This window comes from Numenius arquata, chromosome Z (genome assembly GCF_964106895.1).
Source record: "Numenius arquata chromosome Z, bNumArq3.hap1.1, whole genome shotgun sequence".
Lineage (NCBI taxonomy): Eukaryota > Metazoa > Chordata > Aves > Charadriiformes > Scolopacidae > Numenius > Numenius arquata.
In genome coordinates this window covers 74,067,481-74,128,428 of record NC_133616.1, presented here as the reverse complement: position 1 = coordinate 74,128,428, position 60,948 = coordinate 74,067,481, and the positions used below count along the sequence as shown (strand labels likewise).

At 42.8% G+C, this 60,948-nt stretch overlaps 1 protein-coding gene across 2 annotated transcripts; it reads right to left on the bottom strand.

The window, feature by feature from the left end:
- Window positions 1–205: 205 nt before the first annotated feature.
- Window positions 206–50,828, bottom strand: LPAR1 (lysophosphatidic acid receptor 1). 2 transcript variants are annotated; one of them, XM_074166075.1, is made up of 3 exons: window positions 50,661–50,828; window positions 38,384–39,131; window positions 206–1,267 (listed from the first exon to the last, which is right to left on the bottom strand). In XM_074166075.1, the coding sequence occupies exons 1-3, from the start codon at window positions 50,718–50,720 to the stop codon at window positions 966–968; spliced, it is 1,110 nt and encodes a 369-aa protein (XP_074022176.1). In that variant the 5' UTR covers window positions 50,721–50,828; the 3' UTR covers window positions 206–965. The 2 variants fall into 2 exon arrangements, with proteins under 2 accessions (XP_074022176.1, XP_074022177.1); XM_074166076.1 differs by lacking the exon at window positions 50,661–50,828 and adding an exon at window positions 46,636–46,650 and having other exon boundaries at window positions 966–1,267.
- Window positions 50,829–60,948: the final 10,120 nt, after the last annotated feature.

Sequence of the window (60,948 nt, the reverse complement as noted above, 5' to 3'; positions counted from 1 at the left end):
ATCCCTTTGCTTTCTGCCATGAACAAAAAAAACATTCCAATGCCATAAATACATTTTCTTTTAAAATCTACCAACCTGACTGTAGCCCTCGAAGAGCCTTAGGGATGTGTCCTGCTTTAAGAACTTGTCCATGAAAAACTTGGGACCCCTCACGTGTTACACATTTCATACCGCACTTCAAAGAAGAACGTTAAATACCTTGTGACTAGAGTACTGTTTATTTCATAATCTAAACAAACACTGGAATACAGTCTATGCTTTTCTACTTTCCTGCAGACATTACAACGAGCTTTTTTTTTTTTTTTCCATAATTAAAACAATCTGCATACACACAGAACATGCATGCTCTCTAACACCAGTAATGAAGGTAAGAAGAGTCAGTTTCCATCATCTTCCTGTTGCCTGTATTAGAAAAAAATGCTTTTGTTTTTACTGTAGTTATGGCAGTGTGGCTAAGAATATGAAGAGTAGAGCACAGTTTTACTCCCTGCACAGAGAATGTTCATCACAAGCATGCTGATGGTGATAAATATTACATGTCTATTAAATGATAGGCATACTTTTATCCCCTTTACTCCCTTTTTAAAAAGACTAAGTGGCTACATGTAAATGCAGTGAAGCAGGTATAAGCTTAATTAATCAGAGTTGATTCAGACTGGCACCAAGATGCAGCGAAGTCCGACGAAGTCTCAGAGAGGCTTTCCATGGGCTACCAACGACCTCCCGCCACAAGGCATCTGCCTTCTACTTTTTGAAAGTAGAAATCAAAGGCCTTGCAGCGCAGCCAGTCCTGTGGACGGGTCGGACCATGCCGGTGTGTCGGGCTCCCTGCAAAAGAAGCACTTGTAGTCCATTAGTGTTTGAGAAAACCTTGTGAGTGGGTTACCTTCCCCGAGGCTGAGCGCCCACCCCACACCGCGGCGTTAGCCCGCCGCTCTTCGTCGGCCACGCGGCTGGCCGCGGTTTTACACCACCGAGTGGTCGTTGCTGTGGACGCCAGCCAAGATGGTGTGGTTGAGCGAGGACGCCGACCGGTCTGAGCCTTCGGTGGGGCCATTGGCGCTCTCGCTGCGCTGGCAGCAGAGGATCTGCTTGAAGGTGGCGCTCATCTCCTTGTCCCGGTAGGAGTAGATGATGGGGTTCATGGCAGAGTTGAACTCCGCCAGGAGCAGGAAGAATTTTTCATAGGCCAGGACGTTGCACTGGGGACAGCAAACATCGAGGAGCAGCAAGACTAATCCTGGGGTCCAGCAGATTATGAAAGCACCTAGGAAGAGAAAGAGCGGACAAAACACAACAAAACCCACAAATATACTAATGCACTGTTACTCATCAAGACACTATGAGAACCCTCCAACTGAAAGCGGCAATGGTTAATTTTCTCTTTCAAGAGTATCTTTCCCACACTATTTCTTCACTGACCTGATGAGAGGGCTGCCTTTCAAAAATGTGTAAATGGTTATGGGCAGCACATCAAAAGAGCAAGGCATTCCCCCCCACACTCACCATCTGAAAAGTTCTCTGCTTGGCAAATACATTTGCATTTAAAGTTGATAATGAGGAACATTTTTTCCCTTCAGCTAGAGACCTCTGACTAATCAATCTCTTGATCAGGAGAAACAATGCTGCAATTTACTTCTCAAACTAATAACAACAAAGAAAACCTTTCTGTGAGTGCTGTGACTGAAGCATCAGTAATAGAAAAAGAGTGGTGCAGGCAGCAATTCTCAAGAAAAAAGAAAGCCTGGGTCTTGTTAATCCATTTCAGCCCCATTATGTAATGGAAAGTCCTAAACACACATCCTTCATGCACTGAAATGTCATCCTTCAACAGATCTACTTCTTTTCTTAGGGCCCTATTCAACAGAAATTCAGAGGCTCCTCAGGCTTCAATAGTGTAAATGCCAAAGAGCCTTACCCTGATTAAAATGCTTCCCCCTCCTTTCTCTGCTTTGCAAAGCTCTGAAGGGGAATAAAGCCCAGAACAAAATTCGGAGCTCAATGCAGAAATGAAATCAAACGCCTTGCACTTTATTGGGAGTACTGAGTTAAACGAAGATGCTAACTTCTTGCAAGTTTAAAGATGTTTTAAATATATGCAGCACTGGGGAAGCCCTTACACACCAATCGTGTCAGAACAAAGACGGTGCTCCTGAGATTTTCCAGGCTGACAAACTTGGCTGAGGTGGAAACCAAAGTCTTATCATCAGCGGGCAGGCTGAGCGCAGGCAGGAGCAATAAGGGCTTCCCAGCACTACCCGGGTGAGTGCTATTTTCAAACAGGTTCTCCTGTCCCTGTGCTATTTATTTGTTAACACGCTGCCTCCATTTCTTTTTTTTTTTCCTGCAGTGATGCTCCCTGCAGGTCTAGCCGCTGACTACAGTCAGTCTCTGCAGCACCCAGCCTTTTCGCCGTGCCTGCCAAGAAGGTGCCAGCTATTTCTAGCCTGGGCAGCGGCAGCTGCAAGCTGTGCAGACACCTTTCTGTTCGGATACCAAACCCACCTAGATCAAACAGAAGAACATTTTCCAAAGGGCTCTGCAAACACACAGGGTGTGCCAGGCTACAGACATCGGTTGCCAACCAGGCAACCACACACAGGCTTCCTATATACCAAAAAGCATCCCTAAACTGAGCTTGCTTGCAAGTGATGGTGCCACAGTGCCACTCAACGCCTATCACTTTGTTGACCAACAAAGGTTGCAACGGGAAAGAAGCTGGGAGGCGAACTGCCAGCTGCCAGTACAAAGCGCCAATGTCTTTGGCCAAATGACTTTGTTAAGGGCTGGCAGCAATTTTCCAGAATAAGGATGAAACTCTCCCACGCCGAGGTGGCATCAAACACATGAATCTACTTCATAGCTTTTGTCCGCAGCTCTTTCAGTTTCCAGCAATCCTAGAAAAGAGCACTTTAAACCCATGCAAAGGACTACGGCCTTTTGTCCCTTCCTTGTACCTGTTCCCAGAACAGTAGAAGACTGCATCTCTTTATTTGCAGGATTGTGCGGGTGGATACAGAGGCTGCCCTCTGCATGGAGCAGCTCTGCTGAGCTGGTTCCTGCAGAAACCAAGACAATCTTTCAAATTCAACCACTCACTGCTGAAACTGTGCATGTTGTGTTCAACCTCCTAGCTTGTGAGGCAGCGGTGGACTTTGTTCCAGCTTGAGTATATATTTTCTTCATTACAGGCTGCCTCGGGAGAACAACATCAGAGATGGGAACACTGCAAGTCATGGGATCTACAGTCAAGGACAAAAGATGATGACAGCATCCTCACCAGGCCTGTAGCAGAAAAGTCCAATGTGGGAACAATGGAGCTGACAGGAAAGCTCTCCTAACGCTGTTCAAAGTTGCAATTGAAAGCTTCCAATTTTCCAACAATTTTTGTTGTTGTTGTTGTTGTTTTCTAAATCTGTTATTAAGAAACTAAATACATCAAGCAGAACATTCTGTTGCTATCATTTTTGGGTATGTTAAAAGCATCAACAAGAAGCAGCAGTCTGGGGAGGCAGGTAGGCATTTACTCCTGAGAAAGCCCCAGAGTGACAAAATTCCACACACAGCCAAAGACACTGAACACTGGTCTAAGGTGGAGTTTTTGAGCCTCTCTGGGCTCCTCAGTATCTCAGACTCGTTCAACAACCTACATGCTGAGGCTTGATATGGTTGTGCTAAAGAAAAAGTGGACTGTGGTTGAGCAAGCAACTCAATGCTCTGTGCAGCCATGCTACACTGGAAGAAGATAAAAACAAAGGGTCGCCTTCCCACCCAGCTCTGGAAGAGAATGGAAGCCATTATTCCACAAGTTGACACCCTGCTGTTCATACCAGGCCTGGAGCTGGGTCAATGACGCGCTGGCAGCCAAGCTGTCGAGAGGAGAAGGAACCCACAGTCCCCAGCTCCAGAACCGCTTGGGTAAGGTGGGCTTTCTGCTGCCCTGGCCCCCAGCCACAGACCAGGCTGACTTTTCCAGTGTCCTCCACACGCCAATGATGGTGGCAGAGGAGCACACAGCACCCAGGACCACACCTTTGTGCAAGCATGGATAGATTCAAGCTTCCGAACAGAGGGCTCATTTGTTACTGGGAAGTTAAAACCATTGAAACCAGCCCCATTCAGTCTAGTGGGTTTTGTTTTACTTTAGCCCCTGGGATTTTCCTAGCAAAACTTCCCACCATGCTAATGGCTCCTGCGGCTTATTAAGTTAAGTGCTTACAAATGGTGACACAAACAATGGCTCGGGTTTTCTCACTTGTTATTTAACTGTCAGTACCCTGGAAAATACTGGAAAGCATCACTCACCGTAAAGGCATGTTTGAGTTAGGTATAATGCAAAGAACATAAAAATGTCAGGTTCCTATTATTTCAGGTTTAGGAAATATCATCTGTTAAACATGGAATTCTTTCCCTGGAAGGAAAAAAAGCTTGAAATTTATTTTTTCTACTTCTTAGTTGGAATATTTGTCAAAGGAAAGTGATACTAAGCTAAAAGTGAGGTTAAATTCTTCCAGAAATTTGATTTCCAGAAACCTGCTGTGCATTGATTTCACCAAGAATGAAGATCTAAAAATATCACATCTAATAAAACAACGAGATCCAAAAGCTTCCCACTGCCATACACTGCCTTAAGCATACACCACAATCTTGATGTGTTTTTCTGCTCAGGAGCAGAGCAGCCCAAAGTACAGTGGAAGTAATTTCCAGGTGCACCTTAACATTTTCAAAACTTGGTCAAAGCCATGTTACAATGACAATGACAAAGCACATCTATTGCATTCAGTGAATCAAATCTGCTCATCTTCACGGGTATGTCCTTGTCATGCCATGGCACCAGAAGAGCCCAACATGCATGAATAAAGTCACTGATGGCATGTCCTTGGGTGGCTGTAGAGTACTGTTGCTTGGACAGATAGCACCTTGGGGTGACACCTCCAACCCTGGCAGCCTTAGAGGTGCTGGCAGTGCATGAAGCTGACCGAGCTGTTCAATTGCAGCAGGAGAAACATCCCTATGGTGCACAGCCTAGGTCTGCCTAGGTCTGGCAAGAGAGGGCTGGCTGGGGAAGAAATGCCCATGAGGCTGAGGGGCGAATGGCTTGCCACGAGACAGGAAAGCTTGAGGGGATCAGAGAAACGGCACTCTGTCTTTTAAAAATATTTAAGGAGACAAGAGGGGAAGACTCCCTATTGACTGAGAAGCACATTTTACAACAGGAAATCTAAGTTACAACAGAGCAGTCATGACACTCATCTCATTTTCTCTTGCTGGGTGATGCCTCACACCCAGGGCTGAAACTCCAGCTCCTCATGCATAGTCTGTCTTGCTAAGCTCCCACAGAAGTCCACTGCAGGCTTTCCAATGACCACGATATGACTACACCCCACGTCTTGAACCCTCGTCTGGTGCACCAGTGTGGACTGTATTGCCATGGTAGTTGCAGGCTTGGAAACTCTTGGGTAAGCATGGCATGGCCTCACAGCCAGATCTGATTGCAAGAGAGTAAAAACTGTTGTAGGCAGTAGGCGTATGAAACCAGCCATGATAAATCACACAAAAATGAGTGACTAGAGACACAAAAGAGAAAACAACTCCGAAAATCAGCATCAGAAAAGAAACAAGCTGTATGAGAATAAACACTGATGAACTAGTCACTCCTTACTCGGTCCTTTGTCCTCTCAGGAATGTTTGCAAAATCAACACAACAAAATGCAGAAAGATAAATTAGGAAAAAAACATACAATAGAAACAGTTTCTTAAACCACAGAAATATTAATTTAAGGCTGTACTTGAATGACAGATCACCTCTGTGCTACTGCAGTCAGGCATGCCCGCTGGTTTCGTTTATCACTAAGCACTGACTATTCAGGGTAACTTTTTGTCCTACCAGTGGAGACTGTCTTAAATGCTTGTATTTACAAAAAAATGGTAAGAAGCAACGCAAGTAAGAGCCCTCTTCTGAGAAGCAGACATACCCAAAGGATTTGACATAGTGGAAAAGAGGTTGAAGAGGGGGGAAAAACATTGTCAGTTTGTCTTGTGGAGCTTCCTTTTTTTTTTTTCAAAGGCAGACACTGCACAGATCCAAACCCAGGCTTGAAGAAGTGACTTGCAAGCAACTGTCCCTCTACAAGCACGGCAAGAGCATTTGGTCCAGCTTTACCCTAGGGCTGCAGATCAAGTTGGTTTATTGCTGCCGCAGATGGAAAGAGAGTCTTGTTTTCATGGCACACCGATCAACTCCAGTATATTTTTGCATTAGGCTTCGCTCTGGGGAGGATGTAAGAAGTTCACAAACAACATGCTGGAGGCACACTGTCACCCAGGCTCCGGGGACTGCTTGGGGCCAGCCTTGGCAGGGGGTGGCACAGAGAAGCACCCTGAGGCTTGCTTGCCATCCCCCTGCTGGTAGCTCTCCAGGACCTCAGTGTCCCTGTGCTGTCCTGGGGGTGGGCAGCAGGTGAAGGATGCAATTCCCCCTCAACACTCAGCCTGCATGCCCAGGACCTGCACATGGCCATCTCCCCGTGACTAGACTGGATGGCTACATGTGAAACTTCTCAGGTTAGCAGGCAAAGCACTTCCTAAGCTGCACTTTTTCTTTTTTTTTTTTTTTAAACTTTTGCCTTAGACAGTGTGAGTCTGTGTTTATTCCATGGTTTACTTTCCTCTAACTCACAACACCAAAATAAAAGAAGTGCTTCTGCTCCTGCCAAGTCACATACTGCCGACCCTCGGAGGCTCCAGTGGGATGCAGCTCTTGTCAATGCACACCTGTTCTGAGACATCCCTCTTCTTCTGCTTAACCATATTGTGTCCCCTTCGCCGCGTGCCCTCTTCCACCCATCTTGGGTGTTGATCCTGACTTTACTGTTTTCTGGCATGACCTCACACTCACCCTGCAAATTCCTCATACAGAGAAGTATGAGGAATACTCTTTTAGGGAGTAAGAGGAGAGAAAGGGGAAGAAAAAGTCTTGCTTGTGTTTGCAGCTTTGTTAAGATTACAGAAACAGGATAAGGCGCTGCCATATCAAAGACAGAAAAGACTCACTCCAGCTGAACTGCAGGGACGTTTATGTTTTGCTGCTGTTGCTGACCTCCCCTTGTCCATCTGCTGTCCTCTCCAAATCCCCTCCTGTTCTCAGAGTGGCACTTGTGATGGGCGGCCAGCACGTCCTCCGCTGGGACAACAGTGTCCCAGAGAGAGAGGAAAGGACACTGAGCACCACTGCCAGTTGCCAACAGGGCGAAGGGTCTTGCTGCACTTTCTGCAGGCTGAAAGCAACGCTGTAGGCAGATGATTTTGCTTTATTTAACAAAACCATAGCCAAAGAGGGCTACAGGAGTGCCTGGCATTTTCCACACCCTGATACAATCCCACCCTCAGCAGGGAAAACCGCTTGCTATGCTAGCTGAGGGGCAAGCTCATCAGCTGCAACACAACTGCACTTCTTCATGCCCTGGCCATCTGTAAGCTGTATCAATAACCCTCCTTATCACACTGCCTATTATCCTGTGCATAGCATGAACAGAGATAAGCATTGCATGAAATAGTGCTTATTGGTAGCTATGCATTGTTTTCCCCAGATACAAATATTAGAGAATGAAATCTAAATGAATGCTGAATTATTACATATGCAAAAGATCCATGAAAATAATTTATCACCCCATAAACATATGGAATGTAGGAGTAATTCTTCTAATTCTAGTCTGACATAATTTTCCCCAATTTTGCCACAACATTACTATAGCTTTTTTTACCACAACATAAAATAGCTTATAGTTCTTGATGGATGAAAACACAGTTGTTGCCGTTTTTTGTAGTTTCTGCTGGAAACAGTGAGCATTGGGGTAAGGTTTGCTTCCACCCACGGAATTTTTATGTGAAAAATAAAATGTGACTACCACATATGGACCAGATTAACAAATGTAAAATAATCCTATGCTAAGTTTGGCAAATTCTGCAGAACTTTAGATATGAAAGACTTGCCTCTCCACCCACAGACTCCAAAAGGCTTGGGGAGGATGACCGTGAAAGGTGGTCCTTGAAAAATACCCTAGGCCGGGGAGAGCAGCATGCAGAATGCCAGTAAGAATGGTCTTGTTTAAAATAGTGCTAACAAAGCCCCTTCGTTTATTTAATGTGTCTTTATTTAGGGAAGCTGTATGAATTTTGAATGAGTGAGAGATTTGTAGCACACTCTTTCTGCGGTTTTTGACTGAATGCAAAATGTTGCTTTTATAGAATCATAGAATGGTTTGGGTTGGAAGGGACCTCAAAGATCATCTAGTTCCCACCCCCCTGCCATTGGCAGGGACAATTTCCACCAGACCAGGTTGCTCAAAGCCCCATCCAACCTGGCCTTGAACTCTTCCAGGGATGGGGCATCCACAACTTCTCTGGGCAACCTGTTCCACTGCATCACCACCCTCACAGTAAAGAATTTCCTCCCGATATTTAATCTAAATCTCCCCTCTTCCAGTTTGAAGCCATTACCCCTTGTCCTATCACTACATGCCCTTGTAAAATGTCCCTCTCCAGCATTCTTGTAGGCCCCTTTCAGATACTGCAAGGCTGCTATGATGTTTCCCTGGAGCCTTCTCTTCTCCAGAATGAACCACCCCAACTTTCTCAGCCTGTCTTCATAGGAAAGGTGTTCTGGCCCTCTGATCATCTTCTTGGCCCTCCTCTGGATGTGCTCCAACAAGTCCATGTCCTTCTGATGCTGGAGGCCCCAGAGTTGGACACAGTACTCCAGGTGGGGTCTCACCAGAGCAGAGTAGAGGGGCAAAATCACCTCCTTTGACCTGCTGGCCGCAATTCTTTTGATGCAGCCTGGGGTATGGTAGGCTTTCTGGGTTGCCAGCGTGCATTGCCAGCTCATGTTAAGCTTCTCATCAACCAACACCCTCAAGTCCTTCTCCTCAGGGCTGGTCTCCAGCCATTCTCTGTCCAGCCTGTATTCGTGCTTGGGATTGCCCCAACACACATGCAGGACCTTGCACTTGGCCTCGTTAAACCTCATGAGGTCAGACCCACCTCTAAAGCCTATCTAGGTCCTTCTGGATGGCATCCCTCCCCTCCAGCGTATCAACTGTGCCACACAGCTTGGTGTCACCAGCAAACTTGCTGGGGGTGCACTCAATCCCACTGTCCATGTCTCCGCCAAAGATGTTAAACAGCACTGGTCCCAGTACTGGCCCCTGAGGAACACCACTTGTCACTGGTTGCCACTTGGACATCGAGCCGTTGGCTTAACTCTTTGAGTTCTACCATCCAGCCAGTTCCTTATCCACTGAGTGGTCCATCCATCAAATCCGTGTCTCTCCAATTTACAGACCAGGTTGTCATGCAAGACAGTATAAAATGCTTTGCGTAAGTCCAGGTAGATGATGTCAGCTGCTCTTCCCTTATCCACCAGCACTGTAACCCCGTTGTGGAAGGCCATCAAATTTGTCAGGCACAGCTTGCCCTTGGTGAAGCCATGTTGGCTGCTACCAATAACCGGCTCATTTTCCATGTACCTTATATCAGAGTTTCTAGGATGATATGCTCCACGATCTTGCCGGGCACAGAGGTGAAACGGACCGGCCTGTAGTTTCCTGCATCTTTCTTTTTTCCCTTTTTGTAAATGGGGGTTATGTTTCCCCTTTTCCAGTCAGTGGGAGCTTCCCCAGACCGCCATGACAAAATAATGGCTGGATCACGTAGGAACACTAAAATCATACCTTGCTCCAAAGCTATTTCCCCTTCACAGCAGGAATACAGTTATGTGTCTGCTTCAAACATCTGTCTTCACCTTTGAACTCCTGTTCACAGAATTTATTCAGTGTTTAAGTCACTGTCAACAATTCTCCCCCTCTCTGAGAACCTGGCTGCTTCCCTCTTGAAGCATTTATCTGGTTTAAAACTTGCTAATGACTTAACATAAAAGCTTCCTTGGGGCTCTGCCTGTGTTCTAGCTAGGCTGGGAGGAGCAGCAAGCCTTGCCCAGAAAGAGTGAAGTTCCAGTGTATGTTAGCATCACCTCATTCTGGTGATTGATATTTAGTATTTCACCTTGATACTCCTGCTGGCTTATAGACTTCTTTGCTACAGGCTGCCCTCTGCTCTCCCTGTTCTCTTCCAAAGCTCACATCACCACATTGCTCCTGACAATTTATCATTTAAATACTCACAAATTCCTTGGTGAAATCTTTAGGTCAAAGCCCTCCTTTTACACCAAACACAATTCTGTATCTACGCCTCCTGCATGTAGAGTCAACTGAAGATACAACTGACCCACTGTGGCATTTCACAGGGTGCTGACAATAACACTTAGCCAACAACCCTGTTGGCACCACTAGCCATACAACCACTGTCTCTGAGCATGAAGATGCTCAGATAGAAAACGCCTGTGGTTGGTAGGGCTGTGTCTACAGCCATCATGCCTTCCTGTTTTGCAGGGTGGCCGACACCTTTGGTCTTCTCTTCCCGCTTCAGTCTGCAAGCCCAGACCAGAGGTAATGAAGAGGTTTCCCTTGGTAGGACTTGTAAATGGCAGCCATAGGAGTTCTCATGAGCTTGCTCTCTGCAGCACTTCGTGCTCGCCACCCCTGAGTGCTTGCTGCCAAGTGTTGGAGGCAGGATACGCTGACACTCGGTTCCTGGCTTTCCTTCTGCAGGTCCTATCTGCTGGATGTCTTCCCACCTGGACCCTGGGTGGCCTTTCCACAGAGCTTGGCACCAGCTCTGGATGTTTCAGATACTGGCATGGGTCTCCGAGCCCTGCATTTCTCTGTAGTATCTGAAGCTTTTGAAGTTTGAAACAGCAACAGACAGAAAAGCCTGGGGAGGACCGATAACAAACCAAAACAAACTGAAGATAAAACGAGACATGGGCAGAAGCAAGCCATCAGAACTGACCCGTTTATTTCATGGGTGCTCATTAAACTCTAGCCCAGGTTAACACTCGCTTGGTGTCATCTTCTGCCTGCTGCTCGCAGTCCTGCAAAATGAGTTTGCTGGTCTCCGGCCAGCTGATCCAGCCACCCCCAAGAATTCCTTGACTGACATCTCTGAAGGAGAAATCAAGTGCTAATGCAATCGGAGAAGGCTAGGACTGTTTTTCAACTGACACCTGCAAACCAAAGGTGTCTGAATACCTCCTTGCTTCAAATGTACGCTTGTTGTGGTTTTAGAGAACACCTTGCAAAGGCGGCATATGCAAACTGCTTTCCAAAAAGAAAAGCAAAAGCTTGAGCCCATGGCAATTTATCTGCATCCATTTGAATCCCTCAAATCAAAAGATTGTTAAGGAAAAACGGAATTTGCCACTGATCTAGTGACTGCGGGAGAGAGATGGTTCCCCCCTCACCACCACCCCCAAAACAAGAAAGTAAGCCTTTTATCTATAAAAAGCATTTTAGACAAAAACAGGAAGTCATTAAACACCAATGGTCAGGATTCCAACTGATTTCTATGTTCATAAAGATATGTGAAGCTAATCTCTGCATAAAAGCCTGGCTGTTGCCAAAGCAATCTGAGTATTTATCTCTGTGTAAAGAAAAACAGTAGTCCCCATGGAGCTTCGCTGTTGCCAAAAACCTGACACACAGAGGAAATTTTGATGTCTTTTTTCAACTTCCAGGCATTCTAGACGAGCCTTTATGCTCTACTGTGGACACAAATGCTCCTACAGCCCCAAATCAGTGGCAGAAGCTTGGCTGGAAAAGGAGCACAAAAGCCCAGATGATAAGAGGCTCCTGAGGCTCATGGTACTGGTCTCCCTGGGTCATGGTGACACAGGACAAAGAAAAGCAAGCAACAGATGTCTGGGGAAAATTAGAAGCAAGAATCTGCCTTTCAGTCCATACATGGCAACCTACTTGCATCCTTTAGTCCAAACTCAGACAGGATCCTCTTTATGGGCATGGACTGTTCACGGTCATGACTTGGGACGCTGGGTGGGACAGACCTGTCCCTGAACAGCAAGAGGACCCTGTCCTAGGGGTCTGGGTGAGCTTTTTGGGTCCCACAGGTGGGGCAGTTGGATGTGACCAGGTCTGGTGGCCATGCAAACGTGCCTAAGCAAACGTGAAGGCTTCACCGCAAGAGGTCATACGAGGCAGGAGCGGGACAGCTGGCACCCTGCAGGCAGAGCTCACAAACCGAACTCTGTTCTGCCTGCCTCTGCAAGGTATATTTAGCATGCCTGGGACCTGGGTGTTTCTCCGCTTCTCTAGTACCTGCAGTTTTCAATCACAGAAAAATCATTCACGGCCATGTTGAAAGAACCCTGTTTTGCTGACTTTTCCTCTGGAAATCCATGTACCCCCTGTGGTACGCTGGTACTTTCCCAGGGACAGTCACAATGCTACACTCAAACAATACAGTTTGTTTAGCAGATTTCAAACAACTTTGGTACAAGAGATTGTTTAATTGTATTTTCTTTTGTTGTTAAGGACATTAAGCGTTACTGGTGTTATGTTTGGATAAGCTCCAGTTGCAACACAAGTTTCCAAATGAAGCATGGGTGGATGCAATTTAGTATGTAAAAGACTGCTTTGATTCTTACATAAGATGAAACTAATAATATTAGAAGAAAAATATTAGCCTTGATCTGCTTCCTTAATAGGAATAAAATTTGTTTCTCCCATTCTCACCAGACTGTGAATAAGAGAGAGTGTTACAAAAAGATAGAGATACTTAAAATGACTGTATTATATATCAGCTCTACCTCAACTGCAAGAAAACTGTGCCCTTTTATTTTTATATAGGCAATTTATCTGATTATAGCTAGCTGGTTAAGCTGTGGCAGATACCCCTTGAGGCAATTGCATTAAGTCCAGTTACACAAAACAGTTTTAAAAAGGAGAATCCACCATGGCAGCTGTGCTCCTCTGGGAAAACAAAGAGCCCAAGCTTCAGAGTGAAGTGGACAACAAGGGAAAAGCCCCTCCAGGTTACAGGGATGTCACTCCAGAATAAATCTTCTGGGGAATCAGTCTGTCTTTTAGATATGTTAGGATAGCTGTTCAGATGTTGTTCAGGATATCAGACTACCAGCGAGGTGCTTACAAATAGCAATGATAAAGCTGAGGGAGGATGAAGCCTCATGACAGCAGACAGACACAGCATTGCACTTCACGAGAGAAGCAGTGAGTGAAGAACCACCCAAATTTTGCTTGTGGTAAATATATACTGACATCTTCTCAGAAGGGTAGATTCCAGGTTTTAGCACTTAATTCTACATGTACTCGTTTAAACCTGTCTAGATGAGGCTGACAACCTGGGCAGAAAAAACAGCTTTTGGTCTATACTTACACACTGAAGATGAGATGTGGTTTAAAGGGATGCAGTTACCTGTGGGTTCTCAAAGATGCCTCTGATTTCCTTGGAACATCTAATTTTCCCTATCTGGACAAGGTGCCATTATACTGTAACTTATCATGGAATCAAGGAATTCTCAGACTTGGAAGGGACCTCTAGAGATCATCTAGTCCAACTCCCCTGCTAAAGCAGGATTCAACGTCTATGAAGCCCGTCTCTGGATTCATATTATTCTCATTCATATTATTATGTAGAAAGAAGCATTGCACAGGGTATTGTAGGGAATTTTTTCCCCTGTCAGAAGCGTGTTTACTGTCCTGCAGCATATGATTTTACTGCGGTAACGACAGTATTTCCCATACTTAAAATGGGAAACACAGTTAACAAATCTGGAAATGTTTCATTGCTGGTGGCAAATATCTGGATTACAGTGGCAGCTTCTCTGTGATTTCCTTTCTATTTACCATCACAGAATCTATATCGATTTAAAGCCTTCAAGCAAACAATGAAGACAGCATTGATAAAATTTAGCCTTTATTTCAACGCATAGCTTCAAGAATCACATTGCCAAACCATGCATTATACTGGGGGGAAAAAAGGGTGCATCTTCAGGTAGTTCTTTCTCTCACCAATACACAGCTGTGGAAAATCCTGGGAACGCAACTACTGGGGGAGTGATGCTTTGCACAGTTCTGTTTTATGTCACTAGGTCAGGACAAGCAGGCAAAAAACAAAGTAAGGGAAAAATTCAGAATACATTAGACACCTTCATCACTACAAACAAGGGAACCCCAGTCTCATCCACTTAAAGGGTTAGTCATTAAAACTGCTGCTGGGTTAGAGGAGTGATGCGTCCCCTCACTATGACTGAGTTTCCCCACATCTCATGCATTTATGGAAGATTTGAGTTTCATTCGGCATGCTGAACTGATCCTGGTGTTTCAGTTGGTTTTTGGGAACAGTGCTCTACCTTTGGCAGTCTGCTCTCCTGTTTCTAAATTTAACCCCTGCCAAGCTAAGTGTGGCACCTAAAAGTGTCCAAGAATAACGCTTGCCTTTCAGCTACTGCGTTAGCACCACATCCTGCGTCACTGTGACTTAAAGATTTCTATATAAATAGCCTCTGAAACCACAAAAAAGAGCACTATCATACTATTTTGAAGGTTGCTCAATCTGCATGCTTCTGAGGATATGACTCCTTTGACCTCCGGCACACAGTTCACTCCAGTGTCCCCATAAAAGACTGTAGATTTTGGCTATGATCGAAAGGAACAATAATAATGAAGGAAAAAAAAAAAAAGGCACTAACTCTTCTCTTTCAGTTCACTTACTCCCACCCACTCATGAAAGAGCAATTGTATTGTGGCAGAATACTGAAACACTTTCAACGCCAAAACAGGGCTGATTCCCAGCCACCTTCATCTCTTTCAGAGGTGTTCATGAGAAGTGCCAGACAAAGGTCATTTCAATCCAGCCCCTATCTACCAAGCAAGGAAGGAAGAGGCGTTAACATTGCTGCTTTCTCTATAGCATGCCTTGACCGCAGCTTGGCTTTGTCCTGGGTCTTCTGCTGCTGGGTATGAAGGAGCCGTCTCTGTCCCCACTGAACTCCTGGCCTCTCTAATGAGACTGCCAAAGATGACAGCAATTATTTCCTACTGTCACCTGTCATTGGACTAATGGCAAAGCCAACTCATCTCTCACAGCGACAGAGAAGGCGAGCTGCTGCCAGGGCAGAGCTTGTGGCTGAGCTCACACAAGTGCTCCCCATGGACCTGCCAGGGACCACGCTGCTTCTGTGGGGCAAGAACTTGAAAATTCTTCCCTTTTAGCACTCTCTGCTTGCCAGGGACTTCAGTACTCAAGGGACAAGGTATTTAAACGCCATTCAATGTAAAATTTTTGGCAGTTGAAAATGAAACCATCTAGAAGTTTTCAAAATACAAAAGACATTTCAAAAAATTCTCTGAGATGCAGATCCAGCTGAACCGGTAATAATTCACATCACCACTACGTATGGCAGGGCAGTACTTTACTTTTCTAAATAACCACTAATAGCAGTTCGATCAGATGTGGCAGATGAGATACGTACAGTGCAGGCCATACCAATGGCTGCCAGGGGCAGAAGATACCTGTGAAATCATTTCCTTCCCACTTGAAAAGCCTGAGGCTGCATGCAGAGAATGACAAAGCACTGACATCCAAAAAGCAAGCCTGATTTGTTCTGCATGCTCTGAATGGCCCTTAGATGTGTCTCATCCCCTCTCATTGATCCCACAGCCTATACCCACCGCACGCTGCTTTGCTGACTCGATGGGAACAGGTTCTAGATGCAGGGTTGAGCTGTCTGCTCAAAGGAAGGGGACAGCATATGAGCAGGGAGCCAGCCATCAAAGAAATTTTAACTCCACTGACTTCCAGGACCAGTTGTAAAAACAGTCGCAAATGGTACAGCTGCATTGAAAGCCAGCCTCTGTAAGAAAAACAAAAGGCTCCTCCATACTATTTCTGTGGAAAACCACAAGAAGTTCCTGTAAGGTTATTGGTCCTCAAAAGAAGGTCTTCGTATGTTGAGGCCATCTACTTCTGCTTTAAACAACACAGGGTTGTGATCATGGATACGGGCTACAAAATAGAAAACCTAACTGGTATAACACCAGCTGTTTTTCCTCGATGAAAGAGGAACTGAAGGACCAAGACTGCTACCAAAACATAAAGGCAATTTCCAGATGGACTACCTTCAGCACCTGCACAGGTCTGTAGCTCACCTACGGGGTTGAGGAGGCAGCAAATGGATGGAAAAGGGGTGAAAGAGGGCCACGATGATTAAAAAAGACTCTTCCTCAAATTCCTGCTGCCAGCTTCTGAATTACTCTATGTTAAAAAAACCCACAGCACCAAGCAGACAGGCTGTGCCCAGCGGCACTGCTCAACGGTACCAGCACATGACCAGGAGCTAGAACCTGGGGACACAGGAAATACATCTTATTGCAATACCAGCTAATTAAAGCACCTACACTGAGTACTCATCCACCCAAAATAGTGCCTGCAGGATCATTCAGATGTTTTAATTCAGCATTGCTCACACTAGTTTAAGTCAGATTATTTCCAGACAGACACACTGGTATATGAATTTGCAAGATTTCTGCAGTTGTTTTTTAGCATGAGATGACCTTTGAGGCAAAAGGCCCTCCACTGAGGATTTTTTGGGTTTAAAAAAAAAAAAAAAGGCAAACCAGCAATTAGTACATTGTAAGCAAATAGCTTGCAAAATCCTTCTGCTCAGCAAAGTAATTTCTTACAAGAAGTACTTCTGCTCCTCTAACTGAAATACACAGCTTTTTTCCTTCTTCAGAAAAGAATAAAACCCCCTAACTATTCAGCAACACACTGAAGGAAGCCAGTCAGAGCTGACCTCATTTTCTTTTAAAGTGTTTTAACAATGAAAGGAATATTGAGGCAACATTGAGGTAAACTCCAACCCAGCAACAGTGTGTAGGGGTGGTGCACAAAGGAGGACCCCTAATGAAAACTCTGATCAGCCTTTGCTGAACTTCATTTCAAGCTCCTGGTGATACTTGCTGGCTTCTCACCATTTTTCTGCAGAGCTCAGAGCAGTGGCCATAACAAAGCCAGGCTAGCAAAATTAGGGATGAATGCAGCAAGGCAGAGAGACCATTTCAGTGCTGCAGGAAAAGCCCTTGCCTCCAGCTGCTTGTCTTTAATAGGCAGGCCTTGCAGCCTGGGGACTGCTTACAGATGTGTCTCAAATAATAAAGAGCCAAACTAACCAGCACAGCAAGCTTCGAGTCTGCCAGGTTCTTACTGGCTGTTCTGCAAACTATGAGAGGAGGAGAAGGGCATAGATTTTCTGTTTCTGGTACCTTCTTGGAGAGGCAAGCAACAAGGGATGAGTCCACTTGTTCCTCCTCCAAAATTAATCAGCATTCGTCTTCCTTAGTCACCTGGTGGTGCCACAAGTGTTTTTACTGGTACCCATGCTCTCTCTGCTGTCCTGCTATCCGAATCCTGGTATTGTAACGGGGTTCATTAATGCTCTAAATCTATGTGCACGAGAATACAGAGCTGGGAACAGGGTAACGACTAGGCAGGTTTTCCAGACTGACCTACAGCAAGTTTGATGCATCTATGGTACTTCCAGCACATATTTTTCCAAAACCACTCACTGTTTATGTATATCACTGACTATACTCCTGCCTTAAACAGCATTTATCAGAGAAGGCACATGAAAGTTTCACCAGCTCTGATGCTTTTAAGGATGTAACATTGGAATATGCAATGAGTCTGAATGTGGCTATGGGTGCAGGGCAGGTAACATGGTCTGGGCAGGATGGAGTCTTCACTCCCTGCTAGTTTCATCAGCGTTTGGCTGATCTTACGTCTGAAGCCGGCTGAGCACCTTGCAAAGCCCCTGCAGTGTTGGGATCCCACCTGAGCTTCTTGGGTTGGCAAGTTCCATGCTCCAGTGCATGGGATGCATGGAAAGGAACGAGCGAGAATGGGGAGGTGCAGGAGCGCCACTGGACCCTGTTTCTCCTCTTACCTTCCCCAAACCAGCAGAGTTTTGCCCCAGCAAGCCGTAAACAGCATCACTCTTTCTCGGTGTCGGCTCTTGTTTTTATTCTGAGTTGGCCTGGGAAGCTCCCATGAGATTAAAGCCTGCTGGCATCAATGATTTGTATGTTACTGCAATTGGCTATACGTTGCATTCATAAAAGAAAAAAAAAAAGGTGCCTGTAACTGACCCACAGCCTGGACGTTCTTCATCTCCTCCTCCTAATTCTGCATCACAGAATAATGCCTGTATCCATCAGGGTGACTTTGGGCAGGAGTTCGGGGTTGATGGGAGAGGGTTGGATATGGAGATCTCCCAGGGTTCAGTCATGACTGTCAAACCCTGCTGTTAGCAGCAGCTCTGGGCTTGAATGCTGCTGCAATGCCAAGCATTTTGAGTGGAAAATGCAGTCATTCACAGTAGATGGTGCAGGGTGCAGGCAAGAGCAAACACATCAAAAAGCAAGGAAATGATTTGTTCTGCAAAATGCAGTACATGCTGTCAGGGGGCTTTGAGATAAGCAGCAAGATGACCACATACAGTACAATGAGCACAGGGAAAGGGAAAAGCAGAGGAACGTATACCAATGCCTGTAAAAGCATTGCACATCACCACAACAGACACATGTAAACATTTACAGACATAATTTAAAACTTCATCTTTTCCCCAGAAATGTTCTATCGAGACGTGTAAAACAGATGAAAAGAGACAACCCCAAAAGCTGTTTACAGCAGAAGAGGGCTATACATGATCTGCACCTCTCCAACCTTCTCCCTGCTGCGCTTTCTGAATTTTGTGACACTATGGAAAGTTGTCCCATGAAGTTGGCATCACAAGAGCATGAGCTGTCTCCTTCCCATGTGGAATAACCAGCAGCAAAAACTTGCTGACAAAACCCTTCCCTGCCACAATTCTTAGGTAATTTTTCTGGGAACATTCATACTTAAAGAAATCTGCAACACGCTAAGGATTAGTGACACGAGAAGGACAGGAGTGTGAATTAAGGAATGGTACTGATGTCTCTCTCTGGCTCATTTAGCATTGTGTGGCTTTTCAAAACCACGTTGTTATCACAGGGCTAGAAATTATTTAATGTTAATGTGCCATTTGTTTGTGTTGTCTGGCTTCCAGGACATCTACCTGTTTTAGGTTTTTATTTTGTTTTGAGGAGTGGCAAAAGCAAAAGCCCCGGTGCACCTCCATGCCAAGGGAAATGACAGGACTCTCTGGGAGTCCTTGCTGGAAGACGCCCTGGAATGACCAGGAGAAGGAGCCAGAGCAGCCTCCGCTTGTGGCTTTGTCTGAAAAAAGGGCCAAGCAGTTCACAGTGTTCCCCCAGGGAAAGTCATGGCCACCCTCTGTAAAGTTCCCCAGCGTCACGGCATTGCCAGTGAGCCAAAAACCTCGCTTATCAGAAGCAGACTCAAGCCCCAACTCAAACTCTCTGCCCCAGCCATCTGCCGGGGTTCAGATGCTGCTGCTATGACCAGAATTTGAGGGCTTATCTTTCCAGTGCAGAACAACCACCAAGGCCAATGGGTTTTTTTTTTTCTCAAGGATTTGTAGTAACTGGGGGATAGGACACAAGTGGAGGCAGTTCCTGCCAATGCATCACGTGCGGACCAAAGGCACGTCTATCAGCTCTTGACTGCTCATGAACTCTAAGCAAGTCCTGGAGCCAGAGCTGACGCTGCCACAAAGAGGGCAGCTGTGGTCACAGCAATGACGCATCCCCTGGAAAAAACTTCACACCAAGGGCACAAATTGCAATATGCATACACACCCCTCAGTCTCAAACAATGAAAATAATCTAATACAAGTCCTCTCTGTCTAAATTAAAGATGAAGTGAGCTACCAAACAATTAAATATTTCCAGATGTTTCTGTTACTGATATCTCTCATGCTGGTTCAGGAAGTTTCTGAATCTATCGCTAGCCTAGCAACTCTTCTCTCACAGCTCTTTAAAATGCTAGCATCCTGCCTGTCTTTTCCAAGCACTTTGCGTTTTATTTTCCTGGGGCATGAAAGATAGAGGTGTTTAAACAAAGAAAATATACTTCCAAGCATGTGGACTTTTTTTTTTTTTTTTCTTTTTGAAAGTGGCCAGTCCATGTCACGGAAGTGGAGGAGATGGTTTCAAGATGTGGCAACATACATCTCTTGTTATCACAGATTTCAGCACATGCAGAACTCCACCGTATCACTCTACTGCAAAATGCTGTCTGCAAAATCGCATACGTGCAGCTTTACAGCCAATTATGTCAGGATACTAGTGTCTTTTCTATGCACTGTACTAAGACTGCTTTCTTAACAACAAAAATACTTAACCCTTTAAAACAGTATCAGAAGCCTTCTGCTTGTGCTATTCCTGTTTGTTGTGGTTTCTTACATACATCTGAAGAGATGTTCAATGAAATTGCTGCATCCAACAGACATTTTTCCCTCCTGTTTGAAAGGCAGGGAACTTAAAACTTCAAATGAAAAGAAGGATGTCAAAGCTTCTCTAATAAAACCTCTGACAAGTATAATATTTTCTTTAGTAATTTTTGTTATTTTTTTGGTAGATCGGGACTCAATAGTGCAACAGGCAACGGAGACATCTTTGCGAGATTCCCTCTACTGAATGAGTCAAGGGTGACTCTTTATAGTCAGCCTGTCGATGCAGGAGACCCCTCTTAAAACTTTTGGAAGAAAAGCACATTGTTTCAAAGTGAAGTGCATAAGGTACAAAGCCTATGAATGGATCACGCTCAGAGTTTTAATACATTTCATCACCCTTTTTTAAGGTCAAGGCTGGGTTTTAAAATCTGGTTCATTTTCCTGCTAAGATTTCACCAATGTTCGCAGCGAAATCCTGGTGTTAACACATCCAACTGCAGAACTTGTGCTTTTGGCAGCTACGGATCCAGCTCCCTCCATTTGTTTTAAACGGAGAAGGAAATGTTAGAAATTTGAGGCACTGCCATATGCACCGTATCCTGGAAAATTGCTGTGTCTGTGGCTGAACATCCCTCACAAAGGGAGATACTCAAACAAGCACAATTTCTTTCTGGATCAAGCCTTGACTGGCCATGATCTCTGTGCAATCTACTTTTTCAATTATTGATGCTCAACCAGGCCCTGAGCTTAGGAAGCATGTGGCAACCAGGTTAAAATAAAGTAAAATAATTTTTCAAAAAGTATCTTTTTGGTGTCAAGTTTCCCAGAATACTGAGGAGAGTTTATAGTCTTCCTAGAAAAAGCAAAATTTTGGGGAGCCTGGGAAAAAAACGTATGCTCTGCACCTCTAACCAGTGCCATGCAGGAGGACCTGCCCCATCCCTGCTGGGTGTCTGTGGGCTCCACTGGACCGAGAAGGGGCTACTCAAGGCAAGAAACCAAAAAAAATCCCACCGCAAATCTCAGCAGCAACATGAAAGTGACCTCTGCCAGCCAGTGGCCAAGGGCAGTGGGCTCTGTCACAGCCCTGTGCCCCTCTCCCTTGGATCTGCCGAGCCTGGGAAGCTGGGAGGCAAATGCCTGCCACCCGGCTCTCCAGGCAAGGTACTGGATATTCCTCCCAATGAGGAGTAGTAGGTAGTTTTGTCCTTCTGTCAGAGATGGATGAGGGGTCAGTGGTGAATATTTAATTGCACTATACTCTAAACCTTCCAATGGAAAAATTTTAAAATTCTGTATCCAAAATTAATATGGGATATGTATTTATTTACTAATAATTCTTAGCAATTAAAAGTTCCTAGGGAGTTCAGAATTTCTTCTGAATGTAAGCTACTTTCAGATGGGCTACAGGGTACGAAACAGGCAATTTCAGCAAAAAAATCCAAACTAAAAAATGAAAACATTTTAAAAAATAGGAAAAAAAATTAAACAATTCAGCAAAAGCATAGTGAATTAAGAGCTCCCTGGTAATTAAATCGTATTTGCTTCTAAAATCAATGTCCGTATCCATCAAAGAAACATAAGAGGTTAAATCCTCAATGAATGTTACCATTAACAATTCGATTAGATCTACTCTTGCAGTTTAAATACAGCTGTTTCTAATGCACACTGGAAAAAACATGGTATTGCCACTGGCAGGGTAAAAATGCAACAAATGCTTCTTCCATTTCACAGGCTGGTTCCAAAAGCTCAGGGAAAAAAAAATAATTTGCTCTTTTTCCAGGAGTAAATCTCCATACAGTGGATATTTATGTCTATGAGAATGGTTTGCAGGAAGGTAGCTACACTTTGCTTTCTGGAAATAGGCCTGGAATCGCTTTTCTCTGCCATGCCACAAGCCAGGAGAGCCCAGCAGCCTGGTCCTGCTCAGAGGCAGCCGAGATGGGGCCACCGGTGCTGTGGGACATGGTGCTTCGGGCTGCCATGGCCCCGCAACAGCGTCCTCCCAGAGCTGATGCTCCCACGTACCGTCCCAGCGGCTGGGCTGGCTCTCAGAGGTGCTGCTCCTGCCTGCCAGCTGAACGGGGGCAAGGCCACAGAGATAAAGTTATAAATAAAGAAAGGGAGTGGAGAGATGGGAACAGAGGGAGGAGAGAGGGAGGGTGGGTGAAGAATCAAAAAAATTTAAAATAAAAGGAAAAATCTCACGGGAAACAGCATCAATCACTACTGTGTTCTCTGGAATGTGTTTAAAAGGTCACATTTCTTGAGTGCATACAGCTTTATACACACCTCTCACGCTTACTTGGCGGGGCAAGCGAGGTCAGTGCTGCGAATCTGAAAGCCTTCTGCTCTCTAACACCACCACACAGCAGCATAGGGTGAATGCAGCACTTGGGTATTTGATGGATTAATAGACTGAAAGCTGTAGTGTTCAGCTAAAGAATGCTACGTTAATTATTTCCAGTTAATTAGTTTGCTTTGTTTGTTTATTTAAATTGACCCTTCCTCACTCTAGACTGAACCAAGCCAAGCTTTTCTGCTGGAAAGACAGAAACCAGCACAACTCATTTCATGCAGAACCCTCGCTAAACAGCCAAGGGTTAGGTGCTGATTATTCTCAGTGAAGGACCACTTTTAATCACCATGGTCTACAGAAGCCAGATAGCCTGCTAATCAAAATGCATTCCCTTTACCTTTGGTGGTTTTTGAGTGTGACAACCATCGGAAGGACGTTAAGCTATAACACACTCTGGTATTACTTTCTCCTTGTTGAAGAAGAATGAATCCAAACTGGAATTGGAGGGCAAAGCCCGTCCACAAGGCTGAGCATCGGGCAGCAAGCAGCAAGCGATGATCCCTTGGTGCCCAGCACCCCTACATCTGCATCCCACAACATTTCAGCCTGGGGAAGAGAAGGCTCCTGGGAGACTCTATAGCAGCCTTCCAATACCTAAAGGGGCCCTACATGAGAGATGGGGAGGGACTCTTTATCAGGGAGTGTAGTGACAGGACAAGGGGTAATGGTTTTAAACTGAAAGAGGGGAGTTTTAGATTAGGTATCAGGAAGAAATTCTTTCCTGTGAGGGTGATGAGACACTGGAACAGGTTGCCCTGAGAAGCTGTGGCTGCCCCTTCCCTGGAGGTGTTCAAGGCCAGGCTGGATGGGGCTTCGAGCAACCTGTTCTAGTGGGAGGTGTCCCTCCCCATGGCAGGGAGGTTGGAATGAGATGATCTTTAAGGTCCCTTCCAACCCGAACCATTCTATGATTCTACGATTGCTTCCACCCGGGACAAGGGCTCTCTGGGCAACAGACTGCAACAATGCAAAAATGGGCAACAGGGACATGCAGAGTGATGTCAAGGGTCCAAGCAGGAGAGGGAAATTTTGTAGGTGCAGAGGCGAGTGCCCTTCCTGGGGATGGGAACAGGGCGGGCAGGAGACCCTGCTGAAACCTGGGGAGCAGGGACAAGAGCCAGCTGCTGGATTAACAGCTCTCTCCGAGAGTCTGCATCTTCTCTCCCCACCTGGGGCTGACAGGCTTTTTCAACAGCCCATTAGCGTGCCTGAGAAAGAAAAAGGAAGAACCCCCCATATCCTCATGTCTTCAGAGCTGAATTCTGCAGATCACCCTATATTCTGGCACTAGAACAAAAGCAGAGCAAGCGCGAAACCAGTTTGTTTCATTTCCCATTTCCCTATGTTATGGAACAAACACATATATTGAAGTAGTAATAAAAAAAATCATGATCTCTTGAAGGAACAATGAATACATTCTGCTGCTGTATACAACAAAAGATACTTCCAAAAGCTGCTCTGTTGAAATAAACTAATAAATCTTCATAGAGTACTCACACAAATTCCAGAAACTATGCCAAGCATTATCAGAAATGCCAATTTCTTCTGTATTTCACAATGTACACAGTGTATCAGCTTCAGTGACCAAGGTACTGCATCTCTTCCACTCTCACCTAACAGTGAGTGTTATCTCCTTTTCTCTAATATGAATTATTGACTTGTCGGCTTCAAAACAAGAATTCTAGTCAGCACATTTTCTTGGGAAATGATTCTTCAGTTTCTTAAATGCCACTTGAAATGAATCGGCATACAGGGGAAAAAAATAAGCACTTTGCAACTGCATGCTTCAAATTCACCTTATAGGTAGTCAACCTCTGAAACAAAATAATTAACAATTAACAATTAACAAATTAAAACCCAACCAATTCACCTATACATCTTGCCTGAATATAAGCCCTTCCTTCCTGTCAACCTTATAGCTTTGGGTTTTTTTTTAGCCTTTAAAGCTTGTGCACCACCATGTCCATCCTGCACGTTAAGATGAGAAATCCTTTCAGTAACCCACCAGCATCTGTGTGGCTTCTAGCAGCACAACCTACATTTGAGGTGATTTCTGGCAAGTCAGTTTGAAGACCTTCTTCAGAAGTATCTTCCATGGCCCTGAAAGGTACATCCATCTCAATGCAAACGTCCTTCTGTTTTCAAAACTCACACCTGCAACTGAGGTAACCTAAAAGTTTCACTAGTGGCTAGTGCAGTTACCAAATGGGGATTGTTGATTATTTGATTAGTTGACTACGGCACATCCTCAAGAGCCTACAGCAGAAGAGTAGCTGACCAAGCAAGCTTTTTGCTATTCTGAAATTATCTAAAAATACTCCATATCTAGCTGACAAACCCTACACTTGAAGTGAAGCAATAGGTACAAAAATACCTTAACCCCAAGCTATCTAAAATAGGGATCATGACTTCTCCATCTCCTTCACAGGCTGAAAAGATGATAGAAATTTCTCAGTCTCACATGGAGGATGAAACTGAAACACCTGAGGATGTCAGCAGGACATGTCTTCTCAGATGCGCTCTGCCACTCCTCCAGCGAGCAGGAAGGGCAAAGTTTTAAAGTTGCAAAGTGTTAATATGTGTTTGGAAAGTTCAAAAGGTAGTTCAGATGAGAACCCAAATAAATACATAGCAATAAATACAACCCAATAAATACATGTACCTGTGTACAGCAGCACATAAACGAGAGAGCTGCTGGGGAGGGGAGACTGGCTAACATCAAGTAGGAAACCCAGACGGAACAAAGGATTTTTATTCAGAAACTAAAGAGCCAAATATCTCTCTGCATTAATATTACATCAGAAATCACCCACTAGAAATTAAAAATATGCTTCTTTTTATGGGGTGGGAGGGCAGTTGCAGCCTTCATATTCCTTGGCTTCCATACAATCCGTACCTTTTTTTTTTTTTTTTTCTTTTTTGCTTGGGCACACATACAGCAAAGGCAAGGGATGTCTTGGAAAAAGAACTGGTCAGCCCTGAACTTCGTTTCACTATTTGCCACCAGGGGAGGAACCAAAACATGATGCTGATCCCTGCTCACATGACTTTGAACATCAAACACTGGCAGAGATGCTTTGCAGCTCTGCCAGCTCAAGACAAACAATTGTTCTATCACAAATTTCTGTTTTGACCCGTGCAAGCAGGGGTTTGAAACACCCACACATCATTCCCACCCTGCTTTCCGCAGCATGGTACGAGCAGATGGGAGTTGTTTGCAAAGACGACACGACTTCACTCCTTCAGCCTATGCCTTTCCCCATCCACAAGGCTCTTCACAGCTTGGAGTTAAGTGTCTCTTTTGTAGCCCCTTTGCTAATTAACTGAGAGCAAGGGGCTGTTTTACATGTCACTTAAAGTTGACAGTTTCTTACAATGTATTGAAAGAAATATATTTCCCCATTAGAAGGTAGACACCTCATTGCTTAATGTATGTACACAAAATCAAGGCTATGCAAGTAAAATCTTAATTTTAACCCATCTATATCAAAAGTAGACCTTGTAGCACCAGCTGATGATTAATAGGCACATGATTGACTTTAATACTGTTATTCACCAGACTCTTCGCTCCTTATTCTTCTTGCCACCTGAAGAAATAAATAAAAATAGAGCCTGTTTCTCATATGCTCAAACTTTGAAATGATACTTTTTTTTTTTTTTTTTTTGCAATTATGTAGAAGTTTTTCTTTCCAATCTGTGCGACCTAACTGAAACGCATGTGCCAATAACATTGGCACAGAAGCTGGTGGGCTGTGAGGTGCTCTGTGTCACACAGGAGACCAGCAGGTGACACCTGTTTTGGGGTATTAGTACAACCTCTCCAAGTTGGGAACAGCGAGCGTAGTTTCCACTGGACCCTTTTTGTTACGTAAGCAGGATGAAATGGTAGAAAACGAGGTAGGAATGCTAGAAAATATGTCATGAAATACGTGTATTTTGACAATTAATGAAGGTAACCAACTTTAAAAAAATCCAAGACATCATCAAGGAAATCCAGTTACATATCTAAACCCACTGAAGATATTTTTTAAAATTTCTTTCAGTCTGTCTTTCATGAACTACAGTTTTCAATTTTAGTTTATTTAACAGAAAAAAAGTGGCAACCATTGTACAAATATACAATAGATTTACACAGCTTTTTTTTCTTCCTCTTTATACACACAACTTCTGCTTGGAAAATTCACCTCTACATTATTCCTCATACTTCTAGAAAAGTAAAAAGTGGGCACTTAAAAGCAACTTCAAACAAGGGGAGACAAGAATTATCAATGCCATATGTCAGAACAAGTTCCTTCTGAGGTTACATCAATATCAGAAGATGGGAAACAGCTCCCAAAACTGCTTTTAGGAGAACAAGGAAAGTACTGAGTCCAGGGTCAGAGGAAACCATTTCCATGAAAAGAAGATACAAGAAGGAAAAGCTGCCAAGCTCCTGCATTTAACAGCTAAATTCCCTCACTCTTCTTCAAGAGATGACTAACTCGTTCATGAAGGAAGATATTTCAAAAAATCTTAGCTGTCCTTGCATATCTATGCTTATATTAGCAAATTTGTACTCAGATACCAAGAACTTTTTTAAAGCAGAAAGACCCAAGCAGATATGAGAAAGCTCTTACTCCAACACAAAGAAATGCAACAGAAGTGCTCTCTCTCACTCGCCTCAAATTCATCCAAACCTTTCCCCCCCCCCCCAAATAACCTCATAGGCTTTAGTGCTAACATCAAGGAATTACTATTTCAACCTACTACAACACGCAGAGGCTGCTCTCCTAACATCAGCCCGCAGCAGCAGCCAGCCAGCCCTGTGGTAGGTATGTCTGGGACAGTTTTACAGACTAACTTCTCACTTCCCCAGATGCAGAGCTTGAGGTCACCCGGCCCACAAACTTCAAAGCACTCATCCCTGGATATGTGAACACCTCCTGTTTGCCAGTGGGCCTGGAAACCAAGTATTTTCACTTACAGTAGTTGTCCTTGCTGCAGTACTTCATTAAGCAGCACAGACCGATGGACAACACTTGAGCATGGAAAAGAAATGCTTCAGACTTAACAAATGATGTCAGAGCTTCTGAAGTCTCATGACTTCCATACAAGCTCAGAGTCCTTTTATCTGCTGTCCAGGCATTGGTGGGGAAGGATATGTGTCCGCCAGTGGACCTGCCACATACACAAGAAGCACACTTGAATGTAGTATCAGTGTTTTTCCATGTGGATACAAGGAAAATGAACTTCAGAGACTTGTTTTTTTAGGCTGAGTGAAGTGGAAGGGTGGCACGAACGTTTGCTGAATGCCAACCAGAAAGCAAGGGGATTTTCTGTTGCTATTGTTGCTCTCAGCTTTAAAGAAGGGCATCAAATGTGTGTGACAGAAACTTACTCATGGAAGGGCTGAAAAAAAAAAAGTTAAAAAAGAGAAAGAAAAAAAAAAGAAAAGATCTTTGTCTGAAAGAAAAAAGAAAAAAAAAAAACAGCCCACCTGTGAGCTCAGTGACAGCATCCCCAGCTGTATGAAACAGGAAAATTGGAAGCTGGTTTGCTAATCAACCCAGAACCAGAAGAGCTCAGAATCACATTTTTCTTTCACATTCAGGTTCAAAGTACATTTATTTAAAAAAATGAACAAACTAAGCCTTTTTTCTGAACCTGCAAAAAGCTGAGATTAGAAGGAGAGAGGCACAAAGGCTGTTGTCTGAAGGGTATCACTTACTGCTGACCACTTCCCACCCCACTGACCGCCTGCTGTACCTCAGATGTCTCAGCAAGCTTTTCCACTGGCAATAACTTTGTGCTTTGATGTCAAGAGTCATAGTTTCATTTAAACTATAAAGCCAAAAATAATTCAGGGCTTAGAATTGTATTCTGCTGTTTTCATGGATTACCCCAGAAAAACAGAGAACCGAGAATACTTACTCACGCTGCTCACGTGCAATGAAGCAACGCACAAGAAGGAGCACCACTCCTCCTCTCCCACAAAACAGTCTCTTGTTCTCAGTGTTTTCCACTGGTGGAAACAAATGATTGTTCAGTGCCTCATTGAATGCGGTTTTGCAATGCGACAAGTTAACAGCTGGCGTTTTTGTTCACGTAGTTTCTCAAGCTGAGGTCTAGCTGTAAGTTCGGCTTAGCATTTGAGCGGTTTCTGCTAAAAGACTAGTATCTCAATATCCAGCTGGACATGGACATTACCCCAGATCTCCCAATCTCCAAATGGTTTGCTTTAACAGTTATCAAGGGTATATCAGTTTCAGCTGAGGACACAAGAAATTTAACCCAAGTCAGTGAAGAAATTAAGCGAAACATGTAGAACCAAACTCCCCATGCAACTATGTGCTTTCTAGAGAACAAAAATGTTATCTTGCAAGCAGCCATTTTGTAAAAGCATTCTTGTTGCCTCTTTTAAAGGATGGATTCATCTTCAGTTTCAAAAAAATCAGCTCAAAAAGCTCAAGATCAGTACGTCTTGGCCACGTGCTGGCATATTGCATCTAAGTCTTCCTGCACATGCTGATTTTTAAATTTTTTCCTTGGTAACAATGTCTACCCTGGGCCTTCAGCTTTTCTCAAAGTTTACCAAGACGTCTGGGTTACAGCAAATGTCCCACAACATGTCCCCATCTACACTATTTCGGAGAAGCCCAGGCTGATGAGTACTCAACGGATGTAGCACTGCTAAGTGGAGTCAGATGGCAGAGTGAGATATGGTACTAATTCATTTTGGTTTAGTGTGGATTTTCACTAAGTCAATTTCACTCCTTAGCTAGCAGTTTGTTATTTCACCTGGATCCAACAGAAAAGGTTGGACTCTATTGCTTGGGGGTAAGGGTGTGATTTTCAAATCCTATTATTCATAAAGAAAAACAAATATCAATTCCCTTGACCTTGTTCAGAAGAATACCTACTTTTGCCATTGCAATTCAATTTTAGAAGCCTTTTGGAAACAAGAGACAACCTATGCAAGCAATTATAAATTTTTGGTTTTTTACTCAAAAGCTGAACGTGAGTACAAACCAAGACCTACTCAAGGTTTATCCCTCTCTGGCCATTCTTGGAAGAATGCAGAGAGCTTTCCTTTGCCCTTTAAATTTATTTCTTCCCTGGAAAGGTAATAAATTATACTGAAGCCAGGGGAAAGACTTTTATTAAACAAGGCCTCATTTCCATTGTATGTAAAGGAATGGATTTACTAGAGGGATTTTCCCCCCTTCTAAAATAAAATAAAACCAAACCACATTCCTGCCTTGGGAAATAATGGAAGTTCCTCAAAGCAGAGTTTCAAAGGATCCCAAATGAAAATAAATAATACTTATTCTTAACTGAAGGGGGAAGGAAGGGGGAAACTTCCAAATGGTTTCCCCAGGGTGAAGCAATGAATTACACAGGGATACCTGGAATACTTCAGAGAAAAAGACAGTTACCAGGGACATATCAGCTTTAGCTGGGGATGCAATAAATTTAATTGGGAGAGTCAGTGAAGAAATTAAGCAAAACATTTAGGATGAGGGTCCCACCACACCGGACCAGGCTCTGGGTTCAGGGAAGGAGATGTCTGGATCCAGTGCACCAATAATTCTGCTCCAGCAAGGAGAGCTTGCATGGGCTTGTTTTGAAAAAGAAAGCTGCTTATGAAGTTTATCACACAAACAAACCGACTGCAGTGTAATTTCTAGATGCTGTGCTCCTTACTCTTTTTTCCTTTCAATATCCTCGCCAGCCAAGCAGTACTGGGAAGAGATTTGTTTGAGGCTACTAGATAAAATTCAAAAAGATCAACTGGAATTTATTTGCAGGACTATAAATGACAATAAAAATGATCTGTGGGTGAGATTTAGACAGATTATGTGTCAGAGAGCACACATAGTATTGCTTTAACTAGCAGCATGATAAAACTAAGAAAGCAAGAAACATCCTATGTAAGTCCAAAGGGTCTTAAATTTAAGACAGACTCCAATCACTACACAATTATGTACAGACTACAGCTTAGATCTTTAGCAAGTTTTCATGCCTCCATTATTTTAACTGAAAGCAGAAATCTATTTTGCTGATGAAAGGTAAGTGATTTTTAATAGTTGTTTGAGAAAACTTGTCTTCCTTTTATTTTTATAAATTTCTAAATCTGTTTAATATAGTAATCAAGCCATATTTACCAAGAAAATAACAACATGGGCATTTACATGTACAAACATAAAAATATTAGTCCACTTGTTATGGATAAGAGACATTATAAAAATTCCATTTTTTTGATATTAAAGCTGAATGATTTCACAATGGCATCTTCTAACACATATAAGCAAATAATATGAAGACTTCCATTCCACATCATCTATTGAAAGCTGAATGTACACCGTTTTGGTTTTTTTTTAAGTCAATACTAAAAATTGTCATTAAAGTGCACGGAAACAAAACAGAAAAAAAAAAAAAGAAACACCCAGAAAAAAAACCCCAACATTAAAAGTAGTAACAACAAGCCCTGGAAGCCACCCCCACCCCAAACTGTATGTGTTGTTTTCCTCCAAGGAAGCTTCCAAGGAGCAATCACAACTACTCTTCAGGACTTCCACTAAGGAAAGAGAAAGAAATCCAAGCCATCAAAAATCCTGTAGGGTAAGGTGTGCTATGAAAAAAATAAGTCTTATAGAATAATTTCACTGAATTTCACTGAATTTTTAGAGTTGGAAGGGACCATAAAGATCATCTAGTCCAACTCCCCTGCCGAAGCAGGATTGCCCAAAGCACGTCAGAGCTTGTTACTCAGGACTGCATCCAGGCGGGTCTTGAAAATCTCCAAAGAAGGGGACTCCACAACCTCCCTGGGCAGCCTGTTCCAGGGCTCTGTCACCCTCACCGTAAAGAAGTTTTTTCTCATATTTGAGTGGAACCTCCTATGTTCCAACTTGTGCCCGTTGCCCCTCGTCCTCTCACTGGCAACCACTGAAAAGAGTCTGGTTCCCTCCTCCTTCAACCCACCCTTCAGATACTTATAAGCATTGATAAGGTCTCCCCTCAGCCTTCTCTTCTCCAGGTTAAAGAGTCCCAGCTCTCTCAGCCTTTCTTCATAAGGGAGATGCTCCAATCCTTGAATCATCCTCATTGCCCTATATTAATGAAGTTTTCATTATGCAAATGCAAATATTCTTCATGCAAATATTTGATGATACAGCTTGAAAGTATTGCTGTCACACTGCAGCTCTGAAAGCACTTATTATAAACCTCCCCTCTCCATACAATGGTAATTAGAATTAATCTTATAAACTCTACAAGGAGTGCTCCATTTAGCCTACAGTCATCAGCCACAATGTCCAAGTTTACTTGACTGTGGGTTAAATTCACAGTTTATGCACTTTTAAAATATACTTATCTAAAAACACTGGGACTGCACATAACTGCACCCTGTGTGCTAGAACAGAAAGTCATTGATGCTCAGACTCGTATTGCCAGTGCCAGTTCCAGAGTTTATTGCCCTGTTTTTCCGTCAGGACTAAATCAATACACAAGCGACATTACTGTGACGTGGGGGTCAGGCAGGGTTGGTGACTCTAAACAAGCCCCACCATGCTGGCCACAGGGTTACCTGGTATTTAAGGCTTCACGCTCCTCCACTTCCAGAGAAGCAGCTGTGAAATGTGCTGGTTTCACCTGAACTCCTGCCTGATCTCACTGCCCAACCCAGCCCTTCACAGAAAATGTAGTAATGTCAAGGAAAAAAAAACAAGTGGATGCTTCTCCTCTCCAAATGGGGCCACCGTTACCTGGTTGGGAGGACATCTCCAAGCTAAGTCAGCATCCTCATTTTCAGTCATCTCAGAGAAAACACTGCTGGAGAACTTGTCTCTCTTCACACTAGCAGGACTCCTCAGGGAGGAGGTGAATAGGTGGAGTTGTCTTCTTCCAGCCACAGGGCTCAGAGTTAAACCCTGGCCTCTTCAAAAGATTCTCTTATCACTTACATTATGCTACCAGGGCTGATGCTTGCTCTGGCCCACCAGAATAACTTTCCATGGGCAGGGAAGGTCTGCTGAAGTTCAAGTGATTCTGTAACCAAGCTCTGTTTAGACCAAATCCTCATCACCTTGGCCCAGGAGCACTTACTTGGTAACTGGTGAAATACAGTTAATAAGGCTTAGGCAGGTCAAAGCCTTATGATTTAGGGGCTGATGAAGATAGGCCATGCCAGTTAACCACACGACACTCCCTGAGGTCTATGGAAATCAAGACATGCCTCTGGCAAAATGCTGTCATTCCGTTGTAGCACTATCTCACAGGCTTTTTATTTTCTGCTGAAAATCAAGCGCTCTTACTGCAAGAGGGGAGGAAGCCAGAAAAGATGCAGACTGCATGCCAGAAGAGACAGTGAAGATATTGAAAACATCTTTTAAAAAGTGTGCCTCCACAGAACTTCATGGTTTTGGTCTTGGAATGAAGTGCTATGTATCAATCAATCAATCAATCGCCCAGAAAAGTTAAAGTTATCAATAATGCACTTCATTTGCTTTACCTGTCTCGGTACAGCATATGCTGACACTCGTGCATTACCATAGTTATTTGCTGGTTTCCATCCCCATTTGGTACCTAGCTGTGAAAGAAAAGCTACAATAGTACAAAAATAAGTCTCTCATGCAATTCATAACTGTGGCAGAAAGAGAGGGCAGGAAAAAAGCTGTTGCTGAGCAGTTCCATCCTTCCAGATGTTTATACTGAACTTCCAGATGTTTTCTTTGCATATATTGCTTCTTTATAGTAAGTAAGGGACTGTCTTCAAACACAGTGAGACTCCTCTAAATCAAAACAGTTTATACAAAAAGAACCTTTGCTTTTTTATCTGTGCCCACATTAGTTTCCAAATTTTATAGAATAAAGCACATTCCTCCAAACAAAGTGGATGGCCTTACAGGCAGAAAAGGCCTAAGTGCCTTTTTAGTTCCCAGGAATATAAAGGGTAAGCAATCATGAATTCATTGTTTGCGCTCCCTGCGTCCTGGGGGCTGGCTGTGGTGCTTGGCTCAACAGGCATGCCTGATTTTGGCCAAACACCATTGAGAACTCACCCAACTCAGAAGGCTAATTGGCAGGACTGGTAAAATGCATGTAAGAATGGTTGTTGCTACTATTGCTATTTAAAATTCAGTTATAAAGTTTTAGTATCATAATCTCACAGTCTAATGACTAAATAGAGAAGAATCCCCGAAGACATGTATGGAGGTATAGGGAAGAGTTATCCACATTGTAAAAACACAGACCTACAAATTAAGAACGGGTGTTTAATCTGCATTTAGGCAGGAGAATATACCGGCTAACTTTCCAACAGTAACGATCTAAGCCAGTAGTTATCTACAACCGTGGGCATATAAGAACCTTAAAAGACACTAGCCTTTCATGACTTATTCCAGGCCACGGAAATCCAGAGCAGAGCTAGTTTTTCCAGCCCTGAGCTCTGAAATCCTTTTTCAATGCTTTCACCACTTCTTAAAACAGTAGTTAGACATTCACAACCCTTTTTGGGCCAAACCTGCATTTGTCCCAGCCAAATGCATTCATAGTCTAACTATGACCTCCACCAGAAAAACAGTTCAGCTTTGTCCTTAAACGTAAGATAAGAAAATGTGGAGGATGGAAGAGAGGATGCCAACTTTCAGCTGTCGTATCCGCTAGCTTTCTGCCTGTTCCTTTGATTGCTCATTCAAACGTAACACATGGTGGTGGTGAAAGGCAAAGTGTCACTGAGCTGCAAGCCAAACCAGACCCGATTTTATGGCTACGCGCAGTACACAGATCAGTCCTGCCTTAGCCCCAGTGCAAAGGAAAGGCATGCTCTAGAGAAAGAGTTTTATGTTCCTTGTTACTTTAGAAAGATTTCAAAAGCACCCTTGTTAAAAGAAAAAAAAGGGCTCAACTATGAAATCACTTCCTTCTGTTTAAAATATTTTACTCAAGGAAAAAAAAACAAAAGGGTATGAAAAGGAAAAAAAAAAAAAAAAAAAAAAAAAATAAATCTGTTCTCTGCTTTTGACTTGTTCCTAGGATTCAGCATCCCGCCCGCTCGGTGGGATGACGCAGTGTGCCAGATCCCGACCGCTCCAGCCAGCGCGTCAAGGGACCGCAGCCCTCCCCACACAATCGCCCCCTTGTCAGAGGCGGCTGGCGTCCGCCCCGCACATGCTGACAGCATCGCCGCCGGGAGGGCTGCACCCCTTCGGAGCGGCCCTTCTCCTCCTGCAGCAAGGCAGCGAGGAGGGCAGGCGGTGTTAGGCAGCGAGCGAACAAGAAGCTCTTGTGTTAATTCCCTCCCTCTCCTGACCCCCCTGAAACACGGCATGGATGGGGACGGGGCGGGGGGGCGGGAAAAGATGATCTTCTGCTTGCAGCAGTGGGGCTTTGCCTGGGAGTAGAGCCAGCAGGACGACTTCAGGGAGACCCGTTTATGGAAGTTTAAAAGTCAAACGAACAGTTCATTTGCTGCCCAAATCACAAGGGGGTTACTGACGGCTCAGCAGCACTTTAACAAAGACGCTAAGACGAGGACTGGTTTGCCTCCCTCTGCCAATGCTCATAGGTTTACTCAGACTCCCAGCTCTGTTTTTCCTTGGTTCCCAAGGCTTCCTCTGTCTCCTCCAAAATGAACTGTCTCCTCCTGGGTAAGTGGGCTGACGCACACCAGCTCCCTTCCCCACTCAGCTGTGAGGCAGGACAGGAGGGAGAGGTACCTTAAGAATAAATGGAAACACTTCCTTTCCCCTCTCCACCTCCAGCAAAAAGTTGGTTTCTGCCTCAAACAGCAATGTATTACCCCGATCCGCACCATTAAGAAAGGCAGGGGGTCTTTTCCTCTGTGTTATTGAGGGTCACTGATGCAGAAAAAGCCAGACTGCATGAGATAACCATTCAGCAAGCTGCTCCGGGCAGCCTAAGACACCCGCCTTTCTCTGCCTTTCCCAAAGCTGAAGCAGCTAAACTTGCAGAACGATGCTCTGACTGCCTTTGCAAGAAGGCACTCAGGAAGAGTGAAATTAAATCTTCTGCTTGTGAAAATTTTAAGCCAGACTTGCCAGCAGACTGCAAGCAGTGCCAGAGCACCAGGACACCCACCTCATCAACAGGCAACGTCTACTGCAAACTGAGATAGCGCCTAATCAGCGCTTTCGAAGCAATGCTTAGCTTTTTTTTCCTTTAGAACCACAAAACAAGCCTCCATTGGAAGCACAAATTCAGGAATATTCAGTGACAGGCACTTGGCAGCTGATGGCAACTAATGAACTTTTCTCATGGCTCAGCTGGCAGGCTGCTTAACACCCTGATGTACGAACATTCAACCTCCCAAAAGTCTCTGTGGTTGCCCCTCATTCATGGCTTCAGGCTATTTTTTTTTCATTATTATTAAAAAAAAAATCCACAACAACAAACCCCACAGCTGTTTCCCAGCCATTTTTATCTCACAACTGTGTCTCACAGGTGACATAGAAGTGAAAGCACTGCTGCTTCTTTACACTATAGCCCTATGACTGACCTCCTCCAACCAGAGAAACCACACTACTTTGATAAAAAAAATAATCACAGGCTGGAAGTGCCTTTGTTTTCTTCAAACAGATTTAATAAAATAATACATTACTTCTCTGTAAATGGTGCTTTATGCAGATTAGAAGAGGTGTTGAAGCAGAGTGTGTGCACAACACTGAATGGATTTAACTGCACCAGTGACAATAAATCAGGTCCTGTTTGAATTGGAAAAAAGCTTCAGCATGTTCTACCTGCAGTTGTGAAAAATCTTACTCCAAATAGCCCCAGTGAGGAATCATAGACATTACTGAACTACATCTGCAGCTAAACTTGAGTCACTTTCAATTTGGCTAATGCTCCCTAACCTCTGGAGTTGTTCTGCTCTTTCCAGAACAACACCTGGAAAAAATAAGGTACTTATCACAGATGGAAAAAAAAAAAAAAAAGGCTACTTTATGTTCCTTGTAAACCTCAAACCAGGTCATTGTGGCCACACTGGGTGGCCAGTACATCTTCCCTGTGACTTCTGCTTATAGGAGAAAGGAGGAGGGTGCAATCCCTACCTGACCTTCCAGCTGCATACATACCTCTAGTCCCTTAAATGTTTGGGATTAGCTGCCATGTGCTATTTATTCAGTGACTATTTATTTATTCCTACAACTTTGTGCTTCACTGGTACAATATGTCCCACCCATCTTTTTTTTTTTTTTTTTTAAGGTTTGAGCCAGTCTTTAACCTCACATGAAGTACCACCACTGTATGAACAGCAATTCCTTCATAAGGGAAAAGAAGGAACTATTTCCTAGAAAGATGACTGCAAAACCTGCATTTTTCTGTGTTCTTAACCTCCTCTTGCTTTCTGCAAGGAGGATGACAGAGATGGGGAGGGAGAGATTTCCTAACTACCAGGCAGTCAGGAGAGGTTTTACCCACCACTTCAGTCTCCCTCGCTAAACTCATACAGATTCTTTCCCTGAAAAGCAGGACACGTAGAATATGAGTTATCAATGGCTCAACAGGTTAGTCAACTACAAAGTTTATATTCTGGTTATAAAGCTAATCACTAGGTCAAAGAGCAGCACACACATTCTTAAACTAACACATGAGTTGACACAGTGACTCACATCAAATCTCTGGAACTATTCAGCCGTGTTTGTGCAGACAGTAACTGCTAGGAAGCAGAAGTCATGGCGTAAAGCCATGGAAATCAGCATGTCAAAGCAAGAACTGGGCCAAGTTTTGGGCTTTACAGGCTGTGTACAGTTGCATTTATGGACTACTAGCGCAACTTCACAATGCAACAGGGATCCCAAGAGACCTGTGTACCATCCTGGAGGACCTCATGGGTGGGAACACAGGTTGGCACCTGCACATCTCTGCCTGCCTGCAGCTCACTATCATCTGCAGCAAAAAGGAGCAGAACAAACTGCAAGAACATCAAGAACTGCAAGAATGATACCCAGTATGTGGGCTGTGCTTTTGCATAAGGAAACTGAGAGTTCCAGACAAAACCCAAATACAGCCATTCACGAAAAGACAGGTACCTTCTGACTCCAAAGTGCATCATGGTATTTTATCACGTTTCCCTGTTTTCCAAGCCCTAGAGCTTAGGCATCTCCCGAGCAGTGTGTTGAAGCGCACTGGTGCCTCACATGCTACGTTTCTGTATTAGGAAATTTGCAGATACTCAGATGTGCCAAGCATTATAGACCTGAATGAACTGTACATGCGGTCCTGCTTAACACACAAAATCCTTCCATCAACAGCCTTGTAGTCCTCGCTGTTCTCCAGACATGGGAGTACTGCCTGAATACACACAACACCTTTCAGGTGGCAAAAAGGAGACAAGAGGTGCATCAGTGGAAGACAAGAGGTGCATCAGTGGAAGACTGAGCCTTCCCTGTACTGTTTTAAGGTTGCAGCCATTTGGCATCTTCAAAGGCAAAGGGGAAAATACTGGACAGGAGAGGCTGCTATAACAGGTTTTAAACCTGCATTGCTGCAAAAAACCATGACCTTACATCTCGAGGTCCTGGATTTTCATCAGTTTCATGTTACAGGGCTGAGAGACCAAGTGTCTTATACCCAGTTCCACAAATAAGCTTGATACTCCCAACACAGTAATGAATGCTGAGGGTTCTTATTGCCCCCACCTCTTCTAGTGTCTTCCAAATGCTGCCACCCTCCCAGAAGCTGGACATGCATTACTGAAATCACCTGATAAGAAACAGAAGGGGGAGAACAGGAGAGGCAAAGTAAGCACTTACCAAGCACAATGACCACAGTCTTCAGGAGGCTCATCATGGTGTCCCGATTCCTGCGGGGTCCAGAACTGTGTCTGGACATTCTCATAGTCCTTTGGCGGACGTACCCAAAGATATGAGCATATAGGACCACCATGACCACAAAAGTGACCAGGTTGAAAATAGCCCAGAAGACCAGGTAGGAGTCACTATAGAGCGGTGCCATGTTGGAGCAGTGAGTGATATCACAAATACAGTTCCATCCGACACTTGGTATGGCGCCCATGACGATGGCCATAGTCCAGATAACAACAATTACCACTACCACTCGCCGGTTGCTCATTCGGGTATGTAGCTGCATTCGGAAAACTGTAATGTGCCGCTCAATAGCAATGGCCAACAAATTGGCTACAGAAGCTGTCAGGCTAGTGTCAATGAGACCCTGACGGAGAAGCCAGGTGCTTACAGTCAGTCTTCTAGTGTTGGGTCCTGTGTTGAACATTAAGTAGAAGTAGGCCAGCCCTGCAAAAAAGTCCGCAGCGGCTAAGTTGGCCATTAAGTAATAAATAGGAAAGTGGAATCGGCGGTTGACATAAATAGCCACCATGACCAAAAGGTTGGCCAGCATTATGAAGATGCAGACGGTAATCCCCAGTCCCATTACAAGCTTGCTGACAGTGTTCCATTCCGTGGCTAGATATTTTCCACTTCGGTTATAAAAGAAGGCAATGGTTTCATTGTAGTAGCACTGTGGTTCGCTCATGGCTGTGGACTGAAAGAAGAGGGGAAAAGAGAAAAAAAACCCAATGACATCAGAACTGAAAACATATGACTGCCTCCATGGAAAAGACATGCATAGAGAATGGGGAGGGGGACAGGAAGGGAACACGCTTCAGAACAAATCTATTTTTTCAGCCCAAATGGCATTCCACAACTTGCAAACAATTGCTCTGAGGAGTCTAGTAACAGCAACCAGATTAGAAACAACCAGAAATACTTCCATCTGCTCTGGAAGCTAGCATGATTTTTGATGTAGCTGTAAACTGCGTAGCAAATGAGCTTCTGGCCAAGGAGACCAGCTGAAAAATTAACTTAAAATTATGAATTGCATGCCCTTCTCTTAAGAAAAATTGTCTGTTACAGGACACCTTATTTACGTTATCAGTGCATAAATCTGTTGTTTGGCTGTAGCAGCATTAAAAGCAGAGCTCCTCAAAGAGGAGGAAAAGTGGATTACATTTCCCAGCAGGTTTTGACACATTCAGACCTCCACTGGAGGCATTCCATCTTGTCCTATCTTAAAAACTGTGAAGAATACCCTAAATTAAGATCATCAATATGCTCTAAGACTGTGAATTGCCAGGAACTGCATCTGTCCATAAAGCTTGAAGTACATTTATAAACAGTAAAAGAAGCATGCCACTCTATTTCTACAACCATTTTTCTTTTTCCATCAGCCACCTTTCTAAACAGGGTTGGAAATGCACCATGCTTTTATGTATAACTCATCTGAACTGGCTTATTCCAATTTGAAACAGGAGGAGTGAGGCAAGAAATCAGAAAAGCAATATCTGACTTAACTAGTGTTAAAAACATCAAGCTTTATTTCTTGTATTAAGTGTTGTTATGGCTATGTCAGGGAATGCACGATTAATTTTCCTTGCAGAGTAGTCAGCTGAACACAGCTACGGGGCCAACAAACAAGCCCCATGCTCCACCAGAATAGAGAAGTTTTGCATAAAACTGTTGGCTAGCAAGAAAATGTTTAATGAGTTTCCTTCCTCAGTTCTAATCAATTACTCAAGGTGCAATTCCCAAAAGGCAAACCCTGGAAAAAGAAAACCCTCTGAATAACATCCTGGTTCCTTGTCTAGCCTGGCTTAACAACAAAGATATAAAAATAATAATAAAAAAAGCAAAACAAGAAACTCATGTCAAAAAAGTCTCTTTCTAAGGAGACCCAGGAGACCTGGCTCTGACACCCTGCTTTTATGGCTGTGAAATTCTATTGACTCTACAGTTTTAGCAAGAACCCGGGTAATTAGCCCAATCAAAGAACAGACCAACAACACTAGAAGATAAGAATTTCTGCCCATTAAAACATGCAAACAAAACCTTATGTTTTGGACAGCTCCAGCCATTCTGTAGGAACTGCTACAGCTAATCTAACTTTCATGTTAAAACCAAAAACGTACAGAACTGGGAAGCAGAATTGGACTTGAGTGAAAATAGTATCCGATAAAGATTTCCCTAGAATTACCCAAAGCTATTTCCGTTTCCTTTCATTTCCCTCTGTTTGTCAACACAATTAAGCTAATTCCAATAAAGCAACATAAAAAAAAAAAACTTCCAACCTATGTCCCAAATGCATTAAATGATGTTTAGATTTATGTTAAAGAAAAAGGTCTTTTTAGAATGATTTTACCTCCACCCTAAACATTGATCAGAACATTTGCAGACCCAGGATAATAAAAAGCTAGAGTAAATAGTATTTCTCAGCATAGCGACTATAAAACTTTTATTGTTCCTCTAGGATACATCAACTCTTAAGTTAGAAACCTTTCAGCCTTAATTATTTAAGAATTTTAAAAGTTCTCATGTAGGATCTCTCTGTTGCATAGAAAAAACAATTTATAAGGGATACTTAACAAAGGGAGACCTAGCTACAGGACATCTGGCTTTAATTCTTTGGTTAAAGACCATGTGGTAATAACAGGTCAAGTATAAGAAACCTTGAGGGAGAGAGGAAGTCATACGAATGAATTAGTGGCCCTTATAAAAGCTTGCCAACATCTGCATTAATTATGTGAATGCTCTGTTTTTTTCCCCTCTGTAGGAATATCTGCATGCGGTCCTACAGTCTGAAATACAGTGGAGGTCAGGACTCCAGGATCTAGCGCACTTTTGTGGTTCTGAATAAATTCTCTTTGTCTATATATTTGCCAATCTAAAATTTTCTTTCAGATAGCTGCTGCCCATGTGCAACGATTCCTGCTCTACTGTTGCTCCTGTGGAGAAAGGCCAGCTACACCTGGCAGAACACATATTTTTGATTCAGAAATTTGAAATGCTTTTTAAATTTTTTAAAAATTGTTTGTGGCTTTGTTTTGCACATGGGCTTAGAATGTGAATTATCCCTCGATTTTGTAATATACTCCCCAACCTTTTCATATGAAATCTGAAACAAGATATGATAAACAAATTTGTCTCATTCACAAAATGCCAAGCCAGAGCAATGCACACGAGAGTATTTAAAATGCTACGGAGTCAGACTTGTTAAATTTAAAAGCACAAGAGCATTTGAGCTGTCTCAAAGGAATAGCATGAGGCTCATTGGCTTCTTTTCTCCTTTTGAAGATAGAGGAACAAAACTCTCAGTTCGCATATGGGATTTCGGAGAAGTTCTGTTTTTAGGGCGTGCTAATCTAAAACCTGGGATCTCCTTTAAAAGCAATCTTTTCAGTCCCAAGAGAAACAAAACCAGAAGAGGAGAGAGTTTGCTGACAAGAGTTCAAACAGGGGACTTCCAGACGATCAGGTTTCTCGGATGCCAGCGTATATCTTACAGGAAGGTTTTGACCTCCCAGGTCACAAACATACAAATCCCCAGGCATCACATCCACCTGTGATGCTGCTATCTGCCTGCAAAGGCTCAAGCAGGAGGGAAATGTAACGTATCTCTGAGTACCGAAAGTGTTAACATACCATAATGGCATATGCAAGCAGGCAGACCCATCCCCTCTCCTGCCCCTGCAGGAAAAGGGGCAGGGAAGTTTATATTTTAATTTCCTGAAGTTTCACTCAGTGTTTCATTGCCTGGGTAACCCAGATGTGCAGTGCCCTGAGATTTACCTCATCCATTTAGTATATCTCAACAGAAGTTTAAAACAAACAAGCTGCAAATTGCCCATGTTAACTAAACCTCTAAGACACCTCTGTGTAGAAAAAGAAAATGTCTGAATTATAAACCAACGAACAAGACAGATGAAGCAAAATGAAGTAATAGCAAGGCTAAAAGGAAAGCCTCCTCTAACCATTGAGGTTGCTTTAAAACTCAAGACACAGTTGTCTCAAACCAAAGAACAAGAAAATCCTGAGTACATGGAGTTGAACCTCTTAAAATCATGACACAGTACACACAGACCAGGAAATTTGTCACCGGGACTTGATAAATAAAACTCACTCTGCTTCTACAGTCAACACCTAGTCATCCCGTGGCCAGAAAGTCACCTTGGCACTGGCCTTTCCAGCCACTATCTGCTATACCTGTCCTCTTGGCTCCTCTCCTCTGGCAGTACAGGACCGCTGCTGGGGGGCAGTGGGGAGACTGGGAATAAGAACCCACGTGAGCAACTTTACAGTGTTTTGTGCTTGATCCATCTCACTGCTGCCCCACCTCTCCATCACAGCTTGAGGAGTGGGGCGAGGATTTGGATCCAAGGCATGGAGCAGCTTGCCCGTGGGAAGTTCTTGGCTGAGCAGCCCATTACCCTCTTCCTCTCCCGGGGTAGAGGCCGGTGTGGAGAAGGCATTGGCTGCCTGGACTGTGAAGGTGAGCCGGGATCTCTGGATCTTGCCAGCTTGGTGGTGAGTGACAGCCCACCTGGAGAGGTCTGTGCATGGAGAGATGCTCGGGGTGGAAAACAAACACCAACAAGTTTTCAAACACCGCTGATTGATACTGTCTAAACGAATCATTAGTTAGCACAAGGTGCCTGAGGGGCAAATGATCAGAAAACCCGCTGCAACCCGGGAGTTTGCAGAGTTCTTCAGTTAACCTAACCAAAAAAAAATGAAAAAGAAAAAAAAAAGAACTACCCCCCGCAGCATGCATGGGTGCATTTATTTCTCACTGAGAGAAACAGAACTGAACATTCTTAGAATACTAAGGTCTGGCTTTTACAGAGCTTTTAAAACTTGGAAGCCACAAAAATGATTCCATATCCAAGAAAACTCTTAAAAATATTTTAACCCGTAGCTCTCCAAACAGAGTCTACTCCTCTCTTTTTTCCCCTTTACTGAGTTAACCTCGACATGCTGCGGTTTTCTTACCCAGAACTCTGGAGCAGATGAAAAGCAATTTAATTGGCAAGGAAATCTGAGGAAGATGACAATTCTGCATACAATGAAATGCCAAGTACCAGCCAGAGACCTCATTTTTTCAGAAGTCATGCAACTTGCAAGCAGTGTTCTTGAAGTTTGAGAGGCTCAGAGGAGACTCCCTCTATACAGGATGAACTTTCAATTCTGTAGTTACTACCCTTGGATCCCCAAACCAATATTTATCATTCTCAGTGCTGCCCAGAAATCCAGAAAATATTTCAGAGGAAATGCAGAATTAGGAATGGTAGACTAGGACTCCAAAAGCAGCAATAGGTGTCTTACAGCTCTACATTTAGTGCAGCAGTGAATGGAAAAGCAGTAGCACTGCTTTCAGTTTAGCTAGATACTCTGAAGTTTACCAACATGAAGGCTAGAGCAGAAACAAACCTGGGGGAACCACCAACTTCAAAATCCCCAAATAAGGGTGTCAATTAAGAATATCTTTAAAATAAGCATAAGCAAGCAAGTATAGGAATAATTGAATCAACATGCAAATACTTTCTCAACCCACAACTGCAAAACCATGGGTTTTATGAAAGTAAAGTTGTAACAGATGAGAAAAAATTCCCATTTGCAACAAAAACTTCTCCATTAACTAATGAAAAGCACAAATTGTTCAAACTGGAGAACACAAAGGAAACAAGAGGTTTAAAAATAAAGGGGAAAAGATGGCCTTTTCTTTAAAGATAAAAGTAGAAGTTGAGGAGGCATTTACCCAAAATTTAAGTGAAAAAAATAATAATTAGAAAGTCTCAAGGCAACAGTCCTGATTCATTATAGCCTTATGCCTACTGTGCCTTATGTACAGACATAATTTCATCTGCACAATGAAAGTATGAAACCGTACCACCAAGATACAACAGCTCCTTACATCCCCTTTTCAGAATTGCATCTCCCAGGGTAATCATTCAACTGGTTTAAAGAAAAACTTGTATGTTAAGATGTGGTGGTTCAGTAACAGCAGGACACTTCATTTCACCAGACTCATTTTACCCTTCACATAGCTGAAAAGGAGCAAGGAAAGGAATCTCATTGCAAGGGGATCCCTTTAACTCTGCTTTAACATCATAAAGCATAAAGTTACTTATGGGTCCTATGGCAATAGCTAGCATATCCATTAATTTTTAGGATGCTTTTGTAGTAGACTGTATTACTATGGAGTCTCAGAGCTAACAAATGTCCCAACTACTAGAAACTGAATCGAGTAGTTCTCTGTGTTTTAGAATTTATACCTGAAAAGGATAACCCAACATATCTAGTCATTCAGTGTACCTAAGAGACCCAGTCACCAATACTGGAAAAAGAAGCAATTTTACTGCTGGAAGGTATAATCACAAGTGACACAGATCCTGTTGGAAACTATGATTATGACTTCCTCAGATTGACTATAAAACCAGGGAGGGTGTTGACCTTCCTTAGTGCTTATTCACTGCCGACTGTTAGAAAAGCAAGTTCAAAAATAGCTTCTTATGGGCTAAAAAACGAATGGGTGAGAGCAGGAAGTCCAGCTAACTCTAAAAATGCCTTTCTTCTGGAAGATGCCAGATTCGCTAACTATCAGGTCTGAAATACCTCAACTCAGCCCTACAGCTTTTCAGGATAGATAAATCAAGAGCCATGCAATTCACCAGTGGAGAGCAGCAATGGTCAGGAGCATACTGAGCTGGCCCAACAAGGCTCCAGATTGCCATCTCTGTGGTTTCAACTTCTTGCACTTTCTACTGTTGCAGAAAGGAAGTGTGCATGCACATGCACATGGACATGAAGTCTCTTTCACTGCAGAATTCTGCAAGCAAAAGGACATTTAGGAAGTTAAAATGCTAGGAGAATTGGAAAAAAAAATACCGAAGGAAAGACAGAGAGTGAAACCATTCCTCCAGCAACCTACCCAGTAATTCAGCCCCTGCTGTATCGTTGCTCCTTTTACACAGATTCAGCATTTTCAGATGAGCTTCATCCCTTGCAAGCACTACCTACATGTTCTGACAAATGTTTTCCCGTTGAGGGGGAAATGAAGACTGTTTGAATCAGGGCATAGTTCTGCATCAACACTTCCCTCCCCCTTACACTGCTAGGATGGCTTAAACACTTTTATTGCTAAAGTTTTGTTCCCAGACCACACAGCACTTCTCTGCCACCCTGTTTCTGCCTGCCAAGCTCCTCACAAAGGGAGGCCACCTCTGCAATGTGGAGGTGTTGCAAAAATAAGCTAACTGGCTTTGCCACTAGGAGAGACATGATTGGGCATGTTGAGCCCAAATTGGGTAGTTGAGCCTGAATGTCCCGTACAGAATACAGAAGGGGTTTCTGCAAAGCTCTTCAAGCTTCATTTTCTTCTGGGGGAGCTTTTGTGACAAGCTGAGATTCACAAACATTAGCCAAACATGAGTACAGGCTCAACATCTCCTGACTTTTGCAGTGAAGGACAGACCTTCTGCAAAGAACCCAGCCCCAGGAAGAGCTTTCTGGAGAGAGATGCACTGCACAGTCCCCAATCTGTGTCGCTTTAGAAGCGATGGGGGTGGAAGAAACAAGAAGAAAAAAAAAATCAGCACCTCTAACATCCCAAGGGAGTTTCCATGTATAATGAATTGCAACATACATCCTTTGGGCCCAGCTTAGTGCTCAGTGAGCCAAGCTGGAAATTAATTCTTGGCTCCAGCAGCTGAAAGACTGGCCTTTTATGCAGAAAAAATGCTGTAGGCTATTGGGGCTACTTCCATCTCCAGGGCACACTTTCCATCACTCCTCACCAAACAGACCAGCAAAGTGAGCACTTGAGAGAGCTTAGCCTACAAGCAAAATGCTTATTCAAAATTATGTTAGTGAGCATAGCAAATTTCATTTTGGGCGGGAAATTGAGATTTCCAAACAGAAATAAAAGACTATCCTGTGTACCATGGCAAATACATTTTTTTTCTTTAAATATGCACCAGACAGCTCAGTAACTTCTTCGTAGTGAGCAACTGCCTATAAGGCAGTATTGGTCTACTTTGAGCAGAATGGAGATGTATTTTGAACCCCTGATAATGCCATCTAGTATAAGAATAAATAAATTAAAAAAGCATACTGGTATTTAAGTTGCCCCAATGATGCCTGTAACTGGGTGGATATACCTCTAATCACAAACTGTTTCTTCCAGTCTCACCATTTGCTTTTGTTGTCTCAGTTACCTTATTTACCACCCCCAGAGGTCTGTTTTGGTAAAGAGGTTGATTTGTTTACTCACTTAAAAAGGGAGAAAAAAATCCGCACGCTTGTTGGCAGCAGAAATTTGGGCACCAAATCCAAAATGCAAATTGTGTTGGGCTTTGTTGGGGAAAGCGGTGACAACAGCTGTGCCACCCCACAAGAGTCTGTTCTCAAGCATCACTAGAGAGAGGAAAAACCTACTGAGGATGACCATTCTGTGGCAAGAATAGTTTAAATCTCTTCCACTCTAATTCAAAGAAAGAAGAAGGATAAATAGAGAAGTATTCAATGGCACAGAGTGGGAGAAGTGTTTTTTGGCTCTGGTAACCACACAGCCATGAAAAGCCACTATAATGGAAACTGCTCTGGATTTCTCTTTGGAACAGCTGCAAGGCAGTTATTTAAACGTACTCATTTACTTCTAGTGTTTGGCGGGTAGGATCCACTGCTGGCAAAAGCAAAGAGAGAATGATGAATTTTTGTTGTTTTCTTGTTTTAAGCATTTCTGAAGCACTGTTGGAAGTCCCTGGTTCATTAAGCAACTAGAGCTCAAATCATTTCTTCTTCAAAGCTTTTATTGCAGAATCCATCTCATGCCATTCACAAAGAGAGAAGATGCTAATCACTCCACAGAGTACATTAATCAGTTTAGATCACCACTTGTTATGTTTCCTTTTTGCAAACAGCAAAGCCCTCTGGGATGCTAAATGCTTCTTACAGAATTATTTAACTTTCCGCTTGCTGCATTATCCCATTAATAAGGTTTCTATGACAGAATTTTCCTTATACATAGCTGAGGTATGAAGTCATCACACATACCACAAAAACAACTCCAACTTAAAAAAATCAAAAAAGTTCTGTTATGTTTTGTTTCTCTCTCTTTAGGAGCAGGATGGCTTATCTCATCTGAAATCACTAGATTCACTATATTGCCTTACAATAAAACCCTGTTGCCAAAACCTCAAAGCATATTCTGGAAATTTTTTCGTTTCATTGACTTCTTTGACATACTGTGAATGGTGTCCCAGAACTATTTTCTGTTCCATATTTCAGCTATGGATACCTAAACAACCCTGAAACTTTACTTATCCTTCACATTCAAACATGACCAAGGTGCCTTAAATCTGTGCTTTTAAGTGATGCCTTAAATCTCACTCTATACATCTGGTAACAGGATGCTGGGGGAGAAAGTTAATGGGAGCAGAGAGCTTCGGACAGGTCAGTGCATAGGGAGGGCATGAAAAGACATGGCTGTGGAAGATGTCTTGCTTCAGTAGAGGGTTGTAGAGAGCACCAAAAGCAGTTCCTCTGTTGACACACTAGCAATAAGAATATTTTAGAACAGTAACAATAGTTTCACACTTGGCATCAAGAAGTGACTTTCAAAAACTTTTCCAAAATGTCAGTCTTTTGTTAGCTGACTCAGAAGACAAATCTTGAGAAAGACTCCATTTGCAAGTAAATTAGTAAGAACTTCCCTCATTGTGGTGCCACCACAAGCATCTGTAGGAATCAAGTCAAAGCAAAAACCCATCAGGGTCGGCTTTGGATTGCAAAAGGTCCTGCTGAGGTCTCTGGAATTCTCCCCCGTGGTAAATAAGAGTCTATTCTTGTTTGCCCTCTGCAGTTCAAGGACTGATGATAGGCAGAGCAATATTTATTACTGAGATAAATACACATAGGTACATGTACATACACATGTATACAAAATAGATAATATTTATTTCTAAGATTGACCAAGTGGGAAGAAAACCAACTATCCTTGCAATGCTACAGGAAAGTTAAAAGAAAAAAGATAAAAAGATTAGAGAAAGTTTAAAGTAAAGTAGCAAAACACTTATTTTTGTAACTGAGATGCCATCTAGCTCATGCAGAAGGCATGCAAGGATACTTCCAAGTTTAAAAAAAACCCCTTCCTTAAAACATTAGTCTCTAAATGTCTTCTGCAGCACACTATGGCATTGGGTCAGTTTTAAAAGGCAAAATAATGTCCTTCAGAAAAAAATGTATATTAATGAATAGTTTTCTAAACTATATATAAAATCAATTTGTATGTCAATACAAATGTGAGAGGCAAGCCCATGCAATCCCATTCTGAAAAGTGCTTTACTTCAATACTTCCATATAATGATTCTTCTCTTTAACTATGTGTCTCATGGCACCCTTGCCTGTTAAAAAAACCTCTTCCTTACCCTCAGAAACTTATACATGACTCCCAGATGATTGTTTGGAGCTGTTACTCCTTTACATAGGATTGAAGCCTTATATCAACAATCAGATCCACAATGGTTTACTGAAATCTATGGGAATTCATGCATGCATGTAAGTCTGCCCATACGGATATCAAATTTGAGGCCATTTTTGCAACCCAAGGTTGAGAGAATGATGTTTTTCTGCCATAATCTCCCACACTGAGATATGAGTCTTTGCTTCCTGTTGCCATTTCTTTTTGGTTTCCAAGTCAAATTTCATTGAAACACAGTCTCTAAAACCTGAGGAGGGAGAGCTGTCTGGATTACCAGCCAGTGACAAGAATCATCCATTTCTCTCTCCTCTTTGGTACGGTGATGCAAGCCCAGGGCAGGATTTATTCAGCAGAAACTCCCTGCAGACACAGGACACGTACATTTATTCACCCATAATTACAACAGAATGGTGACTATGCTGATCTAAGGCCTTTATAAGTGATAGCTTTTCTACCACTCATTCTTGCACCACAGTTGACCTTATTTTCCCTTTGAGAAGGCATTTATCCTGAACAGCAATCCTCAGATGCACAGACTTCTCATATGTAAAGAAGGGTCTGGAGGGAGAATCCCTGGAGACAGAGGTGTAAGTGTCTTTCAGAGCTTGCGAGGAGATGGCCTGGGGGAGCCTTTCTCCAGAAAGGGAGAACAGTCCAGCAGCAGCCAGGCAGGTTGGGACAGAAACATAAGGCATCCACATTCTACCAGGTATTCTGTTCAGCTGTAAAGACACAAAATCCTTCTCTGACCCTAACAGGGACAGAGACTTGAAAAGCAACAAAAATGCTTTTAAAATACGCTAGTTCTCCATTTGAAACACAGGAGGGAGAGGAGCACAAAGAAGTTTCTCCAAAGCAGATTTCGGATTTAGCTTGTTTCACATCACTACCCTTTAGTGGACCTATTTTTTTGTAACTTCATGGGGTCCAGGGATCTCTGAACTACTGCACTTCTCGGTGCACGCTGCTAAGAGATACAGTCCCCAGAGTCAAAGAATCTTCAGCAAACAACAGCAAAAAAGCAAAATAAACATTACATCTCCGATTTTCTGACATCTCCCTTAATCAGTTATGGTGCCCTCTTCAGTAAAATCTGTGTCTTAAAAGTTTTAGGTAGTAACAGACACTTGGGTGTCTAGGAAGTCAAAGGGACTTTGAAAATGCTTTTCTGAGATGAAATCTTGACTGTTATTAACATCTCCTTCTCTGTTTGTAATATTTACTTCATCAGAAAACATAACTACTTTGTGTTCAGTACATATGGCTGAAGAAATCACTTTGGTATTTATAAATATTAAGTCTGAAACACACTTTGATTCATGAAAGCAAGATTAGTGTGTTAGTAATTTTAAGCGTGTTATTAATTTTATTGCTGCTTTTGACTTAAAACGTTAGCTTTTCTGATAAGAACACTGAACCTGAAGTTTCCTGTTGTATTATTCCAACCGAACCACTTTATGACCTCCTTCTACTTCGTATTCATTAGGCACAATAAAAATGAAACCATAGCGCAGCGACCACCTACATGGAGTCAATAAAGATCATATTTGGCTGTATATTTTCTTCTACAAATAGTAGTATGACACAGAAATGTCATGTCTCAAAGTCTAACAACATGATGAGTGTCTTTAATACAATATTTCAGGAAAAATACCCTCAATGACTCAGAATTGAGACAGGAAAAAAAGCCAGGATTCAATGAGGAAAGAAGAAAGAGGTTCAGTCAGGTCAGCTGCCAGAGTTTCACTGTGGTCTACTCACCTCAATCACCTCAGGCTGGGACATCATGGAGGATGGCACCAAATCGGTGGGGATATCCATGGTAGCTCAAAGTGTCCCTGCTGTTTTGCACCCTTCCTTGGCACCCGCAAACCCTTGGTCAGAACACAGAAGCACTTCCTCAGACCCTAGTCATGCTGGCATTTGCTCCTAGGAGGAAGGAAAAAAAAAATCGTTGAGAATAATAAGAGAACTGGGTATGCAGTCAACACCTAAGCCCCTCGGCTGCCGCAAAACCAGCCTGTGAGTTTGCACAACCTGACTTGCTTACATGGCCATCCTCAACAGATTTGCAGGAGAAGCTGCAAAGGGCACATCAGAATTTGGTTCAGAACAGCAAAACAATTCACTCCACCACACAAACTAGAATTCACACAAACCAAATACAGTGAGAAGGCTAATGCATAAACCATGTACACATTTGCGGGGAATGATGGTCACCTACAGAGCACTGGAATCATGTTAACATGTTTTCCTTCCTACATCAAAAGAAAAAAAAAGACCTCAGAAGAGTACTCATAGAATTACCTGTTGGAATTTAGGATACATTTATTTCCCCAAAAACTATTGTTTTACAGTTCAATGATCACATGAATTTTTTTTCTGTGTTAAGAAAAATAACTTAAACATTATGACATCCTTATCCTTGATTTCTTTTAACCATACTTATTTTTGTGCTAGATAGGCACAGATTCACTGTAGGTGAATATACTGAATTGCCATGTAAAGTTTGATTGGATGATCCAACAGAATGAACTCATTTCTATAACTATCATGTTTATCAAGGTTAGATTAGCATCCACATATGTTTCTGTTCTTTTGTGCAAAGAAAACCAAACAAAAGGGGAGAAAACTGTCAACGACCAAGAAACTAAGCCCATAAAATTAGGGCTTTTAAATATTCCAGCTGAAGACTGCTGCAGTATTTTTCCCCAATCAGGCCAGACATATACAACACAACCCACAAATCAGCCACCACAGATATTGGAAAGACACCTATTGCTCTCTGTATCTACCACTTCCTATTCTGTAAGTCACGGCAGAAAACCACTTGCATTCGGTGTACTCAGCAGCCAACAAATATACTAAAAATGACCCCAAACCTAACTGGTTTTTCAAACTGAGACTGTGGTGTAGTCACACAGACAGTGCTAGTAACTTTCCTGGCCTCCAGTTCATTTTTTCAAAGGCAATGCTTAACTTACCACACTAAGAAAGAACAGATAAGTGCTGTAGGAAAGTTGCACTCCACATGCTTTTCTGAGTCAGTTATGTTTTTTTTTTTTTTTTAATGATGTTCATTTAAACTCAGCTTTTGCACGCCACTGTGGAAATTATTCCTCCTTAAAAAGCATCATCTTGAAATGCCTGCTTCACATTTCAACACATCCCCACATGCCTTACGTCACATGTAGCTGTCTCATCTTCCAAACTCTTGGATCACTTTTTCCATCTTTATATGGCTTTCCAGTGACCCCTATTCTTTCCTACTCATTTCTTGCTAGTAACCTTTCATTCTTTCCACTCCTTGCTCCAAATTTCTACTACTATACTCATGGAGAAGACAGAAAATGAAGATGTAGCATTCCTCCAAGAAAGCCTTCACTGAAGTCAAGGAACCAAGCTTTCTGTTTTCTTTTCAAAAACAGAGTTTTGCCTGTTTTCTGAAATTCACTGTTTTTTCCACTCTGCATGACAGATGAAGGAAACAGATAGCATCAACTTGAAACTACTGTTTTTCTGACTTAGGGAAACTTTGCTATTTGACCAAGAGCAATTTTCAGTAAAACTCCATCAACCACCTCAAGATCCTCAACCAGCACATTTCATCACTGTCTCGTGAGCTGTCGCAAATGATGGTTGGACTCGATGATCCCAAGGGTCTTTTCTAACCTAGATGATTCTATGATTCTATGAAATGTAACTTAAATTAAGATCTCCTAAGACCTTTGTTTCTGTTCTTCTCAAAACACACTTAAGAGCAGCAGTGTCACTGTACCTACTTTACAGCAGCTCATTATTAGTTTCTTTTTAAATTTATTCTCTTTTCTTAATCCTGAAATGCTGCCATGAATAATGAAAATGGGGAAAAAATTACAGATTAAGCAGAATTTAGGGAAGACTATGTAGACCAAAACCAGAGGTATGCTTAGAATCTTGTTTGCCACATATAAAAAGTGGAGAAAAATGATCATTTTTACTAGGGACTGTCACAGACCAGAAGAGAAAAACTAAGGAAAAGTAATAATCTTTATTCTGTTCAGCCTTGAGCTAGCTCAGTGTACTCCAGATAGAACACACATGGCAGAAAAGGCTTAACCCCATAAAGTCCAACTAGCACTTTAACGCAGGTAAGAGGAGAAATATGCCTGTAGTCTTTTTTCACCATCTCTCCAAGAAACAGAAAATACAGGATTAGTAAAAAATTCCTAAGCCTATGACCATTTCACATTCCCCCTTCTGCACTTAGCTGCCTTTTTGTTGCTTATATCACTCGCTGATCTCTCAATTTGGCTAGGTAAAGGAAGGCTCTTCAGCATACACCTTGCTTCCCAACCTTGGTTAAGACTTTCTGCCAACGGGTGAGGCTCCTAAAAGCATTCCATCTGAAAATAGGTTGGTCTGTACTAAAGGACTCTCCCCCAACTCACAGCCCACCTCATCATCTTCAGCAATAATAAAGCACTGAGGGGACTGTGCTTTCACCACAGAGCAAAAACAGGCTGACTCCATTCAAGCAAACAAAGGTGGCTCCTAACTTAATACCCATGTGAGTTCAGGGTACAGCCCTCTGTTTTTCAAGAACTGCAAATAAAGGGAACAAGATCCTCAGATGAGCTTTGCTAAAGGGCATTATGACAGAAAATGTAATCTCCTATTAAAAAGAAAGTCTGAAACATGAAAGCATAGGAATAGCTTCTCACTAATGAGAATTTGATGGCTTGCTGCATTACAAAGTGTTGAGAAGAATGCCCAAATTTGGAAGCAGATTCACACATATTTTTCCCAAACACCGGAACTGCAGGTGTTGCAGGCAAATACCGCTCTACATACTCTTCTCTTGATAGACACTGCTGTCTTTACTGAGTTTATTCAGAAGACTGCAAACTGGGGAAACACTTTGTATCTTTATCTAAAATTTGTAAAATAAAGATTATGGAATATCTTATCCTTTGTAAAGGTGACTCATCTCTAAGAAATGATGTTTCACCATAAGATACAACACTTAAAATGTCATTTATTGTAACATGTTGAGGTTTTGGTTAACTGAGAAAAAAAAATAATCCGCTGACACTCGGCAGAGTAGTGCATATCTAATGTGCAGAGCAGGAACGCATCCTCACCAAACAAAACACACTGCTCTCCGACATGCTATGATTAAGAGTCATGATTTCTGGATCAGCTGTCTGAGACCACAGAAAAGAGGAACCACGCAGTTTTGTCATTACTTGGAGTAGTCAGGAGAAATGCAATCATGCATCACACAAACATCATCTTGAAGGAACTGCTTCCTCAATGTTCGTTATAATGACAAAAATTATTACCCTTATTCTTCCCCAGTTTCTTGCATAGTACAGCATGATCTGCAATTTAGGAGTGATACAGCAATACCAACAACTTCTGCATCACTGCGTATCTCATCTGGGGCTACAAATACGCAGCGTCTCTGCTAGAGCCAGGTGCTCGGACTGAAAGGCAAACTGGATTTTCAACACCGGTGGCTGTCTCCTGTGTCAGACAATTTCAGGTGACTGGCATTGTTGCCATCTTTCAGCTTTATTTTCCTGCACCCCTATCAGAGCATCTTTTGGTACCACAGCTTAACTTCACAGACTTCAAGTTTCTGGATTATTCTGAAGATGCCGATTTGGTATCACCCTGAAACTGTTAAATGTGACTTAGCTAAACAAAGCTACCCTACCTTCACACCTCTAGTGCACAAAAACCTAACTTATGGTTTCTCAGAGGACAATTTTAAGTCTTAATTGATCCCAGATGGATAGGACCCGTAAACCCTTCAAGGAAAATAAAACATTGAAACAACATGTAAAAAGGCAAGAAAGTAAGAGGAAGATCTCACATAAGGGTCCCACTTTCAGATGTCACTTCAGAGACATTCTGGATTTCATTTGGCATCTGAAGTCTTGCCATCCAAAAGTCATCATTTGGCATCACTCGCCTCTGGCATCCTCCCTCACTAAACGACCTCTGCTTGTAAGCATTAGTTTGTTCAACACACAAATAAAAGCATGACCCCACCATGGCAGCCTCACAAGGCAAAAAGGCAAATGAACACCACCCAGGGAAGAGCAACAGTGATAACTTGACCTGTCTACCACTTCATTTTACCTCTTGTTACAGTGACGGTGAAAGCATGAATTTTTAGTTGCCTGCTATGGACCCATGGAGGTGTTTTTCTGCTCTCCAGTAAACTACTTGGTTAATAAAAGAACAACTACAGATATACTTTCTAGCACATAAGAAAATAAACATGAAACGCAGAAAAATTGCTTTCAATTTCACGCTGCTAAGAAAAGAGAAGAGGCCTTCCATTTACTCCTTGCTTTACTACAGTGACTGATAGGAACTACTGCAAAAATTTGGATTTTCCTTTGCAAGTTACAGAGCACTCGATCTTCCCAACAGAAAGACATTACCTCTGTCGTGTCCTTAAATTATTTTAGGCAAAGCCTTCACCACTTCTGAAGTTGTTACTTTGAACAGCAGATGTACAGATTCACTTATACAAATGCAATTCACTAGCTGAAAACTGTTCTGGAAAAGTTATTAAATAACAACTCTTCACACACAGGAACTTCTCTTGACATATACTTAAAAGCAATTAATAACAAAAAAAATCCTAAAAAAACCCAGGATGTGTCAGTATGATTTCGAGGTGAGCAGAGATACCTGCAACCATGAAACAGTCTCAATGGACTGGCAAAGGGGAAAACACACCACAGAAATGCAGATAAGAAGCTCTTGGTCTCCGTGAAACTGCGAGGCGATCCAAACTCTGATGTCAGTACTGAGTTCTCTGAAAAAGTTTCAGCAAGCCTCTGAATAAACACAGGGCTCCATTTTTTTTTATTTTTAATTTTTTTTTTTTTTTTTGCATTCATCAGTTCACTACTGCTTAAAATTAAGGGAAAAGACACATGCCAGCTCCCTGTCCTGTCATCTCAGGACTTTCTTTCCTCCTCTTTCCTTGCGTGGCACGTCTGGAGTGGTGTTTCAGCAAACATCTCATTTTCTATCAGGGACCAGACTGCTGAATCTTGAAGTGAGTTTGGTACATGGTGTACTATGACAAATAAATACGCGGAATGAGCTGCAAAAGGCATGTGAAACTTTACTGGATGACCTGCCAAAGGATAAAGACAAGCTGAGCTAATTTAAGTGGTTACGATCTCTACAATCCATATTTCCACCCAATTCTGCCCACTCTCTCTGTTTCAGGGTGTGTTCTGCCTGCAAATGAAGATAACCTCCTGCGCCTTGCATTAACTTGGTCAGCAATTAAAAGAGCTGCTTAAAGTTAATAGCTGTGATTCAGTACTGGGCAAAAGAAACAGAAAAGAAATAAAAGAAGAAATTTCCAGACAGATGGTGTGGCCCATTGATGTATGCTTGCCTTAAAGTCCTTCTGAACAACAGCAACAAGTCTTTTTCCACTTAATGAGACTCTTTCCCTTCTGTCTCCCCATCAAATTTCTGATGTCTGAGAAAACAGACCTCGCTTTCTCTTGCCTCAGCAGATGCATCAATACAGTTTGGAAGCTAGCACAAAATTAACTGTCCCTGTCAAACTTTGTTGACAGTGTGTGTATTTTAATACACCCATTTTACTGTACAGATTCTGCAGCTTGGTTGGTATCATCCTGGCTCCTTCACCTGAGGCCCCTCTCCAGAAAGCATGATAAAGACTGTCATTGCATTCACCGATTATTACTATAGCAGTTAAGTATCGGAATAGATCTAGCATATGGTACTGATTAAACAAGTTTAATAGCAGTGAATCTGGAATTACACTGCTGGAGTTGGGAATTATTTTGTCAATAATGGCACGGAAGACAATTATCTATTTCTGATGTGAAAGGGACTGATGTGAGCCCTGACTGGGTTTTACCACTGTGCATACACAGCCTTGTAGAAGGAAGTGGATGCAACCATTCAGCGTGCCTTCAGACCAACTACCAACAAACTGCACAAGTTACATGTTATTACAGCCCACACGCCACTGCCCTCCGTTGTCCCATTCAAGACCACTTATACAAGCATGTGTCCTCCCAAAGCCTTCCCGACTGTGTCTTCTAGTCACTGGATAGATAGCTTTAAAGAGCTATGGAGCTACAACATCTCATACGTTTGGAAGCTCTTCATGAGAATGAATAAATTCACTGTGAAAATGCATTTGTGAGGTTTTCCTGAGGGGTCCTGGAAGCCCGGAGGCTGGGTGCCAGAGGAAAGGGACAATGTCACTCCAGTGCCTGTGCTGGCTGCACCATCGCTCCCCTGGAAACAGCCTCTGTCTGCAAAGCCAGACATTTCTTGAGTCCAACTTCCCTGTCTAGAAAAATAGATATTATTGGAATTTGCTAACATATGGAAAGGTTCAGACACAACAACAGGAAATCTCCACCTTGCAAATATTGCTAAAAAAACCACCAATCCAAGAACCAAATCCAACCCCCAAAATATACTCTGGTATGCTATACCAGAGTATAACATATTTGATGGTCACTAGCAAGAGCAAGTATCACAGAAGTTAAAACCATCCCTAAGAAGCTGGCCAGATTTTTCAGTCTGAGAAGAAAGATCAATTGCAGACGGAAGATGCAATGAAACTGAGCTCGCCATTCACTTCTGCAAAAGAAATTGGAAAAGAAAGGAAACAAGGTGAATTTTCCATGCTTCTGTTACGCCAGCACATCACACAGGAGCAAAAAATCATTTTTCACATACACCAAGACAGGTAATAACTACACAGAGTAAAAGATGCTTATCCCCAAAATCTGCACACACATTTGCTGAAACTGCAACTAGAAAAAAAATCCATGTTCAGAAACATTTTTTTCCATCAAATCCTGGTCCCTGTGGAGAAATAATCTAGTCATTTCTTTGTGGTAATCAATGGTTAATTCACTTTGACACTAAATGTAAGTTCTTTGCAGATATTGTAAAAGAGATCAGACCTACTCTTTTGCAGGCTGAGTGGGTTAATCCAGTGGCATCAGTTTCTATCCAGATAATTTCTGCTCACAGAACTTCCGTTATCAGTGAAGTAATGCACTATTTGAGCACAAACATTTCCAGAGTAATTTTTTTTTTTATAAAAAAGGATAATTTTCCAACCTGACACAGCAGATAAACAACAAAGAAACTGGCTAAACAAAATATCATTAAGGTTTAAAAGCAAGGGAAGGAAGAAGGGACGGAGACATGCAACAAGAATAATGCAGTATTTTAAATGTTTCACTGTCATCAACAAATGGCTTGTTAATAATAAATAAACTGGCAACTACAATGGACAATTGAGCTGGTTGGCCTGAAAACCAGAATCCATTGGTACTAACCCCTCTCTCCTGCCATCACTGTTTGGCTATATGGCAGCACGATGAGATTTTGTAATACTCTCTCCAAGCTGGGGGCTGCATCCCAATGCGTGGAGTTGCAGGAATGATAGCAGAGGACATCCCATGCGATGGCGAAGGCTTACAAACACCTGCAAAAGGGTTGGCAGCGAGGTAGGCTGAGATAGCCTCCTGCCTAAGCGCTGAGAGAGAGCAGAACAGCCTCCAGAAAGACCTCCGGACAGCAAGTGCCATCTCTACCTGCCACCTGACCTCCAGCGTGCTGCCCGACCCACCTCAAAACCTCTGGGGAGGCCAGGGTAAAAGAACATGAATACCCCAGTAGATTAGATCACAAGAGTGGAGATCTCTTCTTCTGGCTGTTGAAAACCATCCTCTGTTCACCCCATGCACATCATCTGCTTTCTGGCTTTTCTCAGTTTTGTTTTGTGTTCTTTTATTTTTTTCCCCAATCTGAACACTTGTAACTTCGACAGACAAAAAAGCAGAAAGACAAAAAATTTCCCAAGTTCAGATCTATCCCAGCCACTCAACATGTCAATACAGTTACTGTCCACACTATATCTGCTCCAACTTCAGAGTGGCAATGTCCTATTCAATTGTCTTGGAAGTGATTGAGTGTCACAAAGATACACTACAGAGCCAGGGATTTTATTATTGCGATGGTCCCACGTAAATAATACATCTGCTTCCATGTTTGTATGATGCCTGCTTTGATTGCCCTTTGTCAGCTAAAGCATACATTCCACATAATACATAACACAACCACCTCTAAGCCACCAACAGCATCAAAAGCAGAACAGCAGCAAGTTCAGCTGTGTATCACCTTGCAGATTGCTTTACTGATAACAGCAACAGCTGGCCAAAGCATTTAGCTTTTACTTAAGCCAAACAAAAAACAAAATAATAACAAACACCACCTTGGGAAATTTAACCTCAACTTGCCCAGCCACCTGAAAAGCATCTTAGAAAAAACCACCAGGAATAAGAGAGCTAATTTAAGGGAGATCAAATGAAAATGCAGAAGTCCAAAAGCATATTACTGAATCAAAAGAAGAGAAAAAAAAAAAAAGAAAAGGAACTAATCTCTCCTACTTTCCCTTCTGCTTTCAGCCAACTCGCACCTGTATACCTCAAAGAGTTTTTAAAAGGTGCTCCAGGGAAGTTTGCAGCTTCCTGAAGCTAGAAGAGACTTACAGTTTCCACTGCCTCAGTCTTCACTTTCAGGAGCACAGTACAGCTGTTAGCCCTCCTTATATATGGAGAAAAGAAGTTTTCAGTGGTAATCCGAGGCTAGAAAGAAAATTATTTCAATATAAATTCAAAGAATTGCTCTCGCATGCAGTAGGACTCTCCCACAACACAATAATCAACAGAAGATCTCAAATCTATGTCGCTTGCATTCACAGCACAGCCTGTGCTTCAAAAGAATAATGACATCAGTTAAACCTTTTTCAATAGGAGCTCTGTGGCTAATCAGGGAAAGATCATTGTTCTGGCCTCAATAATTAATAATATGAGTACTACAAGACTACTGAGACTACTGCTAAATCTTCCCATGACGAAATACAACCTGCAAGGTGTTCTGCAAAGTTGTGTCAGGTGGAGCGCCTTTACCCAAGCTAAACAGTTTCATGAACTCTGCAGAGGCAGCGTTGTGTGAAACTTCCCTTCTTCCCCGCTGCAACACTAAGGAGAAAATCTGTCACCTTGTTCATTTACCATGCAATGAGCTAACTTACAACAATGAAAGAGTACCTCTGTGCAGTGGCACTCCTTCTGAAAAATCACCTGCTCTCACACGGGTCAGGAGAGACAACTTCCCAGACATCTCACCAGGGCAAGATCAGAGCCCCTGCCCATGCCCTCCTCGCCCGCCCCCGGAAATAGCACAAGATCAATCTGAATACATAGAAGAAAAAAATAAACAAACTCCATTCACAGATTTTCAATGAAAAAAATTCAGTAGGTAGTACACTACCCTGAAGCATTTATCCTGCAGGGAAATCTTTTCCATATGTCTCTCTATTTTGCCTGTCACCATGCCTCATACCCCCTTTGAGGATGACAAAAGCAGGCAGATGCAGTTATGCGCTGGGTTCCACCAAAGGGCAGACAGTTCAAGCATCTGTAATTAACCTATGCATGTCTGCCTTTCTCCTTTGCCTGCTCTGATGTTTATCCCCAGAAGGGACCTTCAGATGTTTTACTGTGGCCACCGTGAAGGCTCTTCAGTGAGTAGATTATTCATAAAATTACAAGCTGTTGGTTCTTTCTGGAATTGTTTTGTCTTGGGGTTGTGTTTTTTGTTGTTTTGGTTTTCAGGTTTAGGGTTTTTTTTTGGTTGTTGTTTTTTTGTTTTGTTTATTCTGGCAAATCAAGGGTCTGATTCTGTGCCCATGAAGTTCAAATGTGTTTTGTTGATGACCTCCGTGGCAGGCAAAGCAGGCAGGAGGACTCCCACTTCCCCAACCATTTGCCACGGGTCCAACCCTGCTGAAGTCAGAGAGCCTCGACACCATTCCTTCTGCAGCACATATCCATGAGATTTCCTGTTGTTGGTTACTCATGGCAGAAGGTATTTGAGGAGACGACGTTACAGCGTTGATGGAAGCAGAATGGATTCTCACTTGGCTCATCATGACACTTCTTTTCAGATTAATGGAAGTGACCAA

Excerpts from the sequence above, each read along its gene's own strand:
- LPAR1 (XM_074166075.1), bottom strand. The coding sequence starts at position 50,720 with ATGGATATCCCCACCGATTTGGTGCCATCCTCCATGATGTCCCAGCCT. Across the intron at positions 39,132-50,660 it reads CCCAGCCTGAGGTGATTGAG|TCCACAGCCATGAGCGAACC; the intron begins GTGAGTAGACCA and ends CTCTTCTTTCAG. Across the intron at positions 1,268-38,383 it reads GACTGTGGTCATTGTGCTTG|GTGCTTTCATAATCTGCTGG; the intron begins GTAAGTGCTTAC and ends TTCTCTTCCTAG.